Source organism: Panulirus ornatus, chromosome 57 (assembly GCF_036320965.1).
Source record: "Panulirus ornatus isolate Po-2019 chromosome 57, ASM3632096v1, whole genome shotgun sequence".
Lineage (NCBI taxonomy): Eukaryota > Metazoa > Arthropoda > Malacostraca > Decapoda > Palinuridae > Panulirus > Panulirus ornatus.
The window spans coordinates 707462-779550 of record NC_092280.1 but is presented as its reverse complement, the minus strand read 5'-3'; the positions used below and the strand labels follow the sequence as shown (position 1 = coordinate 779550).

Sequence of the window (72089 nt, the reverse complement as noted above, 5' to 3'; positions counted from 1 at the left end):
ACCTATTCATATGGTCCCTGGAACGACCACATCCCTGGTCCATGGGTCGTGGACGACCTTGTATGCTGATGGTCAGTGTCCTCACAACACAGGTATGACAAGAGTCTCTGGGTCCTCACAACACAAGCATCATGGGAGTCTCTGGGTCTCACAACACAGGCATCATGGGAGTCTCTGGGTCTCACAACACAAGAACCATGGGAGTCTCTGGGTCTCACAACACAAGAATCATGGGAGTCTCTGGGTCTCACAACACAGGCATCATGGGAGTCTCTGGGTCTCACAACACAGGCATCATGGGAGTCTCTGGGTCTCACAACACAAGCATCATGGGAGTCTCTGGGTCTCACAACACAAGCATCATGGGAGTCTCTGGGTCTCACAACACAAGCATCATGGGAGTCTCTGGGTCTCACAACACAGGCATCATGGGAGTCTCTGGGTCTCACAACACAAGCATCATGGGAGTCTCTGGGTCTCACAACACAGGCATCCATGGGAGTCTCTGGGTCTCACAACACAAGCATCATGGGAGTCTCTGGGTCTCACAACACAAGCATCATGGGAGTCTCTGGGTCTCACAACACAGGCATCATGGGAGTCTCTGGGTCTCACAACACAGGCATCATGGGAGTCTCTGGGTCTCACAACACAGGCATCATGGGAATCTCTGGGTCACCAGATAATTCTTCTATTCATAAGTATAGTAACCATTCTTAGTTCCAATATGGACACTGTAAATATATTTATCTAGTTTGGTACTACTGCTGTGATGATTTTTGTACCCAGTTTGACAATTTGTATTCACCAGTGCAGCACACCTGGCTTGACTGATGGTCTAGGGCAAATTTCTTGAAACAGTGGAGCACTGGAGGTTTTTACAGAACGCTTGATTTCTCCCAATCAGTGTAAAGAATTCTGTAAGTCTTTTACAGTAAAGTGAGTGATAGCTAGTGTTTTACAAGCAAATGTAGGCCAATACCAGTATGGCTGACGAATATTCCTCCCCTTTTCGTCATATGTAAATATGTGAATTTTTAACTAACATTAGTCGAAGCTACAAACTTATTTACTGTAGCGTAAGACAATTACATGGCTTTATAGGATTTAATTACAAACTTAAAGAACCTGCCTATATATCAGAGGTATCAGTGTATGTAATGCTTCGTATGTTTACCAGTATGTTTAGTCTTAGTGGAAATTATTAGATTTTTTGTACATATACATGGAAATATAAACATACAAAATAAAGTGACTCTAATTGATATCCTTAGAGAGAACATTCACAGGTAACTAACAGTGGCTGATGGAATGAAGTAGTTGCCCTCAACAGCAAGAAGATAGCTTTATCTTTATGGTAATTCTAAAAGACGATTATAAGTGCTGTTTACTGCAATGTTTACTACTACTTACACGTAGTTATCATTTTCCTCTCTCTTACAAAGGTCAGCGTCCATTGACACTTTTTTTTAAAGGTTGAAATATATATATAGTCGGGTATAAAGTAAATGTTTGTCAGAAACACGTGATGAGAGGGGAAACTGGAGTATGTCTGCAACTTATCTCATGTGTCGGGGTGAAGGCTTGGCAACAGTGAGGCTAGACAGAGGCACTCAGTCATGAGGCACCTACTGCTTGGGTCAGTAGTGTCAGTGTCATGAAGTACTTTACCTCTCCATTGACAACAGGCACAGCGAGCCACACCCGGAATGATGTCTAATGTCTCTAATCCATAATATTCCACAAAGATGACGCATTTCCTTTGTCAAGACTGTCACTTGGATCAGCCATTGATTAACCCAGAGATTACAATGGTGCCCAGTCATCACTGTCATGTAGAAATAAGCTTTGAATGTGTCTTCTTGCGGCATGGGAATGAGACACGATGGAGTGAGTGAGAGTTTGAGTGAGAAGGATATGGAGCGCTTTAGGTATCTAGCAGCTACCTGAAGGTGGACGGAACACTGGAAGCTGAAATGGGCCATATGTGAGATAAAGGGGTGAGGTCCTGGGAATATTAAGGAGCGTGTCGGAGGAGAGGTCAGCGTCCTTTAGGGTAATGATGTGAGTCATGAAAGGTATTATAGGACCGACAGTGTTGTATGAGTGTTGAATCTTGACCCTTGCACGCGAGAGAAAGGAGGAGGTTAGACGTGCTGCATACATAGATGCCTGAGGACGATCTGTGGGCGAAGTGGGCTGATCGAGCAAAGAATGATGATGAGTGAGAGGTCTGGCAACGCACGTTTCCTGATTGAGCAAGTTGACCATGTGTACTGAAATAGTTCGGACATATGGAGAAGATGAACGAAAAAAGACAGACAGAGAAGGTGTATGTGTCAGAAATGGATGGAGGAATGGGGAGGGGGAGATCAAGAAGGAAATGGAAGAATGACGTGATGGAGGCCTGAACATTCAGGAGCGTGAGAGGCGTGCATGGGATAACATAAATTGGACTGAGGTGTAATAGGGGAAGGTGGGGTTGATTTGCTGTCAGTAGGATGACGAAGGGCACATAAAGCGGTCAAGGTTAACCTTAGCGTACACCGTAGGGCTTTACTGTTGATGGTGGGTTGTGGATTTATTATATCGTGTATGACAGACGGGAAGAGTTAATATGAATCTCTCTCTCTCTCTCTCTCTCTCTCTCTCTCTCTCTCTCTCTCTCTCTCTCTCTCTTGGCCTCTTTCTTTGTTTCTTATTTTGGAGAAGTAAAACAGGAGGGTAGGATTTCCAGTCCTCCACTCCCACCCCTTTTAGTCGCCTTCTTCGACACGCAAGGAATACGCGCGCGCGCGCGCGCGCGTGTGTGTGTGTGTGAGTGTGTGTGTGTGTGTGTGTGTGAAACAGGTACTTCAAACAATATGCTTCACAGTTGATGGAACTCGTCCCAACAACATGTGTACAGTTGTGTGCTAGTGATGACATGTCATTAATGTTTAATGTACACACTGCTTCTGATGGATTTCCCTGTGGATCATCCAACAGGGAAATGGACACATTAAATGATCATCGTGTTCACAGGACGGCCGGAGAGTGGTCTGCTCAGTAGCAGCGAACACAGTCGGTTGAACTCAGCACACTTGGCGTGGTGCGCTGTTGTGTGTGTTCGAATCACAAAGACAAGACCCAACAATTTATGAAACAGAGTCACCCACTTTGAACCTCCTTGATCTCTATAAGGAACTGTGACGAAATCTTTCCATGATACCAGATGAAGTGGCCGATCTCTGGTTGATCCTTACTGTTCGTCGACATCTGACAACAAACTATCTTATTCAGATTATACGACAAGGGCAACTTTGGCTACTGAGTAATCCTTCATGGCAACTGTATGGCTTTAGGTGATGAGTACACAGAGCTGAGAACTTTTGAGATCGTTCCTCTTACGTTACGGCTTGCGCAGAAGCCTTCTTCATAGACTCTCCATAGAAGGATTTTGCGCAAGTCGAAACGTTAGAGGAATATTGGTCAAAAGCTTTGGCCTGTGTTTACTCACCACCAAGAGCAGCTGCTGAACCCATATGCATACTGTGTTTTCATTCTTATTCTTTCAGTTTTTGTATTTCCTTCTTTTGCTCGTGTCCTCAGGATGGAGGACAGACCAATTTCGAGAGGACCCGTAAACCCCACCTCGGGCCGGTGAGGCCGTCGCCCCCACCAGCACAGAGAAAAATCACCACACACTCCACAGTAACATCTGAAATTCGCAGCAGCTGCTCACATAGCTGGTCACAGTTGCAGCCAGACTCGTGGTACTGACTGGACGTGCACATTATTAATACAAGTTTGTTTTTGCTTTCATTGACTTTTCCCCCCAGTGTTACAACACATGTGGTTGGTTACTGTATTAGCTAAATGAATAGCCCCTTGAGCACCATGATACGACCCTTGATCATGAGGGTACGACCCCTCACCATGATAGCACGACTCTTGGGTATAATTAAGTACAGGTTGCATTGCAAGCGTCGGCTCGCCACCAATCAGGCCCACAACCTACAAATGGCAAGTGGCATTTAACAAAAGGGTACAAACCATGACAGACCAGCGGGTGACGGTGGAATAGATCACGAATGTAGGGATTCGTGTGGTAAGAGCAGGGAAGATAACAGTTAACTTGAGGAGAAATTCGTATAAGGTTTACATGTAACTAAGGTGATGGAAATAATGTCAGTTGTGGTCTTCAAGCGGAGTAGTTAAGTCTGTCAGTAAACGTAACTATGATGTTGCTTTCATTGATTCTTAAATGTCAAATTCCTCCTTCTGTGTGACCTGTAATCCTGTTGAAGAAAAAATGATTTGCTTTATCTGAAGTACAGTGTTTGCCCACATGTTTATTGCTACGAACGAAATCAGACATGTTTTGCCTCACATACTGTACATGTTCAGATCAACATGATCATAGCTTCTGATGATCTTGAATCGCTCTACCAAACTGTTCGACAAATGGAATATCCAGTCTCCCTGTTAGGCATCGTAAGATCAAGGCCAGCACCCAGCACCCGGCACGCAGCACTCAGCATCCAGCACCCAGCACTCAGCATCCAGCACCCAGCACCCAGCATCCAGCACCCAGCACCTAGCATTCAGCATCCAGCACCCAGCATTCAGCATCCAGCACCCAGCACTCAGCATCCAGAGCCCAGCACTCAGCACCCAGCACCCAGCAGGACGTCTTTCCTAATCTTACTGGTAAGCGATGAGGACCTATTCTACGAACCTCTAGGAGTAGATGAACACCTAGGCTGACTGTGGATCGACTGCCCTAACCAGGATTCGAACCCATGCACTCGACCCTGGGTGGCCTGTGAATGCTATTAGTATCGTGAAAGCAGTTGTTCCAGTACAGCTGTTCATGTGGGAACTGAATTTCCAAGTGTGAAGCAGCAGATGTGGTAGCGTGCCACACACTTCATGTGGTTGATGGTGGCGGTGGTGGTGTGGAGGGGAGCCCTGGTTACCACCTGATATACTACACGGCTGAAGTCATCTCATGGTAAGTGTGGCAAGAAGTTTAGAGAAATAACTTGATCATACACACGCACTCCACTACGGTGCTGTGCTTCATGCAGTCCATCTACACCGCCGGGAGTGAGGTGCTCGCTCAAATATTCATAATTCTATCAGAATTTATATGTTCGTTCGTAAGTTAAATTTGCAGCATGTGATGAAATGACTCTTTTATTCTGTGGGGGAAAAAATTGAATGTTAACACGCATTTGTGTGCGTGTGTGTGTGTGTGTGTGTGTTAAGAGTGCGTGACTGGCGGTGGTGGCGATGTGTACGGGAGTGTTCCGTGTTAAGCAGTGCACCCGTACCGTCCATGGCAGGATACCACCAGCCAAGAGTAACCTGACACAGCTGAGGCAAGTCACTGCCGCCCTGGCTGAGGTAAACCATTTCTTGAAAAGTTTGGAGACGTTGTCATGGAGTTGCAGGGGGGGGGGGGAGACGCACGTGTCTACCACGAGATACAAATGTTCTTTGTCTGTTTATCGTTTCGTTCTTTGTCAGTTGTTGTTTTTACATTGACTGCTCATGAAAACTTACAGCCATAAAGCTTTAAGACACACACACACACACGCGCGCACACACACACACACACACACACACACACACACATACACACACATACACACACACACACACACATACACACACACACACACACACACATTCCTTCTCGTATAATTATCACAAATAGGTAAATACACGAGTGCAGATCTCTCTTCCCGAATTGTACTAAACAGGTAATAAAAAATAAGTAATTATATATACACATACACAAATAATTATAACTGGATAAGGAAATATTCATAAAGCTGTTCATATTCTACATAAGGCTTAAACTAGAAAGTGCTTCTACAGTTTGTTTACTGCGCTTAAGGAACCAAAGAACGATGAAAGAAGCACAGAAATGGACAACAAAGATTAGGTCAGAATTAAGAGAGTTGACTTACAGAAAAAGACTGGAGACTTTAGATATAATGACCACAGAAAATTGATGATGTAGACGGTGAACAGTTCCTCGAAAGATAAGGGATAGAACAAACAGAGGTCAAGACATGAAGTTAAGCTGTAGGGATAGAACAACCAGAGGACATATCTTCAGGCAGTTATATTATCCCAATTGGTTTGTGAACAAAGCTTACTGGAAAGCTAGGAAGAAGTTTTGTTCTTCCTGTAACAAAAATGTGACAATTAAGGATGTCTGAATGTTTAGTGTTGCCCTATTCTCCCAACTTAGCTAATCTAAGACATGTTCTTAAAAACCAATGCTTGTAATGTTGCTTTCCAGTACAATAACACCATCAGTAAGACCTTAATGAATAGTAGGCCAAATCATGCAACACTTGGGAGTGTTTACGCCGTCAAATGCAAGGCATGTAAAGACATTTATGTGGGCCAGGCCGGAAAAACTGTAACGAAGGAGTATTATTGGAACCGTCATGCAGTACGCAGCGATCGCTAAACATTTTCATGAAAATGATCACCCTGGCCATAGATCTTGAAAATCCCTTTATTTTATACCCCTCTGCTGATTATGTCACACGTAACGTCATTGAATCTGTCTTAATTGCTAATTGCAATTTTAAAGCCCATCCTAGTCCTAGCCAAATCATTATGAGAGGATTGACAATACGCGAAAACATAAGAAAAGTTGTTCAAGACACACCCACCTGCCCAGTTCAACCCCCGCCACGTGTCCCCCCCTTAATCACTCTCCCTTACAACGGTTACTGCCAGACAAAGCGGACAGTGGTTGGTCTGTACAGATTGGTGCTGGACGGCGGGACTCAAGTGTGATGTTGGGATTTAAATAACTTTGTTAAGTACTGGAACCTGATGATGAGGTGGATTGTCTCCACGAAACATGTCGTGCCACATGTATGAAAAAATTACATGTTAAATAGAATTATATGAACTACTGAAGTGCGATTTCACCTTCATGATATCATTACGGACTTGTGTGTGTGTGTGTGTGTGTTGTAAAGCGATGCTTGTGATGTAAGATATGTTAAGATAAATTTTCTTATAAAATCTATTCAGTTATTAACATCAGCTGCAAAATACATCCAAGTCCTCTCGGGAAAATATAACGAAAGTAATGAGAATAACAAGATCGAAATAACAACTGGAGTAAATTCTAGCGGCTACTGAAGGCTTGTGCTTGAGGAAGTACGTGAGAGGGTAAGGGAAGGGGAAGCATTCCCTCCACTGCTGGGTCTTGTGAATGCGTGGTTGTGTACGGTGCGACAGCCAGGCTTGGCACACCGTTGGCTCTCCCGTATAAAGGAAAGTCAAGAGAACTTTCTCAAGATGAGTATGGAGAACTTAGCGCGGTGATTATAAAGAAAAATATGTATATCTAATCAGGATCTCAGATCACCATTGGTTCATATCAAACGGTAAGGACGAAGTCTTGAACGCGATCAGAGTTTCACGGAGGAAATGTTGTGCCAGATGACAGGAACAGAACAGTTTAGAACAGAGAGCGTCTGCGGCTGTGTAAATGTTGTGTGCTGGAGGGTACAGAGGTGAGCTCTGTCTCTGATCAGGGAAACATGGGGAGGGAGGCAGAGTCTGCATACAGAGAGAAGTTTCAGCACTGAGAGAAAAGTATGAACATTGTGGGACGGATACGTTGGCCAGTGGTTCAGGGTTTGAGTTCAAGCCAGACTTGTGGTTCAGGCTCGAATTGGAGTCAAACAGGCTAGTGGTTCAGGGTTCGATCTGAGGTCAGACAGAATTGTGGTTCAAGATTCGAGCTGAGGTCAAAGAAACTTATTGTTTAGGAATCGAAGTGAGGTTCGAATTGGGGTCAGACAGACTTGTTGTTCAGGGTTCGAAGTGAGGTCAAACAGACATGTGCAGACACTACATGTTCTAAAGATTCATGGTTCGAGGTGAGGTCAGGCAGACTTATGTAAACACTGGGTGCTTTGGTCTCTATAGTCTTGAGTGTTCTGAGAGGCTGAGAATATTCATGTTTATGAAGAGAGTTGGAATGAATCATTTAGTGAAGAGTATTAGCTCTAGTTTTCTTTCCTCATAGAATATGTCTTTCAACACACACTTCAGAATACAACATGAGTTATTTTGAGGCTTGTGAAACATGGAGGCACAACTCTGGTAAATGCATAATTAACTAATAGCGAAGTGAAAATACCAGAAGTCATATAAACCTTTGATCCTGAAAACATTCTAGTGTGTTATCATGATATCGGATCACATTTTTCCGTTCCTAAACTTCCTCTTACATACGGTGTCACTTTTCACAATTCTGACGTGATTCCTCAGTTTCCTGATGCATTGATCTGTTCCTGTGTTGCTGATCGTAGCAATACCCGGACGTTGTCTCCCTTGATTCATCTTTTCTTATCATGAAAAACCATCAAGATCTTCATCCCCTTCATTCAACCTCCTCCCAGCAGATATACTTATGATCGTCTGGTCCTTATGATTCACCTCGTCTGACTTTATCTTCACCATAAACTTCCTCCTCAGCTAGGCTCTGGGATTATAATAAACATGTTCTTAATTTTTAGTTTCAGCGTAAAAACGATGGAATCCTCTTACTAAATTTAAATTCAGCCTTGTTCACTTCCTTAAGCTTCTAAAAAATCAGAGCCAATCTCATGCAACAAGAATAAAGAAATTATAAAATGTTCGAAGTTGACATTCAGTACAATCGCATCTTCATGAGAGAAACCGTTTGTTTATCTTCATACACTAACGTCTAATGTCATATTTTTCCATAAATTTCTTGATATCCTTTTTTCATAGTGAAGGACACGGTACGTGAAAACACGGGCAACATATATTTGAAGAAAATAGGGATTTTCATTGACCTGATTCTTAAAGGCAGAAAGGTCATAGGAAGAATGAAAGATAGGAAAAGGAAAATTACACAGTTTCGCTATTCGAGGAAAGGTCACTGGTCGCGTGACCAGTTTCCTCACACAAACTATAGAAAGCATCAGCAAGACAGTTCAAATTCCTTTTCACGACCAACATCGAGGCTCTTATTAACCCCTCATTAGCCATAATGAAATATTGCATTCAGGGGTGACTCAAGTGTCCTGTGCCTTGCTACACTACTCCGTTCTTCCCTCGCTTGCACTGTACGTTCGAGGCTGCACGTCGTCTGTATCTTCTCCAAGGGATGAGTCTCCCAGGGGCTGCTCTTTGTGCTGGGGAGAGCAGCCAGTGGCAGAAATACTGGGAAGGTTCTAGACAGAGACTTGGAAAGGCTGAAACAGCGCCAGTAGGGCTAGGAGAGGGCCAGGAGGGCTTAGAGAGACTCGGAGAAGGGAGGCTGCTGGAGACCTGGGAGGAGATGGAAGAGGCCCGAAAGGAGATAGGAGAGGCTGGGAAGAGCTGGGAGAGGCAGAACAGTTAGGGAACGAGGCAGGATATTGCTCTTATTAAACTTCCGCTCGACAGTGTTATAAATGGACAGATGGACCAGCAATGTACGGGCCAGTGCTTCTGGCGTGGTAGGGTGATAATGCTTGAGAGAGAGAGAGAGAGAGAAAGAGAGAGAGAGAGAGAGAGAGAGAGAGAGAGAGAGAGAGAGAGAGAGAGAGAGAGAGAGAGAGAATAGATCATGAAGTTACGTTGATCAAGGAAACAGCCAAAGGCGAGTGGCATATGGAACTAAACAGATAATACTGTTGGGGGTGGGGGATTGGGGGGGGGGAGGAGTGAATCCCTGTCCTAAGTTTGACGTCAGTGTTGCTGATGTTAGTGTTGTTGATGTCAGTGTTGCTGATGTTAAAGTGCCGGAAGTATAGAAGATTTCTGATGCTTTGCAGAGTTCATGACGACAGCAAATCCTCACATATAGAGGACCCTCCCTCCCCCAGGTCCGGGCTTTCCCTCTCCACCTCCAGCTAGTGTGTCTGACCTAGATCACCCAAGGACGTGCTGGATGCTTCTCCTTCAACCAGACGTAGTGGAGACGACGCGATGCTCCTACAGTAAGGCCTTCTCGCAGCCAGCTCATGCATTACACGGGACGGTATGGAACACCCTCCACAAGAAGGTCTGACCACAACCACCACAGCACAACCATTCGCCACAACTACAACTCTGGTGCTGTATATGATACATGTTACTGAGACTGTTATTTCAACTTTTCCCCGTTGCATCAAATAATAATTTCTATACAAGTGATGTATTTTCATTTGCATCGTATGATATTTTTAGAATTCCATTTTCCTCTCATACGATCTGTATTAGCTCCCTGACTGTTATGTGTGTACAATTGTAATTTATGTTCGTTGTCGACTATTCTACGAAATCAGTGACGCTTGTGACTTAATATTCAATTATTCCAGATCATAAAGTGTCTGATATATTTGGGAACATATTGGTAGCTAGGACAGCTGCTGGACCTGGCCAGTGTTGCCAGGTTAGTGGCAGCTGGGTAACCCATCCAGTTTTGACAGGTCAGTGGCAGCTGGTGGACCTGGCTGGTGTTAGCAGGTCAGTGGCAGGTGGGTGACCCCGCCAGCGTTAGCAGGTCAGTGATGGTTCATGGACAGCTGAGTGAGCCGACCATACACAAAGACCTTATCAACCTTTGGTTCCCTCTGTTCCGGTATCTGTCGCTGGTTAGAATGGCGTCTATATCCGTGTGAGGAACAAATGGTGTTGTGACACCATAACATCCGCGAGAAACCTTCAACTTCAGGTGGGATAATGTAATGATGTCAGACAAGTTGGACAGGTTAATGGAAGCTGCACCAGACTCGGTCTTGGTCGTAGGTCTTATTCATAGACTTGTTTCACTGGTGGGAGGCATCACTGGTAGTGGGAGGCATCACTGGTGGTGGGAGGCATCACTGGTGGTGGGAGGCATCACTGGTGGTGGGAGGCAGGAGTGAGACAACGAATTTTCTTCCTTAATTCATGATTCATGTTTTTGTGTGTTTGTGGGAAATTTTGTTATGAATCATTACTTATATATCTGCTCCTTCATGTGTCTTTGTGATGGTATGTGTCTCTTTCTTATCTCTATATTCTCTCTCTCTCTCTCTCTCTCTCTCTCTCTCCCTCTCTCTCTCTCTCTCTCTCTCTCTCTCTCTCTCTCTCTCTCTCTGTGAGTAAACTTCATGAAGAAAGACTCAGAGTCAAGAACATTATCCCTAAAAACGCAAACTCTGAGAACTTTTTAGAAAAGTTCCCAAGATACTTAATAAACCCTATCACCTTAAATGCATATTAAAGGACCAGAAATTATAGTATGAAATCCAAGGGAAGGAGACGTAGTGTTAGCATGAACAGGTTTACTTCATCAGTCGGAATGCTTAAGGGACTCGTTTAAAGTCGTAGGGCAACGTTCAGTATTCTGGGCAGGCTTGTGTTAGTTGAATTCGTTGACCACAGTTGCTTATACTCGATGCGTTGCTTTCATTCAGCCTCGCTGGTCTCTAACCATGTGAATCCGTTGATCGCAACTGTTTACATTTAGTGAGTGACAGACTTTCAATTTCGGCTCTCCATGCCCTCTACATAAGGTCGCCCATACCCTCTACATAAGGTCGCCCATGTCCTCTACTTAAGGTCGCGTTCATTCATCCTGGCGCGTTCTAGTCACTGAAATTCTCTGACAACAACTGTTTACACCGGCCACATACGCTGGTTCAGTCTCATGACCACGACCCTTCAGTGGAGCAGGAAGGAAGACGTCTGACTGTGGGAAGTCAAGCAGAGAGAGAGAAAGAGAGAGAGAGAGAGCGAGAGAGAGAGAGAGAGAGAGAGAGAGAGAGAGAGAGAGAGAGAGAGAGAGAGAGAGAGAGAGAGAGAGGTCAGGTCAGAGGAACCAGCTGCACTACTAACTTGTTCCCTGCACAAGTTAGCAGTGATTCACGTGAGAGTTTCATAAGATTGGTCAGTGGGGACTGGTTAATCCCTGGCTGCTGGCACACCCTGAGAGCCGGCTAATCCTGCTCTGGATCCTGAAGTCAATGAAGCAGCTTTTTCATTGTTTTCTCTGCACGGTAAACGGTAAGTGAAGCTCTGGGTACAGTGGTAGGTGTGAGGCACACCTGGGTACAGTGGTAGGTGTGAGGCACACCTGGGTACAGAGGTAAGTGTGAGGCACACCTGGGTACAGTGGTAAGTGTGAGGCACACCTGGGTACAGTGGTAGGTTTGAGGCACACCTGGGTACAGTGGTAAGTAGGAGGCAGACAGACACACAATTCGGTTTATCTCGATAGAATTAGGTGGTTGAGTATGCAAGATCCATTGGACACATATTCACAGGTTAGCGACAATTAATAAAGATTACTTAAAGTGTCGTTTGACATTAAAAAGTTTACAATAAAGCATAATAAATCAAAATATTTTACTCTTTGAGATAAGAAGCGATGCCCAGCAACATTACACACCACTACAGTTGATAGGTCCTCTGTCACACATGGGATACATGATCTGCACGCGCTCTACACGTGAACGGTTACTACCACGTGTTCCCGCGCTCACCTCACTGCGTGCAGGAGGTCTCTGTAGCCATCATGATTGAGTAGTCCCTACGCAAACTTCAAGGTTAGCTCCTCCATCCTTTGTAATAATGCCTGTAAGGAGGACTCTGTGAGGGTCTCTCCATAACTTTTGTCACACCTGCGGCAGATCTTCATAACTCTCCTCTCCTTTCCTCTCTCTCTCTCTCTCTCGATCGACTGTTGAGCAGAGAGCCGAGCAGGAGACAGTGAGCGGCAGTATTCCAGGACAAGTCGTGTGAAGTTATGTACGTTGTGACAAGATGTCAGATGGCGCATTGTATTCCCTTACCATGTGTATCATGTAGAGAAGTCGGGGTGCTCGTGATGTGATGTTACTTATGTGTTTAGCCCATGTCAGGTCAGAGTTTATGGTGACTGCTAACAGTTTACAACTGTTTACCAATGGGATGGTGGTGTTCCCTTGTGGTTACACTGGGTAAAAGAAGCGGTGTTTTAGCTTTTGTCACGTGTGATGATCGGCACTTGCCGATGTGTGGTGAGATATTGCTTGCTGGCGTCCACGAGTACAGCTCTTGAGGTGTTTTCTTCAAGATCATGTCATCAGACAAGTGGTCAACTGATCATGTTTCATACATGGTGAGATCATTTGAATACTTCAGGTAGGTATGAGGTACCCTCGACCAGTGGTAGGTATGAGGTACCTCCGACCAGTGGTAGGTATGAGGTACCCCCGACCAGTGGTAGGTATGAGGTACCCCCGACCAGTGGTAGGTATGAGGTACCCCCGACCAGTGGTAGGTATGAGGTACCCACGACCAGTGGTAGGTATAAGGTACCCGTAGGACCAGTGGTATGTTTGAGGTACCTCCTGGACCAGTGGTATGTTTGAGGTACCTCCTGGACCAGAGGTATGTTTGAGGTACCTCCTGGACCAGTGGTATGTTTGAGGTACCTCCTGAGTCCATTGAAATGAAAAAAGTTTAAGATTTTTACAGTGTCTAGCGTAGGGTTCGGGACCTCCAGCACCGACTCATCACCACCACTACCATCCTGTCTCCACCATCACCACCACCATCGCATCTCCACCATCACCATCTCTTCGCCATCACCACCAGGATCCTCTCTCCACCATCACCACCATTTTCCTTTCACTATCACCACCAACAAACCATTATCCACACCACCCATTTACCACTTCTATCCCTGGTCCACTATCCCTGGCACCACTCTCTCACCCGACGCCTCCACTCCACCACCTCCTCCACCAGTAAGCCGCTAATCCTCAACCTCCTTACTCCATCACGGAGCGTGATCTTAGCACTAATGCGAACCCTCCATGTGGCAACACTCACCTGGACAGAGGTGCCTAATGCCCTTTAATAATTCATGACAGAAGGGTGAAGGCTTCATTAACCAACACCAGTAAAACGTCATTACGTGACGCGCTAACCATGCTCACATTGTTAGTCATTTTTTTTTCTGTTAGTCTTCATTACAATGATTTTCCTCTGAGGTGACTGTTATTTGAGGAAGAGGTTGACTCCCTTAACTGCAGGCTGGTACTGCCCTTCACATGTGTATGTGCGTCTCCCAGTACTGTCTTGCAAGTAATGGTATGTACGTCTAATGAAGAGTCTCTGGCAATCTATTGATGTGAACAGCAAGTACCATTACCTCTGTCACGGGTAATGATGGCGGTATGCATGATACCATTATATAACACCTGTCAGTGATTACCTCAGTAATAAAACCAAGAGCTTATTCCACTGGTTAATGGTCACCTGACCGATGTTTCCATTCACCTGCTTTAATTGTGCCTTTAAATTGTGCTGATGTTTACCTCGAGAGAACCACAGACCACTGTCATTGGTTACTGGTGGTCTCATTAATGGTATAATTAACTTGTTACTACTTAATGAAGTATTCATTATAAGTACCACAAAACACGAACCTCAGAATAGGTACCATTAACCATTTTCAAAGATTAGAGAAAGTATCATGAAATTTACCATTAACAATTGTTAACAGTCATTAAGGTGCTGGTCTCAGGTCATGTGTGTGTGTGTGTGTGTGTGTGTGTGTGTACCAGCCTCGGCTTCTAGGTCATGGGGTTCTCTCCATTACACAGCTGGACATTTGATGACGGTATTGTGGCTGGAGGAGCCTTTTTGGGTATTTGTGTTGGGGTTGAGTCCCAGGGAGATATGGAGGCGTCCATGTGGACATGGGTAAAGGGTGAGTGTGGATGTCCTCTTAGAACGTAAGTTTAGGGTAAGGGAGAGTATTCTAGTTGTTTTTTTTCTAAAAGAAGGAACAGAAAAGGGGGGCCAGGTGAGGATATTCCCTCAAAGGCCCAGTCCTCAGTTCTTAATGTTACCTCGCTAATGCGGGAAATGGCGAATAGTATGAAAGATATATAATCACACTAGTCCGTAATGATAGTATGAAGGTGAAGTCGCACTTCAGTAGTTCATACAATTTTATTTAACATGTATTTTTTCTATACATGTGGCACGACATGTTTCGTGGAGACAATCCACCTCATCATCAGGTGCCAGTACTTAACAAAGTTATCTAAATCTCAACATCACACTTGAGTCCCGCCGTCCAGCACCAATCTGTACAGACCAACCACTGTCCGCTTTGTCTGGCAGTAACCGTTGTAAGGGAGAGTGATTAAGGTGGGGTGGGGGATGGGGGGTCACGTGGCGGGGGTTGACCTGGGTAGCTGGGTGTGTCTTGAACAACTTTTTTTTATGTTTTCGTGTTTTGTCAATTCTCTCATAATGATTTGGTTAATGCTAGGATGGGCTTTAAATTTGTCTGGGGACAAATTGAAGTTCTTATCATTAGCAATTGAGACAGATTCAATGACGTTACGTGTGGCATAATCAGCAGAGGGGTATAGAATAACGGGATTTTCAAGATCTATGGCCAGGGTGATCATTTTCATGACAATGTTTAGCGATCGCATTTTTGTGGTCATCCCTGCGTACTGCATGACGGTGCCAATAACATCTTCCCGTTGCAGCTTTTGGGGGTCTTTCCCGTAAAAAATATGTTTAATTTCCTTGCATTTTTACGGCCCCAAAAAATTTTCCCCCTTTTTGCATGATTTGGGTTACTATTTAATTAAATGTCTTTCTTTTTTGGTTTGGGGGTAAAAACCATTACCCCCAACACCTTTTTTAATTAAAATTCTTCGATTACCACCCGGGGGGGTTTCCCCCCACAAAAAGTTTTAAGGTACTTTTTGGAGCCAAAACTTAAAAGGGCCCCCACAAAAGTTGGGTTCTTTAAACCCAACTGGGGAAAATTTAACCCCCAAAAAATCCCTTTTTGATAATTGCCCAAAAAGGGGGAAATCCATAATTTTTTTTTTCCCCGTTATTTTCCCCTTTCTTTTAAAAGTGTTTGAATTTGTTTGATTGTTTTAAAAGAATTTCTTTGTCCCCGGGCAAATTTAAAAAACCCCATCCTAGCATTAACCAAATCATTGTGAAAGAATTGACAAAACACGAAAACATAAAAAAAAGTTGTTCAAGACACACCCACCTGCCCAGGTCAACCCCCGCCACGTGACCCTTCTTAATCACTCTCCCTTACAACGGTTACTGCCAGACAAAGCGGACAGTGGTTGGTCTGTACAGATTGGTGCTGGACGGCGGGACTCAAGTGTGATGTTGGGATTTAAATAACTTTGTTAAGTACTGGCACCTGATGATGAGGTGGATTGTCTCCACATGTATAGAAAAGTTACATGTTGAATAAGATTATATTAACTACTGAAGCACGATTTTGCCCTCATATCTCTCTCTCTCTCTCTCTCTCTCTCTCTCTCTCTCTCTCTCTCTCTCTCTCTCTCTCTCTCTATATATATATATATATATATATATATATATAATATCAAGATACAATGAAAGTGATTTAATGAAGGATTGTCAATAATCTTGATAATTAGAATTTTGAGGATAAACTATTTTAATACACTAATTGTTCTCTTACACAGATTAGTACTTTTAGCGAGGCCTAGGAGACATGTGGCCACGAACAATCCATCATCTTATGTTAGCCCACGGAGTTGGCTGTAATTGGATGCATGCTTCTTTTATTCTTTTTTTCCACCCCATCATGTTAAGATTGATGCAAAACCCCCTTGGCCTTGCTCCTGGAGAAAGCTGGTCTGCAACAACGGATGTGTTGGCCATATGAGGTGATGTATCAGGTAGAGGTGCGATATACGGTAATGGAGAGAACAAGGAGAGAACCCCTGCAGGCTACTCCATACAAGATGATAGGATTTAGTTTTTAAGAAGTTAAAGTCGATCTTTTAATGATATTGACCGAGTTGGATCTGAACCTACTGTTGACACTCTTCGCCTACCCCAGCCGAGTATGAGTGTGATCTTTATTCATCTTGCCTCTCCCTCACTCTTTTTCCCACCTGTCAGTGAGTCCCCTGTAACAACCATCATTTCTCATCACTGACCCACCCTAATATTTTCCCGGCACTAAATTAGCCAGTAGCTCTCTGCCATTTATCCCAACCTTTCCTGACCTCCCACCAGCTTACTTTTCTCCATTATGATCTATTTTTCCACCCCTCCATCGCCATCTTAACATTCCATATGAACAATCATTTCACTTGACCCCTGGCTTTCATCTGATACCTCCTTCCTTGGCTGTTTCCCGTAGACCAACATCCACCATACTAAAATGTTCACAGGAGTCCCAGGCATCATACTGCTAGGATCAGCACTTGACCAGGAAATGACGATATGGGAGTCAACAAAGGGCCACCTTGGGTCACTGGATATGGGTCATAATTAACTGATGTGTGCGTGTGTGGTCGGATAACTCCTAATCTGATCTATGATGATGTGTGCTTTGAGTCCTCTAGGTGAAACCAGTTTTAGAGTATGAAGCCTCGAATTGTACGCGTCCGGGGCCTCAGATGAACCAGTGTGGTGGAAGCCTTGGGTTGGACGCGTCCAATGAATCATTATGTTCGTAGTGTTAGGCCGTACAATTCTAGGCCACAAATTAACCAGCGTGGTCAAAGCCTCGGGCGGAACACGTCTGAACCTCATGTGAAGCAGTGTGGTCGAAGCCTCGTACTGGACGCGTGCAGGGTCTTATATGAACGAACGTAGTCGAAGCTTCGGGCAGGATTACTTCCTCATGTGAACTGGTATGGTCCAGGACTATTTTCGAACGCAGACGGGTGAGCCAGTGTGGTGGAGGACTCGGGTTGGATCTTCTGGGACCTTAGATGAACGCGTCTGCCGTGCCAAGGGAAACAATATCCCACCCGGCTTGGACGACCCTCACTAATGCTGGGATGTGGCGACCCACTCCACTGCTGGGACATGGACGCCACTCACCATAATGCTGCTGGATACATGGACGCCACTCACCACAGTGCTACAGGATACATGGACGCCACACACCACAGTGCTGCAGGATACATGGACGCCACTCACCACAGAGCTGCAGGATACATGGACGCCACTCACCACAGTGCTGCAGGATACATGGACGCCACACACCACAGTGCTGCTGGATACATGGACGCCACACACCACAGTGCTGCAGGATACATGGACGCCACACACCACAGTGCTGCAGGATACATGGACGCCATTCACCACAGTGCTGCAAGATACATGGACTTCAGTTGTGGAGGTATGACACTTGGAGTTTATGTATACGACATATACAAGCAAATTCCACTGTGCCTGCAATCTACGTCACATAAAAGCAACGACACTGTGTTGACATGCATTGCCGGGGACATGATGGAGACGCGGGTGATGAAAAACAGACCATTCCATGGGATAGAACGTCTCGCCTGAACGACCAAACGAGCAGTTTGAAAAAAAATAACTAAAATGTGGACACGTACACATGAAGGGAAGTGTAGCGCCTGCCTCCAGTCCTCAGGCGAAAGAGGAAATTTTGCTGTTCAGAGAAAACAACAGTTAGAGGGAAATGTGTATGTGTTGAGGAAGAGTGAGAGGCAAGTTGTATTTGTACTGAAGTATTGGTGGAAGAAACGTGTGTCCGAAAGGAGACCAGGGAAGATGTGTGTGTGTGTGTGTGTGTGTGTGTGTGTGTGTGTGTGCTGGGGCAACGGTGTAGGCTACTAGACTGTATCAGGGCAGTGGGCCACCGGTGGTGTTGCCATGTTCGTGGAAGGTGTTTTCTAGTTAGGGAAGGGCGTGGAGGATGTTCCCATTTCGGGGAGATATTGCAGTTTTCGAAAGGTGCGTCTTTATTGAGTAAGGGATGAAAATTGGTGTCTTTATTGAAAGAAGCATGAAAGAATTTGCGTTTTTCTTGATAGAAGGATGAAAGAAAGTATGTGTTTAGTGAGAGAAGCATGAGAGAGGAAAGTTATCAAGGAAAGAAGAACTAAAGTAATGAGGAGCTGGACAAGGTAGTTCTTCCTCGTGACTAAAAGGACATGACAGCAACCATCTGCGTCCTCATGAACCTTTCTCTCCCGACACTAATGTTCTCTCTCTCTCTCTCTCTCTCTCTCTCTCTCTCTCTCTCTCTCTCTCTCTCCCAGTGGTCACCTAGCGGGTGTGAAAGCGATGATGATCCTGAGCCACACTAAATGTTTCACTCAACACAACATATCTACACTAATTTCCAACTCCCATTTAGGCTGATTATAATTCTGAAATATGTAATTAATTCGACGTGTGCACCACATAAATGGTGTAGTCTCATGACGTGTGGCCATTTTATTTCGGTCAAATTACTCTGCAGTCAGTGCGAGACGCAGGAAGGATGAAGTGATATGTGGACCAATTTTTTCCAGCCATTTTAAACTCTGATGGAAAAGCTTTTGCTGGTTTGGAGTGACTGGAGAAAGAAGTGAGTGGAAGGAAACAGGAGATGAAGGAAGAAGATTAACAAAACTGAGGAAGAAAAAGAGAGAGAGAGAGAGAGAGAGAGAGAGAGAGAGAGAGAGAGAGAGAGAGAGAGAGAGCTCTTGGAAAGGTAAAAAGAGTGATGGTGTGGACGGAGTTAGTGGAGGCAACAGGATATCAATAAATGCAGAAAATTAAGAAAAACTGAAGCATCGAGGAAATGGCGAGCACGACAAACAAACTGGTCACTTGTCGTTCATGGTAGTCGTACTGGACACATGTTCATGGTGGTCGTACTGGACACATGTTCACGGTGGTCGTACTGGACACATGTTCATGGTGGTCGTACTGGACACATGTTCATGGTGGTCGTACTGGACACATGTTCATGGTGGTCGTACTGGACACATGTTCATGGTGGTCGTACTGGACACATGTTCATGGTGGTCGTACTGGACACATGTTCATGGTGGTCGTACTGGACACATGTTTATGGAGGTCGTACTGGACACATGTTCATGGTGGTCGTACTGGACACATGTTCATGGTGGTCGTACTGGACACATGTTCATGGTGGTCGTACTGGACACATGTTCATGGTGGTCGTACTGGACACATGTTCATGGTGGTCGTACTGGACACATGTTCACGGTGGTCGTACTGGACACATGTTCATGGTGGTCGTACTGGACACATGTTCATGGTGGTCGTACTGGACACATGTTTATGGAGGTCGTACTGGACACATGTTCATGGTGGTCGTACTGGACACATGTTCATGGTGGTCGTACTGGACACATGTTCATGGTGGTCGTACTGGACACATGTTCACGGTGGTCGTACTGGACACATGTTTATGGTGGTCGTACTGGACACATGTTCATGGTGGTCGTACTGGACACATGTTCACGGTGGTCGTACTGGACACATGTTCATGGTGGTCGTACTGGACACATGTTATGGAGGTCGTACTGGACACATGTTCATGGTGGTCGTACTGGACACATGTTCATGGTGGTCGTACTGGACACATGTTCATGGTGGTCGTACTGGACACATGTTCATGGTGGTCGTACAGGACACATGTTCATGGAGGTCGTACTGGACACATGTTCATGGTGGTCGTACTGGACACATGTTCATGGTGGTCGTACTGGACACATGTTCATGGTGGTCGTACTGGACACATGTTCATGGTGGTCGTACTGGACACATGTTCATGGTGGTCGTACTGGACACATGTTCATGGAGGTCGTACTGGACACATGTTCATGGTGGTCGTACTGGACACATGTTCATGGTGGTCGTACTGGACACATGTTCATGGTGGTCGTACTGGACACATGTTCATGGAGGTCGTACTGGACACATGTTCATGGTGGTCGTACTGGACACATGTTCATGGAGGTCGTACTGGACACATGTTCATGGTGGTCGTACTGGACACATGTTCATGGTGGTCGTACTGGACACATGTTCATGGTGGTCGTACTGGACACATGTTCATGGAGGTCGTACTGGACACATGTTCATGGTGGTCGTACTGGACACATGTTCATGGTGGTCGTACTGGACACATGTTCATGGTGGTCGTACTGGACACATGTTTATGGAGGTCGTCACACGACACTTGTCGTTCAGGATTATCGTTCCAGAAGAGAGGTCGTTCAGGAAGGTCGTCTCAGGCCAGTTGTCGTTCAGAATGGTCATGGGTGAGGCAGTTGGCCTCGGAATCATGCTGCTGCATGACGTATGATTCACATGACATAATCTATGTTTTGGTGACGAGTTTTCAGGTGTAATGAATAACATATCACCTCCAGCATATTAATGTCATCCAGTACACTGGTATAATAATTCTGAATAATATTTGAGGTAATTTAGCTGTTGATATAGATTACAAATTAGAATTAATCTACCTGACGTGATATATAGAGAGGATCAGGCGTGACCCCGCACCTCAGTCCGGGACTACAGTGTATCATTGAATAGTTGATAAATCAGGCTGTTGGGTACTGTACCTGGCAGAGCCACACACCAGCCACAGCTTGGCTGGCCCCCGGGGACTCATTCAATGTTCCCTTCATCATTGTGCTACTTACACCAACACAGTAGGAATCTCAGGTGTTGGATACTGGCGTTATTTCCTCAGTGTATATGATATAATCATCCTCACTCACACTGAACAGTGTATCATCCAAGCTGCTCGCTCTTGTCAACAATCATTTTCATAAGTTAGGGAAAAGGACATTATATATATATATATATATATATATATATATATATATATATATATATATATATATATATATATATATATATATATATTTATGTATATGTGTGTGTGTATGTATCAAAGGGTGAAATGGCGGTAAGAAGAGAAGCAAGTCAAAGGAGGAGAAATAGAGAATTTGGGGAGTGAGGATGAAGGTAAGGTGTTGAGGGCGTGGCCCCTGGTGCTGGGTGCCTCTCCCTCACTGCTAAAGTTATCTCAGGTTCCCAAACTTTGATAAAGACAGTGATGACACACTAACTTGTAGCGGGAGGCGCCACATGACTCATGTGGGACACAAATTACTCTCACGGTTTGTTTCATGAAGTCATCTCTCATATCATCGGCATCGTTAGGTAGTTGTAGATACGCAGCCTGTGGGTCATACAGACATTGCCAGGTAGATGTAGATAGGCAGCCTGTAAGTCATACAGACATTGATTATCTGTGATACACATATCTTCTTTTCCTGTTAGATCTTCTAGGAACTGCTTATGTACAGTCATGTATGCATCTCCTGTATGTACAATATGCTCCCTAAACCTCTCTATGATGTCCACTGACTTGCATGATCCACTACACTTCTACAATATGATGTATTACCTAGAATCCATTTATCCTTTTACTTAACGCCATAACACATTCTCCATGTCTACCCAGCTATTATCTTCTGCTAAGATTATGACTGCGTCTTCGCCTTACAATCTACCTCAGCTTTTGCACTGTTCAGATGTACAGCTTTGTGTCCTTCCCTCATCCTTTCTTATGCCTTACACCCATATATCATCTAACGCCTGATCTCCACTTCTTCTCGAGTGATACCCTCATCTCGTACATCACCTTCTCTCATGAGGTCGGTGACACATCTCCTCAGACCGTCTAAGTAAATCATCATTTAAAATATCAATATCGTTGAGGGGTCACTCAGCTTTCCTCCTCCTCAGAAGTGAAAATAACCAGACGTGTACGGCAACCTGACGCAGGGAATCCCGTTCATTTAATTTCACAGGACAAACAACGAAGCCTTTTATTATGAAGGCGGGTGAAACATTACCCAAGAGACACGTACACAAACCCTGCCACCAACATCCGGAGCCTGATGGCACGGTTGTCAAGTGCTGTCGTGCGGAAGAACGAGTCAACGTGAGGACGTAAGTCTACGTGAGGTCGCACGTCGACTTGAGATCGGAAGTCGACTTGAAGACGGAGGGCGACGTGAAGACGCAAGTCGAGTTCAGGTCATGCCTCAGGTCGCACCCTGTGCATCACCCCGCCATACTTCTCCCTGCAGACAGACTGGAATGGTGAGAGGATGTGCTAGTCTCCTGTGCCTCAATTGTTGACGTCTTGGTCAAGTTTAACAGAGTGCAATACGATGCAGTAAATAATGGTCGGGTTTATGACTGTACTTAACGTGGAGAAATGTGTGTAAAACATCAACATTCCCGAACATAAAGATGAAGCTCAGGCTTCTGAGAGTGACACCATCTGGTTGTGTACCTCTGAGAGTGACACCATCTGGTTGTGTACCTCTGAGAGTGACACCATCTGGTTGTGTACCTCTGTGAGTAACACCATCTGGTTGTGTACCTCTGAGAGTGACACCATCTGGTTGTGTACCTCTGAGAGTGACACCATCTGGTTGTGTACCTCTGAGAGTGACACCATCTGGTTGGTGTACGTGTAACACTAGTGGCAGTAGTACTAGGTGGCCGGTTCTCGCGTACCACTGGTACATGTCATCATGAGGTACATCAATAACAACAAGTTATAACAAAGTTTCTCCTTCCCTGCACTGTGTTTCCACGTTACCTAATGCTCGCATGGTTGCCTTATTATCTGTTCATTTACTCACAAAAAACAAAATTACTGGATCCATATTTCTGCGTTGATCAAAACTGTACTAAATGATTGCAAGTTTACGTAACGTGTAGACTACCTTGTGATCTATTGTTTGCCTGTAAACATGTGGTAGGTTGTCTGTCTGTATAACACACATACTTAATGAGAAAAATAAGTTTCGCCTGATATTTTTATGACATGTGCTCTATCTCTTTATTCTATGATATCTTTTCTGTTTTATCTGTATATCACAACCAAAACCTGTCAGATTTCGGGAACCTAAAAGAAATCGTTCACATTTAAAGTTTCAAGTGGATAACTAAATTGTATAATAATGTGAAACCATTAAATGCCTCAGTACGCCATTGACATATAAGAGAAACAGAGAAGACACTTCCGTATAGTGTTTCCAGATGAACAAAATCATCCCAGATAAACTGAAGAATGACTGTCAGAGTTGGAAGGGAGGGTCAGACCTGAGATCTTGGTTAGCAGTGAACACAACCTAACTTAACCGCTGGGCATATCCAACTTGACCTCTCCCATCCATACTTCGTAAATTATAAAGTTTTAACCCTTATACCATACATTCACACGTCACACTCACTCTCCAGTAAACTATTCACCCCACAACTACAGTTTAATTCCTGACCTTACGTCATCGGGTGCAGCTTGGTTGAAATTCTTGAACATTTTGACTGAGATAAAACCTGTCCGTTAACGACTGAACCATTGTTACAACTGGTGATTTCTCATTGTGACCCGCAGAGAAGGTAGTCAAGGTTGGGATCTATCCCTTGGGTACCATACACGTGTTGTTCCCCTAGGATGCCATATATATATATATATATATATATATATATATATATATATATATATATATATATATATATATATATATATATATATTCTTTTCTTTTTTTGCTTTGTCGCTGTCTCCCGCGTTTGCGAGGTAGCGCAAGGAAACAGACGAAAGAAATGGCCCAACCCATTCCCATACACATGTATATACATACGTCCACACACGCAAATATACATACCTACACAGCTTTCCATGGTTTACCCCAGACGCTTCACATGCCCTGATTCAATCCACTGACAGCACGTCAACCCCGGTATACCACATCGATCCAATTCACTCTATTCCTTGCCCTCCTTTCACCCTCGTGCATGTTCAGGCCCCGATCACACAAAATCTTTTTCACTCCATCTTTCCACCTCCAATTTGGTCTCCCACTTCGCCTCGTTCCCTCCACCTCCGACACATATATCCTCTTGGTCAATCTTTCCTCACTCATTCTCTCCATGTGCCCGAACCATTTCAAAACACCCTCTTCTGCTCTCTCAACCACGCTCTTTTTATTTCAACACATCTCTCTTACCCTTACGTTACTTACTCGATCAAACCACCTCACACCACACACTGTCCTTAAACATCTCATTTCCAGCACATCCATCCTTCTGCGCACAATCTATCCATAGCCCACGCCTCGCAACCATACAACATTGTTGGAACCACTATTCCTTCAAACATACCCATTTTTGCTTTCCGAGATAATGTTCTCGACTTCCACACATTCTTCAAGGCTCCCAGGATTTTCGCCCCCTCCCCCACCCTATGATCCACTTCCGCTTCCATGGTTCCATCCGCTGCCAGATCCACTCCCAGATATCTAAAACACTTTACTTCCTCCATACAAAGCTCCAACAGCCAGGATCGAACCTGGGACCCCTTGTGCAAGAGGCAGGCATGCTAACCGCTAGGCTAAGGGACTGTATAATAGGAAACAAATATTCGAAATACTAAGTACTCGAATACCCTTCGTCTCACAATGGTGAGCAACGGGGTCTATCGGTTGTTTCCGAACAGAACACATAGCCAGCTGATAGCGTTTTACCGAACCTGACTGTACAACGCGGAGTTATATGAATACGAATAAAGTGTATATGAACGCGCACCTTTCTATGAAGGTGCGCGTTCATATACACTTTATTCGTATATATATATATATATATATATATATATATATATATATATATATATATATATATATATATATATATATATATATATGTATCAAAAACGTCTTCCCTGAATTACCTCTTGCATAAAGCAGAGGCCAACTTAATGTTGACTTGTAACGAAGTTAACATGGACACTATAAGGACCAAGTTTCGAGCGCCATAAACTTAGCGACAAACAGTATGTTGTCACGCGAGTTCCACAGTTTACCAAGTCAGTGGCTGAAAATTGTGTTTACATTTACCATTACGGAAACAGTGTCCTAATTTTCTCTCAGCAGGACGAGTTTGGTGTGCGTCCAACGTGTATGTGTGGAGCCTTGTGTGTGCTGAGGTTATGTGTGGAGCCTTGTGTGTGCTGAGGTTATGTGTGGCGCCTTGTGTGTGCTGGGGTTATGTGTGGAGCCTTATGTGTGCTGGGGTTATGTGTGGAGCCTTGTGTGTGCTGAGGTTATGTGTGGAGCCTTGTGTGTGCTGGGGTTATGTGTGGAGCCTTATGTGTACTGGGGTTATGTGTGGAGCCTTGTGTGTGCTGAGGTTATGTGTGGAGCCTTGTGTGTGCTGGGGTTATGTGTGGAGCCTTATGTGTGCTGGGGTTATGTGTGGAGCCTTGTGTGTGCTGGGGTTATGTGTGGAGCCTTATGTGTGCTGGGGTTATGTGTGGAGCCTTGTGTGTGCTGAGGTTATGTGTGGAGCCTTGTGTGTGCTGAGGTTATGTGTGGAGCCTTGTGTGTGCTGGGGTTATGTGTGGCGCCTTGTGTGTGCTGAGGTTATGTGTGGAGCCTTGTGTGTGCTGAGGTTATGTGTGGAGCCTTGTGTGTGCTGAGGTTATGTGTGGAGCCTTGTGTGTGCTGAGGTTATGTGTGGAGCCTTGTGTGTGCTGAGGTTATGTGTGGAGCCTTGTTTGTGCTGAGGTTATGTATCTGTGGATGATCTTTGTTGGGTCCGTTGGATGCAGCGAGAGAGCTATGTGCGTAGAGTGTTTAAGTTGGTTTTGTTTTCTGTCGTGAGAACTGGATGTATGGAAAGTTTATTAGTGGGTTTGTTGTGATGATAGTAACACTGTGTAAGTGGAGTATTGTGTGAGGAGTGTGGTGGTACGTGTAGTAGAAGGCTGTGTGGGCGGAGGTTTATGTGTGAGGTGTACAGGTGTATCAGGAGAGCTAGGTGTATGGGTAGAGGAATTGTATGGTGCTAGATCTCTCTACCTAATGTGTACGATGCTATACCAAGATGCAGATCATCATTATCAAACTGTTCGTCAGATCACACTGCCTCCCTTATCTTACCCAGCCTCTCCATATTATCTACACTCTCCTGAGATAATTTCTGTGGACTATATACCTGCCACTCAAGTTCCCTGGAATGTATACCTGCCACTCAAGTTCCCTGGACTATATACCTGCCACTCAAGTTCCCTGGACTGTATACCTGCCACTCAAGTTCCCTGGACTATATACCTGCCACTCAAGTTCCTGGACTATATTCCAAAACTATGATGCTGGAAGCATGATTAAGTCGATGTAATCATGAGTGAGGTTCAGCAGATTCGCACCGTACTTACCTCACAGCCAGACACACGTCACAAACAACGAGACACACAAACCCATAATGTCTAATCCAATAATAACCGGAAGCCACAACAAGATAACTCTTGGTGGTATTATTTTTGTTGTCTTTTCTTTTTCCATGTTTACACTCTTAATTATCCATAAAGGTAAATGTCGAGGTAAAGACCATCCCTGTATGGAGAAGACCTCCTCTGCTTCCAGCCTTCCATACAATGTTGATAAAGGTATTCTGTGTAGTGTTGGTAGTTGCCACTGTGGAGCCTCCCATTAACTCACGTAGACTCTTGTGGTAAGACAAAACGTGTTCTATTTACCTTTACGTCGGTAATATTTGATTGTTTTATCTTTCCAGATTTACTGTAGATCTTGAGACAAACTTTGCTGAGATGTGATCTTGTTTCTCCTCAGAGTTATCTTTGATGACGTTTGATGGTGTTGGTAGTGATCTGTGTGTTGTACACACATGACCTATTACAGTACATACGTACACGTGTTCCTCTGTAACTGATCAATAGATGAGATTCATAAATGGTTCACAGTCACATTGCAGACTCCCATTACCAACTGTTGTGGCTATACAGTAAACCGGCCATCACTCTCCCCTTAGCTGCTGATATAAGCCGTAGAACATGGCGGAAGGCGCTAGCATGGTCAGATTATTTGATGGGAGGAAAGAAAAGCTTTGTTGAAAGGTTTAATCAAGCTGATGGGTATCAGAACATTGCCTTTATAACGGTGGTTAAGCATGAACAAGGTACACCAGCCCGTAACGAGGGGGCAGCTCGTCGAGTGTAATGCTAACTACATTCACCGTGGTTCTGGCCCAACACGCAATTGGGTCGTTACTGCTGTGGGGAACAGGTCGTTGTGAGCCACGACCGATGCACGGTGTTGGTGCTGCCTCTTTCACGGTGAGTCAGGTGGATGACGACCTTGATAATTGGTAGGTCATACTTCATATGGTAGGACGACCATGATGACTGGTAGGTCATACTTCATATGGTAGGTACTTTCTTGTGGGATGGTCTCGACGACTGGTAGCTCTGGGTTCTCATGTGGTCGACGACTGGTAGCTCTGGGTTCTGATGTGATCGACGACTGGTAGCTCTGGGTTCTCATGTGGTCGACGACTGGTAGCTCTGGGTTCTCATGTGATCGACGACTGGTAGCTCTGGGTTCTCATGTGGTCGACGACTGGTAGCTCTGGGTTCTTATGTGGTCGACGACTGGTAGCTCTGGGTTCTCATGTGGTCGACGACTGGTAGCTCTGGGTTCTCATGTGGTCGACGACTGGTAGCTCTGGGTTCTCATGTGTCGACGACTGGTAGCTCTGGGTTCTCATGTGGTCGACGACTGGTAGCTCTGGGTTCTCATGTGGTCGACGACTGGTAGCTCTGGGTTCTCATGTGGAAGATGACTTCGACAACCAAAGGTCGTGGTCCTTAAGTGGATTCCTACATCAATAATGGGCTTCTAGTTAAGCCTCAGGCAGTCTGTGGCCGTTCGCTGTGGTCTGACCTAGATGAGGGGTCGTCAGGGTCAAAGTGTGGAAGAGGACCTGAACCACGGGTGTGGAGGAGGACCTGGACCACGGGTGTGGAGGAGGATCTGAACCACGGGTGTGGAGGAGGATCTGAACCACGGGTGTGGAGGAGGACCTGAACCACGGGTGTGGAGGAGGACCTGAACCACGGGTGTGGAGGAGGACCTGAACCACGGGTGTGGAGGAGGACCTGAACCACGGGTGTGGAGGAGGACCTGGACCACGGGTGTGGAGGAGGACCTGGACCACGGGTGTGGAGGAGGACGTGGACCACGGGTGTGGACGAGCCATCAGTCGCAGGCTGCTGTCTTCCCTGGCCAGGCTGCTGAAGGTGGTGTACCGGCGGGTAATTGCCTCTCATCATTAATTATTCTGTTGGTAATTATTACATGGATTTAGATTATAATTGCAACAATTAAAGTCAGCGGTTAGCTTGGTGCGGGCGAGTTATGTGAGAGAGATTAAGCGAGTGTCCATTGTGGTGAGGGAGATGTTCAGGTCTGACACACACACACACATAACATAGTGGTGTGGAGAATGGAAGCGAGGACGAGAGAGAGAGAGAGAGAGAGAGAGAGAGAGAGAGAGAGAGAGAGAGAGAGAGAGAGAGAGAGAGAGAGAGAGAGAGAGAGAGAGATGACTAGTGAATGAAAAAAAAAAACGCGTTGTGCAAAAGGAACACAAACAAAAAGAGGAGGAAGAATATACGAGAAGAGAGAACAAGAAAATGTGAAACGTTTCTAACCTAAACGTACATAACAAGTCAACCAACACATGAAATGAATGCTATACCTCATGGCGCTGATGTTGCGAGGCGCTAGTGTGGTGAGACACTAGTGTGGTGAGACACTAGCGTGGTGAGGCGCTGATGTTGCGAGGCGCTAGTGTGGTGAGACACTAGTGTGGTGAGACACTAGTGTGGTGAGGCGCTGATGTTGCGAGGCGCTAGTGTGGTGAGACACTAGCGTGGTGAGACACTAGCGTGGTGAGACACTAGCGTGGTGAGGCGCTAGTGTGGTGAGGCGCTAGTGTGGAGACACTAGTGTTGAAGACTAGAGGCGGCTGGCTGTTGATGCCTCTGTGTTAGGGATAAGACGATAAAGAGATTTTAGGACTATTGTTAGAAAATATATTTTCATAAAGTGAGTGTAGGAGTATCCCTGAAAACACTTTGAGAAGTGAGAGGAGATTGTACGAGATGGAAGGTTGAGGTGACCATCTGCAGCTCCTACACTGTACTTGTGTTACCTGCCAGGTCATGAACTGTTTGTTGTGTATTTATGATTTGTAATCATCTCTAAAAATAGTGCGCAGTCATCTTCCGTGATACATAATAATCATTTGCATATATCGTCCAATGATAATCTCGCAGAAAAGGATTCTACGTACAGTAGCGATATAAGAAGTAAACAATATGTCAATAACACTGCATGACCAGTGCTCTGAGCTATGCCATAATCTGTTTCCCATGCTTAGTACAATGAAAACAAGGAAAATCCTAAGAAAATAGGACAGTGAGTTCTATGATCTTGTTGTTTCAGGCAACTTATGCCGAGATATGGAAAGCACATGTTTATCTTCCCATGAGGCTCTCACAATCCTTACTGAATGAAAATTCGATACTTACTGGTGTGCAATGTATTGCATTAATTCATTGTAGAGCGGGGATATGGGAGGATCTGACTAGATCTTAGTGGTGATATGAGAACTGGTCTGCACTTTCAGCGTCGCTCAAAGCTTGTGTAGCTTTCGGGGTTGTGTTGCTGAAGTTTCAGTAGTAATTCTGGCGGTGGAGGCAAAGGGCAGGCGGCTGAAATGAGGGTAGAAGTCAATACCAGATGAACATAATGAAAAACAGAAGGGGAGAAAACACACTGCCCTGTGAGGTAAAGCTTTTAACATCAGAATCAGTGATGGGAATTGAAGAGCTGCTTCTACCGCAAGGTGTTCTTAGTCTCCTTCAGAAGCTTCCATGTTGGATCTTGGACCATAGTCGCAAATTATTTTCACCTTTGTAAACACAGTCGTCCGATGGTGACTGCTGGCGGTGGTCATTCAGACAGACAAGTTTAGGATCAGTTGATATATGATGAAGCTATGGAATCATTACCACTACCTACCCCACCATCATTACCACTACCATCTCCACCATCATTACCACTACCATCTCCACCATCATTACCACTACCATCTCCACCATCATTACCACTACCATCCCCACCATCATTACCACTACCATCTCCACCATCATTACCACTACCATCCCCACCATCATTACCACTACCATCTCCACCATCATTACCACTACCATCTCCACCATCATTACCACTACCATCCCCACCTTTCCATCAATTTTCAACTTACTCGCAACTTTCGCACTTCAGACATGATTCCCAAGTCATCCTGCTCTTATGACAGCGCCCTGTTCCAGCTGACTCCTCCCCTCCCACACCGCTGTCTCCCGTCCCATCGTCTCCTGGCATTATCCTAATTACTCAACCCCTGTGGGGTAATGCGTACTGAGAGTAATTGTCAGTAGGCTCCTTTGTGTCTTGAATAATTACGAGAGCCGACCTCAGGTGAAGGTTGTGGAGCATGGTCTTGCCCCGCAGTTCACAGTGGCTGATCTAGGCTCATGATTAACATTATCAAGAGATAAGCTATATCAACTAACAGGTAACATGTATCAACTAGCAATTAACATGTATCAACTAGTACTTAACATTTATCGACTCGCAGTTAACATATATCAACTAGCAGTTAACATGTATTAAGCTGCAGTTAACGTGTATAAATTAGCAGTTAACATGTATCAACTAGCAGTTAAAATGTATTAACCAGTAATCAACATATATTATCCTACATATAACTGTGGGTAATCAATTAGTATCACGCAGAAGAGAACTCATACAACTAGTTAAGAAATTATTAATCACTAAACGTTACTGTTGATCCTCGTAAGGCACCACAAACCACTAACCATTCCTCCAGCAGATGATACTGATAAACAAATAAATATCATCAATAAGCAGCCAATTGTTACTTCTTCCCCTCCCCACCACATCAAAATGAATATCCTATCCAGTAAAGAGATCATCAACAACGTTGCAGAATATTTCCAGAAAGCTTGAAGACGATAATTACTTGTCGAATTGCTTCAATCGATTCCTGCACATATTGCCCTCTTTCTCTGTACTATATATATATATATATATGAAGGTAAAATCGCACTTCAGTTCATACAATCTTAACATGTAACTTTTCTGTACATGTGATACAGCATGTTTCGTGGAGACAATCCACCTCATCATCAGGTTCCAGTACTTAACAAAGTTATTTAAATCCCAACATCACACTTGAGTCCCGCCGTCCAGCACCAATCTGTACAGACCAACCACTGTCCGCTTTGTCTGGCAGTAACCGTTGTAAGGAAGAGTGATTAAAGGGGGCCACGTGGCGGGGGTTGACCTGGGTAGTCGAGTGTGTCTTGAACAACTTCTTTTTTATGTTTTCGTGTTTTGTCATTTCTTTCATAATGATTTGGTTAATGCTAGGATGGGCTTTAAAATTGCCTGGGGACAAATTAAAGTTCTTAGTATTAGCAATTAAGACAGATTCAATGACGTTACGTGTGGCATAATCAGCAGAGGGGTATAGAATAACGGGATTTTCAAGATCTATGGCCAGGGTGATCATTTTCATGAAAATGTTTAGCGATCGCATTTTTGTGGTCATCCCTGCGTACTGCATGACGGTGCCAATAACACCTCTCCGTTACAGTTCTTTCCGGCGTGGCGATATAAATGTCTTTACATGCCTTGGATTTGACGGCGTAAACACTCCCAAGTGTTGCATGATTTGGCCTACTATTCATTAAGGTGTTGCTGATGGTGTTCTTGTACTGGAAAGCAACATTGCAAGCACTATTTTTTAGAACATAGATTAGCTAAGTTGGGAGAATAGGGCAACAGTAAACATTTAGACTTGTCCTTATTTGTCGCATTTTTGTTACAATAAGCATAAAATATCTTCCTAGCTTTTCACTAAGCTTTGTTCACAAACCAAATGGGATAATATAACTGCCTGAAGATGCGTCTTATATGATTACACTCATCTAACAGGCCTATGGGATCACATTTCCGCAGTGCTCTTAAAAAACATAAACATAACTACAGGCATTTTTATAGAAGAATCATGTACTGAGAAATGATGACTATAACTCCCAGAGTTGGTAGGCTTCCTGCAGATTTTAAAGGATAAATGATCAGATTCTCTATTTATCAACAAATCAGGAAAGGGCTGTTTGCATTGTCTTTCCCATTCCATCTTGAATTTGATGGTAGGTTGGATGTTATTTAATTCATTAAAGAAAACATCACAATCCTGGCAGGATGGCCACAAGGATCACATATTATCCACGTATCTAAACCAGACTTTCGGATGATTATTGATTAAAGTTTTGATATTTGGATGATTGAATCTGTCTTAAATGTTGAGAATAAGAACCTTGATTTGTTCCCAGGCAATTTTAAAGCCCATCCTAGCATTAACCAAATCATTATGAGACAATTGACAAAACACGAAAACATAAAAAAATTTCAAGACACACCCAGCTACAAGGTCAACCCCCGCCACATGACCCCACTTACTCACTCTCCCTTTCAACGGTTACTGCCAGACAAAGCGGACAGTGGTTGGTCTGTACAAATTGGTGCTGGAAGGCGGGACTCAAGTGTGATGTTGGGATTTAAATAACTTTGTTAAGTACTTGCACCTGATGACGAGGTGGATTGTCTCCACGAAACATGTCGTGCCATATGTATAGAATAATTACATATTAAATGAAACTGTATGAACTACTGAGGTGCAATCTCACCTTCATACTATTATCATATATATATATATATATATATATATATATATATATATATATATATATATATATATATATATATATATATATCTTTCTTTCTTTTAAACTATTTGCCATTTCCCGCGTTAGCGAGGTAGCGTTAAGAACAGAGGACTGGGCCTTTTTTGGAATATCCTCACCTGGCTCCCTCTGTTCCTTCTTTTGGAAAAAAAAAAAAAAAACGAGAGGGGAGGATTTCCAGCCCCCCGCTCCCTCCCCTTTTAGTCGTCTTCTACGACACGCAGGGAATACGTGGGAAGTATTCTTAATCCCCTATCCCCAGGGATATATGCATATATATATATATACATCACCTGATCCAATAAAATATTTGTGCAAACGGTTCTGAAGGTATTAAGTGTTTTTTCATTAACAACGTTTGACGTTGACTTGTTTCAGTATTCGACAATTTCATTTGAAATTCTATTTTCTTAGTCCGTATTGAATATTTTTCCTCTAGGTTTCTATTGTTTTAGTGATTGTATTGCTCTCTACCTTAAATAAAACTTTATTATTTAGACGGTCAAATTCATTTAGAGTTTAGAATTTTTTTTATAAAGTCCCCATCAGCCTAAGTTTCTGAGGATAAAAGAGATGTAATCTTAATATCTGTTCATATTGTAGGTTTCTCAGAGTTGGAATCATTTTTGTAGCGCTTCTTTATACTTGCTCAAGTTCTCCCTCATCCTCTCTGCAGGCAGGAGAGTAGAACTGAATACTGTATTCAAAATGTGGACTTAGAATGTCAGTACTGTTTGTTGTGTTTTTCCGTCAATGCTCCTTGATGTATTTTAGACACATGTTTTAATTCATTGCTTACATCTATACACTATTTTGTGTAAGCTGGGAGCAAGTTTTCTCTAAGGCACATAGAATTTAATACACACACACACACACACACACACACACACACATATATATATATATATATATATATATATATATATATATATATATATATATATATATATATATATTTTTTTTTTTACTTGTTGTTACACCCGGTTTAGCATAAACCACATTGTTGCTTATGTATACGTCAAGGTCCTTTCCTTGTTAGCGAATTTCTGAATGTTTTATAGTTGTCTGTAGTGTTCATATCTCCAGAGTGCAGAACGTTACATGTCAACGTCAAATTTCATCTCCTCTTTGTCAGAGAACGTTGTTAGTGGGTTAAGATGTCTTTGAATTATTTCACAGTCTTGCTCACCCACGGTTCAACCCCCTAATTTGGAGATGTCTAATTCAAGACCCAATTCAAGATCATCATTGTATATCATGTAAAGAACTGAGCCAAGGACTGACCCCCTGAGGTACACCACTCGTCATGCTCAGCCAATTAAAACTCCACGTTGCTCTCCGTTGTTGAGTCAGCCAACAACCCATGCACTGAGTTCTGTCCCTAGTCCACGGTGTGGGACTGGGGCCCATGGGATACAGAGGGCTCCACTTCCTCTAACATTTACACCCAGCATTGTGAACTGTCTCCTCCGCTGGTAGTGCCGTCCACTGCCGTACTAACGGATGGACACTTCAGTAAGGAAGACACACAGATTGTAAGTCATCATTGTCCTTTTTGACATTGGTTTGAATGAGGTAACCAGCCTTATGACACCGACGACTGAGAGGAGTGTTACTAGCCTTAAAAACTAATAAGGTCGGAGGACTTACATCACACTGGAATTAGTGTTTTTTTTTTTTTTTTTTGAGGCCTCTGCTTTATGTGATCGTCCTTCCACCTGTCAATATCATATCATGACTTTCATTCTACGTTTAGAAGGAGGAGGTGTTTTTCCAGTCATCAGGGTTGACAACTGGAATGTTGCAGGGATAACTGCTGGAACGTTGTAAGTGTCTGAGGACTGGGGGTTCCAAGGAGGAAGTATGGGGTCCAGAAGGATCCTTCAGTGTCCAGGGGCCTCAGTGTCCGGGGAACGGTGGGGTGGGAGAGAAAGTACTCCTGTGTCATTATCTAATATCATTATGATGAACAGTATTAAAGCCAGTACTGGTCCCAGTGTTACACCTGATATCTTATCTTCATCAACCATGTTCACCTGATAAGATATCTTTATCAACCATGGTTAGATGTGTCACTACTTTGAACCTTATATTTGTTAAAGATTCCAAGATCAACCATTCTCTTTCGATTCCAATATTTTGCTACGCTCCCATTTTTTTCCGGACAGAAATGTGTTACTTTATCAAAGTACCAGGGAAAGGGCAAGAAGATAAAACCCATTCTCTTTCCTCGCATTACTGAGAGAGAGAGAGAGAGAGAGAGAGAGAGAGAGAGAGAGAGAGAGAGAGAGAGAGAGAGAGAGAGAGAGCGTCATCATTAAGCAAGACCGGAGTAACATGCCTCCCTCACCCTGCCTGTGTGTGTCCCTCAGTCCCTGGGGTGAAGGTCGACATTGATAATGTGAAGGGCAGTATTTTCCGTCGCCTCACTGCATATCGTATCGGTTGGCCGAGTGGTAAGTGGTGTCCCCAGCCAGCCACCACTCCCGTCACAAGCAGCACTCACACAGGGGGTTGGGGGAGAGATAAACCCTGATTGTAGCGAGAGAAAGACTGGAGAAAGAATGATAGATTCCCGGAATAAACCAACGTTTATATAAGCTGATGCTAAAGTCTGATGATTTGGTGGTACTTGGTGTAACTCTGTACGCAGGTAACTGGAGTTATTGATCTATTTATAACATGTCTCATAACTGCGCGTATCTGCTGCCAGCATGATGATGATGAACCAAGATCCCGTCAACATAATACGGCACAGTTTCTTGAAATGCACCCCCCCCTGAAGTGACTCATGATCTGTTAGTAGGACCTCCCCAAGGACTCATGATCTGATATCAACATCCCTCAGTAACTCATAACGTGTTGTCAATACTTTCCCTGTAACTCATAATGTGATGTGCAATTCTGAGGTTCTTAGCCTAATGGTTGCGCGTGCCTGAATGACCGTTAGGTATAAGGCTACTGAACACTCATTAAGACATCCATATTGGAGAGAGAAGTTCATATACATTATACATCTCATGGGCACCATGGACGGATGAGCTCAGCCCCAGAACTCATTTCCATGGCTTTACTTCCAGCTACCACCACTATTGTAGCCCATACACACAGTAAAGGCAGATGATATCGTCTTAGAATCATCGTTAATACTTGAAGAAGGAGTTCAAGATTTTCTGCTTGATGGTTGTAACTTGACCTTGACTGCACTCAGAACCTGACAGTTGACAGGCCTAAAGCTCAGATAAACAGCCAACCAACCAACCAACCAACCAACCAACTGTGTTCAGTTCCAAACTGAGGTCTGTTAGCGACGTCAGCCACGTCAGCCAGAGACGTGGCACGTGTCACCAGAGGTGTGGTGGAGACGTCACCCCGTCTTCTGGAACACGTCACTGGCTGGAACACGCCAGGGGCTGAAACACGTCACGGGCTGGAACACGCCAGGGACTGGAACACGTCACGGGCTGGAACACGCCAGGGACTGGAACACGTCACGGGATGAAAACTTCATACACTTCGACAGATTCTTCTTCGTAAACGTTGTGTTCCTCTGGAAACATGTTCGGGGAAATGATTGTGTACATTGTTTGATGTCTGGTGATGTTGTGTTGATGACCAGAACCACTCGGATGTTTTCACATGAGCTGTGGGAGGCAAAATGTATCAACACATAACTTGTCTCCTGAAGAACAGATTTGTTTCAGGAAAGCCTGAGAGCAGGGGCGGCCGGGCATGGTGATCCGGTTTCGTGTCTCTTCAACACGCGGCTTAGGTTCGAATCCACGTCTTGGTATGTATTCATCTGATGACTTCCGCGTCTCGGTGAAAACATTATCGTTTAATTACCATCAGCCTGGGTTATGGGACCGGATTTGTAATTATTCTATGGTTAACATGAAGGCGTCCAGTGCATGCGTGCTCGAGTATACCGTGCACTTGATTCCCCGGCAAGCAATAAAGACTGCACAGGAGTCTGGTTCACTTACTGTTCACTCCCACGGGAACATCCGTGCCCTCTACTCCCCACTGTGACCCCCTAACGACAACAGAATAGACACACAGCCATGACAACAGACACACAGCCCTAACAACAGACCTAACCCCCAAAAAATCTTCCCGGAAAATATGAATGATTTACCACAGCATTCGACCTTTGTTATAACCTCAGCACTGTCTGTTTACATCATAAAACCAAGACTACATACATGTAAGCTTGTACATCATCCATCATACATACATGTAAGCTTGTACATCATCCATCATACATACATGTAAGCTTGTACATCATCCATCATACATACATGAGTGAAAGCTGCACATCACACCATCGTACGGTCATCGACCATACAGCATAGTATTTGCCCTGGAGGTGAATTATAACCAAAGTTTCCTATTGACAGGATTAACGGAGATAGCGAGAGGGAGTAAGTTGCACCCGGCGTCGTAAATCCTGTGGAAACATTACCTCTTATCACGACACGCGAGGCCACAGTTTGTTGACTTTTGCAGGACGGAAAGTGTGTTGATACCTGCCGCTAAGGAAGCACCAGTCTTACGGCTGTCCTCGACGACGCCGGGGACAGTCTTACGGCTGTCCTCGACGACGCCGGGGACAGTCTTATGGCTGTCCTCGACGACGCCGGGGACAGTCTTACGGCTGTCCTCGACGACGCCGAGGACAGTCTTACGGCTGTCCTCAGCGACGCCGGGAATTTTTGCGAGCGTGACAAAGGGAAGACGTGCCGCGTGTACCGAGTTTGTTTGGTCGTATCCTGGCGAGCTCCTCAAGTGGAATGATTTGCCCTGCGGCAGAGCAGACGCATGTGGAAATTGAGGGCGAAATGTGTGTGGAATATTGAGGGATTGTGTGTATGTGTGTGTGTGTGTGTGTGTGTGTGTGTGTGTGTGTCTTGCATGAACAGCCACATACACACATCAACTTCCCCAGCCTGGCAATCCTCATAGTCTCAACATACTACATGAGACAACATACCCTTCTGTAATGGCAATATCACCACATGTTCATTTTGCACAAATAAAACAGTTTGGTGGAGGGTGTGTTGGTGGAGGGGGGAGACCACTCGGGCACATGCAGGATCTATATGACATTACTACCAGGTCTTCCTTTGTTGCTGCACTTAACTTATACTTTCTCTTAGGTTGTTTATCATGGTGTATAGGACGTGTTCCACCAGTGTCTCCCGTTCTACACACACACACACACACACACACACACACACACGCACGAGGTAGCGTAAGGAAACAGACGAAAGAACGGCCCAACCCACCCACATACACATGTATATACATACACGTCCACACACGCACATATACATACCTATATACGAGGTAGCGCAAGGAAAAGACAAAGGCCACATTCGTTCACACTCAGTCTCTAGCTGACATGTATAATGCACCGAAACCACAGCTCTCTTTCCACATCCAGGCCCCATAAAACTTTCCAGGGTTTACCCAAGACGCTTTACATGCCCTGGTTCAATACATTTACAGCACGTCGATCCCGGTATACCACATCTGTCCAATTCATTCTTTTCCTGGTACGCCTTTCACCCTCCTGCATGTTCAGGCCCCGATCGCTCAAAATCTTTTTCACTCCATCCTTCCACCTCCAATTGGGTCTCCCACCTCACCTCTTTCCCTCCACCTCTGACACATATATCCTCTTTGCCAATCTATTCCCACTCATTCTCTCCATGTGACCAAACCATTTCAAGGCACCCTCTTCTGCTCTCTCAGCCACACTCTTATATTACCACGCATCTCTCTTACCCTTTCATAACTTACTCGATCAAACCACCTCACACCACATATTGTCCTCAAACATCTCATTTCCAACACATCCATCCTCCTCTGCACAACTCTATCTATAGCAGACGCCTCGCAATCATATAACATTGGTGGAACCACTATTCCTTCAAAGATAACCATTTTTGCTTTCCGAGATAATGCGCCCGCGTTTCACACATTTTTCAACGCTCCCAGAAACTTTCGCCCCCTCCCCCACCGTGACTCACTTCCGTTTCCATGGTTCCATCCGCTGCCAAATCCACTCCCAGATATCTAAAACACTTCACTTCCTCCAGTTTTCCTCGATTCAAACTTACCTCCCAATTTACTTGTCCCTCAACCCCAGTGTACCTAATAGCCTTGCTCTTATTCACATCTACTCTCAGCTTTCTTCTTTTACACACTTTACCAAACTCAGTTTCCAGCTTCTGCAATTTCTCACCCGAATCAGCCACCAGCGCTGTATCATCAGCGAACAACAACTGGCTCACTTACCAAGCCTTCTCATCCACAACAGACTGCATACTTGCCCCTCTCTCCAAAACTCTTGCATTCACCTCCATAACAACCCCATCCATAAATTAATTAAACAACCGACATTCACTGAGAACCAGTCACTTTCCTCTCTCCTTGCTCGTACACATGCCTTACATTCTCGATAAAAACTTTTAACTGCTTCTAGCAACTTGCCTCCCACACCATATATTCTTAATTCCTTACACAGAGCATCTCTATCAACGCTATCATATGCCTTCTCCAGATCCATAAATGCTACATAAAAATCCATTTGCTTTTCTAAGTATTTCTCACATACATTCTTCAAAGCAAACACCTGATCCACACAATCTCTACCATTTCTGAAGCCACACTGCTCTTCCCCAATCTGATGCTCTGTACATGCTTTCACCCTCTCAATCAATACCCTCCCATGTAATTTCCCAGGAATACTCATCAGACTTATACCTCTGTAATTTGAGCACTCACCTTTATCCCCTTTGCCTTTGTACAATGGCACTATGCATGCATTCCGCCAATCTTCAGGCACCTCACCATGAGTCATACATACATTGATTAAACTGACCAACCAATCAATAATACAGTCACCCCCTTTTTTAACAAATTCCAATGCAATACCATCCAAACCCGCTGCCTTGCCGGCTTTCATCTTCCGCAAAGCTTTTACTGCCTCTTCTCTGTTTACCAAATCATTCTCCCTAACCCTCTCACTTTGCACACCACCTCGACCAAAACACCCTATAACTGCCACTCTATCATCAAACACATTCAACAAACCTTCAAAATACTCACTCCATCTCCTTCTCACATCACCAGTACTTGATATTACCTCCCCATTAGCACCTTTCACCGATGTTCCCATTCGTTCTCTTCCAAAAGAAGGAACAGAGAATTGGGCCAGGTGAGGGTATCCCTCAAAGGCCCAGTCCTCTGTTCTTAACGCTACCTCGCTAATGCGGGAAATGGCGAATAGTTTGAAAGAAAGAAATATATATATATATATATATATATATATATATATATATATATATATATATATATATATATATATATATATATATATATATATATATATATATATATATATATTAGTGAGAAATATGTGGCTGTCATTTTCCTTTTGTGTGTCTCTCTGTGCCTGGCCACATATGCAGCTTAATCTCACCTGAACAATAGGTGATACAGTAATTACAATTGAGATGAAAGCCTTCATGTCTATCATGTAAGACTGGGATGAACTTTATCTTGGTACGAGCATAAGGAACAACATCATTTGATGTATCCAAGAGACGCCAGAGCTTCACAAAGTACACTGGTCACTCATGGCTGGCATATGTCGCACATGGGTGCTGGCCTAAGTTGATAATGTTCAGTGTAGTACATTTTGAAATATCAAAAAACATGACATGATAGATATAAATAACTGTTATCGGTCTGGTAGTTTTTCTTATCTTGTACAATTATTGTCATTATGTTTTTGAATTATGTTTATGATTCTGAAGAAGGATAAATTCATATCCGGAAGACATATTGTCAAACATTGTGGAATGTCACATGTGAGTTGGTTAAATGGTTAGGGTTGGGGGTATTGTAATGATAATCGTTATCATTGTCTTGAATTATCATCATGACTTGAGGTACGTCAGCTGCAACATGAGATGACAGAAATAATTCAGAGTGGAAAATTACTGGTTTAGATCATTGTTATTTACGTTCATGCTATCATTATCATAATTAGCTGTACTTGTCGTTGAAATTCAAATTAGCATATGTGATTCTGAGGACGTAGATGCTGGTGATTCTGGAAGGTCCTAAAACATTTTGACATTTCCCCTAATATTGATCACCGTTTTCCGTGTCAGCAATGTATCGCCAGGAACAGACGAAGAAAGGCCACATCCTCTCACTCACATCCAGCCTCCAGCTGTCATGTATAATGCAGCGACACTACACTTCCCTATCCACAGCCAAACCCCACAGACCTTTCTATGGTTTACCCTGCCACTTATAGGAAAGCTCTGGTTTAGAAACAAACCAAAAAATTATTAAAAGATTATAGAACGAGATTTTCTAAACAATACTGGCATCATATATAGGCAGAGGTCATGTTTGTCATATAGATGAATTTATTGTAATTATTCCAGTATTTCTTAGGTATTGATACCATAGATGATAAGTGTATCTAATCCAGGTTTGGAGGTTGACCTTGAGGGAGATATCTCAATCTACTCCTGAGCAACATGAGCCTTCAAGGCTCACCGTTCCCGTTAACAGACTGTTGATCTTTTGCAGCGAGGTTAAGGAAAAAGAATTTCGTATTCCTGTGTGCTTATCTGAAGATTCATTATACCACTGTATGATACGTAACCAGGAGGCAGGGTTTGTGTGTGTGTGTGTGTGTGCTGAAATAGTTCCCTGATGGGAGATGTGTTATGCACGTCTCCCTAATAAACACGTGAAATTACTGCTAGGGCGGTGCACTGTCAGCCCTGGTCTGCGTTTGTATATATATATATATATATATATATATATATATATATATATATATATATATATATATATATATACATATATTATGTGTCATATTATATACTTAGTCGCTGTCTCCCGCGTTGGCGAGGTATTTGTTAATATTTATGTATGTATTGAAGTCAGATTTACATAAGATTATGTTTCTACTCTGGTGTTGTCATTTTAGTGACAGACCCAATTGATCTCGTGTTTGATATGCACAAATTGACCTGAACTTAGTGAACACACACACACACACACACACACACACACACACACACACACACTGTACCTAACCGTGACGTAAGGAGGGCACTTACAGTGTTAAATTCTTTCAGTGACCTGACCCTGACCCCTAGCCGGTACAGGACAGGTGTTACATTCTTGCAGTGGCCTAAGATAACTCTTGTACGGATTCCAGTTTGCCATTAAGTCATTGACAATATCATGCTTCCTATATATTCCATCGTGTATCAAAGTTTTCACTGGTAAATGTAGATATCATTACATTTTGGTTCTTTTTGGAAGTAGGATAGTGAACAGTGACTCACAGTGACTACGTGAATGATAATCACACACTGTTGAGGACATACCTTTCAATATAAGTCGTATCAACTATTAGATTAAGGGTGAAAATAAGTAATTCTTTGACTAGTAGGATTTTCTGTCTCCAGTATGTCTGTCTACGAGTCGTGAATAACATCACAAACATATCTTCAGGTATGACGGTGCTCTCGCTCTTCTATATGCTAATCAGGAATTCTTGTTTAGGTGCCTTTGCTCAAACCCCTGGGTTAAGATCTGTGAGTCAGACCTGTGGGCTAAGATTGGTACACATAATTTGTTTCGGCTTTGGATTATAAAGGATTTTCATTCCTTCTTGTTGTGCAGGCCAGTACAGCACCAGGAAGAACGTCGGGTCACGTCCGACCATTGGATCATAACTCAGGGTCCTACGTGGTTATTTATGTACCCGCGCCTGATGCCCCAAGTGGGTCGTCTGCAGCCGGAGGGCAGTGGAGGTTACTCTTCCACTCCAGGTTGGTACCCAAGGGGGTCGTCTGCTAAAAGAGGTAGGATTCCGTCATGCCTTGCGGTCTAAATGCTCCACCTCTCTCTCTCACCCATACACACACACACACACACACACACACACGCACACACACACAGACACACACACCCACCCACCCACACACACACACACACACACACACACGCACACACAGACAGACAGACAGACAGACACAAACACACACACACACACACAGACACACACACACACACACACACATTTAGACACAAGTCATACAATCTAGGGAGAAATTAAGTGTCTCTATGTCATCTTTCAATGATACTAGTCTTAAATTTGTTTTACAAACTCAGTTCTACTCACAGAATGTGTCATTTTCTTACATATTTTCGTTTCTAATATTGATGTATTTGGTTTCAGTTGTTGCTTCACACTATCTTGCTGTGAGTAAGAGGAGTTGACGTGATGGGAAAAAAGGAAGATCAGAGGACAAGCTCATGGTAGTGCAATGGATCGGGTAACATTATGTTAAGGACTTTAGTATGAAGAGAACAGAAAGACCCATCAATGGACGACTTGTTCAGTCAGGATGTGTATTCTTAATCATGTTAAGGACTGCAAGGTAGAGCGGAGACGTGAACCCATCATGCTGGACGACGTGCATATTATGAGAGACATTTGTGATGTGAGGAAGTCACTGTAAGATCACGTCAGTGAGCCATTGTAGTTAATATATCACTACAGATCTTGTTATATATGAAAGACTTATAAGAATAACGTATAAGAACCAATGCTGTGCAAGACGGGAGGAGACAGCATGTGTTGTACCAGGTGCAGCATGTGTTGTGCGAGAGAAAGCTTTATCTTATCCACTTCTCTGTGCTTATCATTTTCGTTATCATTTCTTCGTTTTTCTCTTTTTTCTTTCTTCATCGTTTCTTTTCCTTCTTTGTCTTCATTAATTTATCATAATGTGAACTTTTATCTTTATCGATACAATGACCCTATTCATCATTACTATGTTCTCATTCATCATTATCATAATCATTATGAACATTATCGAGAACAATAAACTCCTACATATCCATTACTGGCGTGCGTCATGATAGGTACCTCCGTAACAGAAGTGAGTCAGGCGTGCGTCATGATAGGTACCTCCGTAACAGAAGTGAGTCAGGCGTGCGTCATGATAAGTACTCCATAACAGAAGTGAGTCAGGATTAGCGCTTCTTTAACGGATATTCTTCATGATAAATGGCTGTATCACAGGAGTGTGTCATGATAAACGGGTCTATCACAGCAGTGTGTCATGATAAATGGCTTTATCACAGGAGAGTGTCATGATGAATGTATCTCTTGTGGTTGCAGGTTCGAGTCCGGACCATACATACAATGAGGGACAAGTTACGGCCTGGCATGGTAGGGGTGACCCTCCGCTTTTGTAGAAGATACTACGCTTCGCTAAGTCAGGCAGATATATTTTCTTTTCTGGGATGTGTAAGTCCCTAAACCTTTCCTTTAGTCCTTGTCTAAATTTTCTTTACCTCCTTTCCTTCCCATTCCTTCCTTGCCTGCTCTTCTACTTCTGTCCCTCTTCCTCCTGTTCCATAACTCCCTGGTGTGGAGGCGTGGGCAGACTGTTATCGTGTGGGGTCAGGCAGGGAGGGCCGGCTATCTGGGCGGTCATGATGGCTTCTGTGCTGCTCCCAGGATGGTCTCCGCCTCCAATATTGTCCCTTATGGGCCGCAAGTGACGGGCGGTGGGGGAGGCCGACCCGGGCTCCAGGCACCGACATATCCTCTTTATTTACGCCTTCACCTCTTACTCTTGACAAGTCGAGGTCCTCCGCTCTTGATTATTTATCTCCGTAAGGTGTGTGGGCGCTTGGGTTTACAAGAGGGTGGTCTGTTACTGAGTCATTTTGTGTAGGAATAGATGAGGTAGACTAGTGCTTCCCTGGATTACTACATTGTGCTTGGCAGAAGAAAGGAGAATGTTGGTATATTTCTGGACAGTAAGATGTGACGGGAGTTATTGTGCTTTGTCGTCTTGAAGATGGACGTTGGTTTGAAAGGAACTATTGTCGATGGTGTGAATGTTGCTCACAATCATTTGACAACGTCTCCTTAAGGAACACTCAATATTTATATCCATTACCACTGTCCTCTTAAAAGATAAAGCCTGTGGCTCTGACGTCTTGATCCTGAACTTTCCCCAGATTTCATTATAGATTTAGACTTTACAGTCAATCTGCGTTCACTAATCTGTCTCCTGATAGGCAAAGTTTAGATGAAGGATGAAGCTAACTGGGCGGTCAGTCTATGTGTTCTGTCTTGTCACATCCTCGTTCAGATCTCTGTTCTCCCACATGTCCTAGTAACCACGTGCTCCTCTTCACATAATCCTGGTCCTGTTAGGTCTCGTCTTTAATGCTTATCATTCAAAAACCATCCCTCACCAATACTTTACAAGAACCATCCCTCACCAATACTTTACAAGAACCATCCCTCACCAATACTTTACAAGAACCATCCCTCACCAATACTTTACAAGAACCATCCCTCACCAATACTTTACAAGAACCATCCCTCACCAATACTTTACAAGAACCATCCCTCACCAATACTTTACAAGAACCATCCCTCACCAATAGTTTACAAACATCAAAAGAGAGAACACAATTCTGGTATGAAGTGAATCAGATCAGTCCAGAGAGGAGGTTTCTTGACATTAATTTGAAATGACTAGTTGAGAGACCAAGCGTTGAGTGTGGGACCTGCTACCTAAAGAAAGGTGCAGGGAGAGCCATCTAGTGACCAGGGCTTGTGGAGAGAGCCGCCTGACGAGCAATTTTCATATATATATATATATATATATATATATATATATATATATATATATATATATATATATATATATATATATATTCATTTATTCATTCATTTTACTTTGTCGCTGTCTCCCGCGTTAGCGAGGTAATGCAAGGAAACAGACGAAAGGCCCAACCCAGCCATATACACAAGTATATACATACACGTCCACACACGCACATATACATACCTATACATTTCAACGTATACATATATATACATACACAGACATATACAGATATACACGTGTACATAATTCATACTGCGTGCCCTTATTCGTTCCCGTCGCCACCTCGCCACACATGAAATGACAGCCCTCTCCCCCCGCATGCGCGCGAGGTAGACAGAGTGTAAGAAGGTAAATTCTAGATTGATGTGGGTAAAACTGAAAGTGGATGCAGAGAGATGAGTGATTATTGGTGCTTATGCACTTGGTCATAAGAAGAGAAATTATGAAAGGCAAGTGGTTTGGGAGCAGGTGAGTGAGTGTGTCAGCAGCTTTGATGCACGAGACCCGGTATTAGTGATGGGTGATTTGAATGCGAAGGTGAGTAATGTGGCAGTTGAGGTTATAGCTGGTGTACATGGGGTATTCAGTGTTGTGAATGGAAATAGTGAAGAGCTTGTGAATTTGTGTGCTGAAAAGAGACTAGTGATTTGGAATACCTGGTTTAAAAAGATATATACTTAAGTATACGTATGTGTGTAGGAGAGATGGTCAAAGGGCGTCACTGGATTACGTGTTAATTGATAGAAGTGTAAAAGAGACACTTTTCGATGTTAATGTGCTGAGAGGGGCAACTGGAGGGATGTCTGATCATTATCTTGTGGAGGCGAAGGTGAAGTTTTGTAGAGGTTTTCAAAAAAAGAGAAATGTTAGTGAGAAGACAGTGGTGAAAGTAAGTGGGCTTGGAAAGGACACTTGTGTGAGGAAGTACCAGATAAGATTGAGTGTAGTATGGCAAAAGGTGAGAGCAAATGACGAGAGGGGAGAGAGTTAGGAATGGGATGTAGTTAGGGAAGCAGTGATGGCATCTACAAAAGATGCATGTGGCTTGAGAAAGGTGGGAGATGGGCAGATTAGAAAGGGTAGTGAATGGTGGAATGAAGTAAAGTTGTTAGCGAAAGAGAAGAGAATCATTTGGACGATATTTACAAGGAAGGAGTGCAAATGACTGGAGATGTATAAAAGAAAGCGGTAGGAAGTCAAGAGGATGGTGCAAGGGCTGAAAAAGAGGACAAATGAGTCTCCCAGCTTAGCTAATCTATGTTCTAAAAAACAGTGCTTGCAATGCTACTTTCCAGTGCAATACCACCATTTGTAAGACCTAAATAGATAGTAGGCCAAATCATGCAACAAATGGGAGTGTTTACGCAGCCAACTGCAAGGCATGTAAATATATTTATGTTGGCCAGACAGGTATAACTATAACGGGAAGGTGTTATTGGCACCGTCATGCAGTACGCAGGGATGACCACAAACATGCGATCGCTAAACATTGTCATGAAAATGATCACCCTGGCCATAGATCTTGAAAATCCCGTTATTCTATACCCCTCTGCTGATTATGCCACACGTAACGTCATTGAATCTGTCTTAATTAATACTAAGAACTTTAATTTGTCCCCAGGCAATTTCGAAGGCCATCCTAGCATTGATCAAATCATTATGAATTGGAAAAAACGAAGACATAAGAATTTAGTTGTTCAAGACACACCCAGCTACCCAGGTCAACCCCCGCCACGTGACCCCCCTTAATCACTCTCCCTTTCAACGGTTACTGCCAGACAAAGCGGACAGTGGTTGGTCTGTACAGATTGGTGCTGGACGGCGGGATTCAAGTGTGATGTTGGGATTTAAATAACTTTGTTAAGTACTGGCACCTGATGATGAGGTGGACTGTCTCCACGAAACATGTCGTGCCACATGTATAGAAAAATTACATGTTCAATAAAACTGTATGAACTACTGAAGTGCGATTTCACCTTCATGCTATCATCACGGTCATGTGTAATTATATATATATATATATATATATATATATATATATATATATATATATATATATATATATAACATACAACCCTGCAACAGCGAGGATCGAGCACGGGACCCCTGCGTGGAGGGCGGGGGTGCTAGTTACTGTTAGATATGATCGCAGCTAACTGTAGCACTGCCGCCTGCCACGCAGGGGTCCCGGGCTCGATCCTCGCTGTTGCAGGGTTGTATGTTATATGGAAGTGCGCGTTCATATGCACTATATATATATATATATATATATATATATATATATATATATATATATATATATATATATACTATCCCTGCGTGGCATGGAAATCCTCCCTTTCTTTACCATCATTTTCCAGCTGAGGGAACAGGAGTAAGACGAGGATTTTCCAAAGATAAGCTTCTACAATGCCTGTGGTTGTGTTGTAAGTGTTCTTTAAAGCACCAGAAACGCCTGTGATTCTGTAACAAGACAATAGGTTCTCTTGCAGGTGTACGTACACACCAGGAACACCTTTGGACGTGTTGCATGTGTTATGACATAAAGAATACATTCATTTGTGCTGCTGGTGTGTTAGAGACAAGTCAAAAATCAACACCCTCGAGTCAAACAAAACACTTACATGTTGCTCTCTCACCTGAGAAACTTCACTACACACTTGAATCAAGCTTCCTTCATGTTCTCACTAAATATATTCTTTTTTCCTAGAAATAACAAATATGTAGATGATTCTTTTCAAATAACATGTCTAAGTTATGATGAAAAATATTATGTAGATCCATTATAAAAATCAATACATAACTGGATTGTTAAATGGATTATCTATGTCTATTATCTTTTTTATTGTTTAATTAATCTGGGCTTCGCTTTAGAACTACAGACAATAAAACAGTTTGAACATATAAATTTTTGTCTTTGTGTTAATGTTATATAGTAGAGGTAGCGGCTTATTAACCCATTGCTCTTGGATGCCATCTAATCCAATAAGATACATACATGAAGACATACATATGTTGGTACATACATACATACATACATATATACATACATAGGGATTGGGGAGAAAGAATCCTTCCTGAAAGTTCAGGAAGGATTTACTTCTGCGAAAACGTTGGCAGTTTGAACAAAACTTTGGATTTATAGCGTAAATGTCACGTACATGAAAAACTGCTCTCTCTCTCTCTCTCTCTCTCTCTCTCTCTCTCTCTCTCTCTCTGTCAAGTAAGGCTTTGCAGCCTTGTCTGACTCAAAAACTCTCCAAGGCTAACTCAGACTTGACCCTCCTGCCCTACGCCGCAGTGATGGTCCACTTTCCCTCCTCTATATGTATTACTTTGATTTTTGCGACCGAGATCTGGCTGTTTGTGTGCCCCCACCACTAGCTAGATCACACGCAATCTGCTGCGTCACGTGATTATTGTATGGTTGTTGGTAACTCGAGGGTGGGTCGTTTTGATAACTGTTTCTTTCCTTACACCTTGTAACTTTGGAAATCTCTACCCTCTCATGTATCTTTCAGTATCTTTGATCTGATGTATTTCAAAAGACAGATTTTCACTTCCTCCAAATTTCGTAAATGCTTTACCTTGTCTCATCTTTTTTCCTTTCATTAGCTTCTCTTTATTTCAGTTGAGGCCAGGTCTTGATGTGGATTTCTGTCCGTGACTGGAGCCTCCTATGTTAAAAAGAAAATAGCTGTGTATAAGATGACTGTATATAGAAAGGTTTTGTGTCAAATGGTTTTGTTTAGGATTGGTGTCTATGATGGCTGTGTGTAGATGGTTGTGTAAAAGATGGCTCTGCATATGATAGCTCTGTGCAGTATGGCTATGTGTAAGATGGTAGTGCAACAATAAAAATGATGGTGATCTACATTTGTCAGCTTCTTTACCTATAAGGATGTCTGCTCTTCCCAAGCTATTACCTGCCCACCAGGATGTATGACATTAGGACGGACCTTGATAAGTCAGAGGAGGGCATCGTGAGGTTTTGCCTCTGTCTTTACTTCTCTCACGCTTTTCTCTTCCAACCAGGATGACCATCTGTTGGGAATCCGCAACGTTGTACTCAAGGACTCCAACCAATTCATCATGACTCTGTCTGCCTTTAGTCCTGTTTTCTCATCTTAGCCTTTCCCTAATCACTGTTCCTCGTAGATTCAATCCTTTTCTGAACTTGTTTTCTTTGATTTACAAATCGGATCGAATTCTGAGCTTCAAGAAGGGCAATGTGATTCCTTGTCCATGAACACCAATTTGTCCTGTGATGACTCCAAGATGTTTTCTGCTCCTTTTTTGAGGTCGTGACTTGTCACAACGATCTCACAAGACTCGGTCGTGTGACTTGAAGTTACACCAGATATTACAATGACAGGACTGCTGCTGCTGGCTCCATCATGTGTCTTAATGCTCATCTGTCTGTCTTTCAACCTGTCTGTCTGTTTTTTTTCTCTTTCGAAATCTCTTCGTAAGTATTGAAAATTAATTAAGCACATTCTATCTGCTACTGTTACTCATTCCACAATACAAACTCCGGTTATCGATCTTGCTAAAAGAAGAATAAGACAATAAATCCTTGTGTTGGTGATAGCCTGACTTTCCACATAATACCCATATATCTAAACCTTCTCCTTTGCTCAAATATCAGGTGTATACAACAGAAACTTCAAGATAAACAGAGGTTTATAGACGTCGATTGAAGAAACTAACAATAACCACAAACCTACGTCTGCACGTTACTCTCGGTCAGACAACTGTTCAGCTGTCGACATATTTAAGGCAGTGTTGATTCTAGGATAACACAGTAGGTTTGATGTCACTATAGTTGACCATCTAGCTTACAAAAGTGTGGCACACTAAACGCTAAGTAAAACTTCCTTAGTTACCAATATGCACTGCTACTTGCCTCACACACGCACACACACACACACACACACACACACACACGTGTATATATATTTGTTTTTAGATTTTTCATACATATACGTCATTTTCCGCGTTAGCGAGGTAGCGTTCCAGAACAGATGACTGAGCCTTAGAGGGAAATCTTCTCATATGATCCCGTTCTCTGTTCCTTCTTTTGGAAAAGTAAAACTGGGAAGGAGGGTTGCCAGCCCCCCGCTCCAGCCCCTTTTAGTCGTCTTCTACGACACGCAGGGAATACGTGGGAAGCATTCTTCCCTATCCCCAGGGATGATATATATATATATATATATATATATATATATATATATATATATATATATATAATAGAAAATGGAGCAGCAACACTTCTGGCGCGAGAATGGAATGCAATCTCATTTTTTAGTGTTTGTCATACAAACACGGCAGATGGAGGTGTGTGGGGAGGTGGGAAGGGGGAAGGAACGGGCTTTGTTCTACAAGTTTCCTGTTGGTTCCTGCACCATGCATGGAGGCGGCTCAGTGAGGCCAGGTCTGCTTTACCTTAACATGTTCTCCATATTCAGGTTGAGCCATTATATATCATGTACCTACGCTTCGACCACACGTGGACCTTACTTTGATCAATACACCTACGTATTGTTGTTTACCCAACCACCGACAGACTGCAGCCACCTACGTATTGTTTACCTAACCACCGACAAACTGCAGCCACCTACGTATTGTTTACCTAACCACCGACAAACTGCAGCCACCTACGTATTGTTTACCTAACCACCGACAAACTGCAGCCACCTACCTGTTGGCCAGACACGAGGTAAACAATCCCGAGTGGATCAGCTTCACTTCAGGCTTGATGATGGCTGGACGAAGGGTACGGCAGAGAGGTTTGTCAACATGAACTCATTGGGAAGTCACTTCACCGCATAGGATCAGGCAGGTGAGTGAGTCAGTGTGCAGACTGGAAATGATGCACATATCTATATCTATCTATCTATCTATATATAAATATATATATACTTATTTATATTTATTATACTTTGTCGCTGTCTCCCACGTTAGCGAGGTAGCATAAGGAAACAAACGAAAGAATGGCCCAACCCATTCACATACACATGTTTATACATACACTTCCACACACACACATATACATACCTATACATTTCAACGTGTACATATATATACATACACAGACATATACATATATCCCCATGTACAAAATTCATACTTGCTGCCTTTATTCATTTCCGTCGCCACCCCGCCACACATGAAATGACAACCCCCTCCACCGGCATGCGCGCGAGGTAGCGCTAGGAAAAGACAACAAAGGCCTTATTCGTTCACACTCAGTCTCTAGCTGTCATGCACCGAATCCACAGCTACCTTTCCTCATTAAGGCCCGGGAAAACTTTCCATGGTTTACCTCAGACGCTTCACATGTCCTGGTTCAATCCATTGACAGCACGTCGATCCCGGTATACCACATTGTTCCAGTTCACTCTATTCCTTGCACGCCTTTCACCCTCCCGCATGTTCAGGCCCCGATCGCTCAAAATCTTTTTCATTCCATCCTTCCATCTCCAATTTGGTCTCCCACTTTTTGTTGCCTCCACCTCTGACAAATATATCCTCTTGGTCAATCTTCCCTCATTCTCTCCATGTGACCAAACCATTTCAAAACGTCCTCTTCTGCTCTCTCAAACACACTTTTTCTTTATAACCACACATCTCTTCTACCCTTTCATTACTTACCCGATCAAACCACCTCACACCACATATTGTCCTCAAACATCTCATTTCCAACACATCCACCCTAATCCGCACAACTCTATCTACAGCACACGCCTAGCAACCATATAACATTGATGGAACTACTATTCCTTCAAACATACCCATTTTTGCTTTCCGAGAAAAGGTTTTCGACTTTAACATATTTTTCAACGCTCCCAGAACTTTCGCCACTAACAGCCATATGAGGATTCTAACCCCCTCGTTATAATCGGCTATCAGTTTCCTTGCGGTTTGTTTGAAAATGGACAGTTTGATATGAGTAGATTTCCTCCAGCTTATAATGATTTGGTCCAACACAACAGAGGATGTAGGATACTGTCATGGAAATGGTTAGGGATTGACATCTGTGGTATGGATTTAGAAGCAAGGGGAGAAAGATCACCCACATGATATAGCCATCTGTTATCTAGATAGGAATCATAAGTTCTTAGTCCCATGAGTTATCAAAAATAAGTTTACAATAATGATTTATTTACATTACACAAAGAGAATTTTTGTCCTTACTCGAGCGTACAGTTGATGTGGCATCATCAAGAGGAAGAAGACTAATGCTTTGAAGAAACTCTTGGAGTTCATCGCTGAGATAAGTTCCTGCAGACGATTACTGGATTATATACCAAGTTGGTGGTACACTGGTAGAGTTTGACCTTGAGGAAGCTGTTTCAAGATTCTGAAAGTCGAGGAAAAAGGGACATCAATATTTGCATGATAATATAAGGAGTAATATCATTAGCATGATAATATAGGAATGTAATATGAGAAAATAGGGATATAACACCAGTAACATAGTAATATGGGGCTTTAATATCATTAACATGGGAATATGAGGACGTGATGTATGATAGTACGGGGAGTAATATTATCAACATGGTAATATGGTGGTCAGTATTATAAGGTAAGAAACTTATATTCTTATGAACAGTAATTGCATGAGCTCTGTGTCAAGATTTCCCTTTCCTAGGAAAACGTTTATTTTCCATATTCAATAATAAAGGACGGCAGGTGTCTTGCCAGCTAAAATGGAAATTCTAAGAGAAAATCAGACACACACAAGTTGACAATTCGACATTGAAGGACTATGACTCCTGTTTCCCCTTTTAGCAAGTTAGAATTGTATATATATATATATATATATATATATATATATATATATATATATATATATATACATATATCTCGAGCGCGTGCGGGGGGAAGGGGATTGTCATTTCATGTATGGCGGGGTGGCGACGAGAGTGAATAAAGGCAGCATGTATGAATTATGTACATGTGTATATACGTATATGTCTGTGTACGTATATATATGTATACGTTGAAATGTATAGGTATACATATGTGCGTGTGTGGGTTGGGCCATTCTTTAGTCTGTTTCCTTGCGCTACCTCGCTCACGCAGGAGATAGCGACAAAGTATGATAAATAATATATATATATATATATATATATATACATATATATATATATATATATATATATATATATATATATATATATATATATATATATATATATATTCACCATTTCCCGCGCCACCGAAGTAGCGTGAAATCGCACTTCAGTAGTTCATACAATTATATTTAACATGTAATTTTTCTATGCATGTGGCACGACATGTTTCGTGGAGACAATCCACCTCATCATCAGGTGCCAGTACTTAACAAAGTTATTTAAATCTCAACATCACACTTGAGTCCCGCCGTCCAGCACCAATCTGTACAGACCAACCACTGTCCGCTTTGTCTGGCAGTAACCGTTGTAAGGGAGAGTGATTAAGGGGGGTCACGTGGCGGGGGGTTGACCTGGGTAGTTGAGTGTGTCTTGAACAACTTTTCTTATGTTTTCGTGTTTTGTCAATTCTCTCATAATGATTTGGTTAATGCTAGGATGGGCTTTAAAATTGCCTGGGGACAAATTAAAGTTCTTAGTATTAGCAATTAAGACAGATTCATTGACGTTGTGTGTGGCATAATCAGCAGAGGGGTATAGAATGACGGGATTTTCAAGATCTATGAGGTGATCATTTTCATGATAATGTTTAGCGGTCTCTTTTTTGTGATCAACCCTGCGTACTGCATGACGGTGCCAATAACACTTCTGCGTTACAATTTTTCTGGTGTCGCCTGTATAAATATCTTTACATGCCTTGCATTGGACGGCGTAAACACTCCCAATTGAGTGAGTTTGGAAAAGTGTGGGAAAGGAGAAAGTTGAGAGTAAATGTGAATAAGAGCAAGGTTATTAGGTACAATAGGGTTGAGGGTCAAGTCAATTGGGAAGTAAGTTTGAATGGAGGAAACTTGGAGGAAGTAAAGTGTTTTAGATATCTGAGAGTGGATTTGGAAGCGGATAGAACCATGGAAGCGGAAGTGAGTCACAGGGTGGGGGAGGGGGCGAAGGTTTTGGGAGCGGTGAAGAATGTGTGGAAGGCGAGAACATTATCTCGGAAAGCGAAAATGGTATTTTAGGAGGAATAGTGGTTCCAACAATGTTATATGGTTGCGAGGCGCGGGCTTTAGATAGAGTTGTGCGGAGGAGGGTGGATGTGCTGGAAATGAATGCTTGAGGACAATATGTGGTGTGAGGTGATTTGATCGAGTAAATAATGAAAGGTTTAGAGAGATCAGAGGTTGAGAGAGCAGAAGAGGGTGTGTTGAAATGGTTTGGTCACATGGAGAGAATGAGTGAGGAAAGATTGACCAAGAGGATATATGTGTCGGAGGTGGAGGGAACGAGGAGAAGAGGGAGACCAAATTGGAGGTGGAAAGATGGAGTGATATATATATATATATATGGAAAGATATATATATATATATATATATATATATATATATATATATATATATATATATATATATATATATGTATATATCGCTTATTTATGGCCAAGGACATCGGATTTAACGTGGGTCTTGAGAGTGGACCGTCCAGAGCAGACTAACACACGTTACTCAGCACATATTCACTGTTCAAATATGACAGACAACTGCACAGCGGCAGCAATTACCGAGCTGCACACAGTCATCTGTCCATATGAGAAACCATATGATTTTCTCTAATTTTACAACAGGTTTGTCACACTTTAATATACTGATTGAATAACACTTCTCTACATGCTAGGAGGCTGCTCTTGGTAAGCAGGGAATGTAGTGACTAATTACGAAGGTTAGATGTATGCTGGAGCAAGATCGATCCTGGATGGTTAGGTTATCATGCTGGAATTACTGAGAACGATGAACATCATTTGATGTCATTTGTATTACAGACGTTTTCGATCTAGGTGAACAAATAAACTTGTGAAAAGAGAATATACTAAACGCATCGCTAAATGCGAATTTGAAAGTAAAAATGTATGCGGATGTTACATAAACACAAAGATGTTTTAATATACATCATAATCAACTGTTTCAAGTGGCTACGTGATACCTATAACCATGGTTCGTAGAACACTTTGAATCCACATAAGATCAACAGGATTCGTAGTGAGTCATCACAGGACAAACCGCTCATGGAAGCATTTCTCCAAAAGACGAAAACTATTAACAGTTGGACACCCAACAGTTCATACCTACCACTAGCCATAACACCACAATCATCCTTAACAACTGAGGCTTCTCTACTGGCTCAGTATTTCACTTTCGTTTTTAACACCACGATGTGTCAGGCAGATGAGAGAGAGAGAGAGAGAGAGAGAGAGAGAGAGAGAGAGAGAGGCTCGATCGATCAAAGACGCGTCACCAAGAAATGACGTCAAGCACGCGTGCCATGTACCGCCATAATATTCCCCTGGCACTTAGAGAGACAGTATTTGAACTGTAGTTAAGTAATGTTTCACAAAGTTTGCACTGATCGGTAAAATCACTTTTTCAACATATCTTTTGTCATAAACTGTGCTCGTCAAGTAAGTAAATCATAAAAAACAAAAACATTTAAAGGTATGAACATTTTGAAGTGCATGTTTGTATTATACGTAAGTACAAATAAAAATACGATACCAAATTTCTTACCAACGTAATGTTCCTTTAATTTCTATTATCTTAATAAAATGCTATGAACATTAAATCACTGGTAAACAAGTACTTGCTACATACAAACAATGCAAAGTCAAGAGAGAGAGAGAGAGAGAGAGAGAGAGAGAGAGAGAGAGAGAGAGAGAGAGAGAGAGAGAGAGAGAGAGAGAGAGAGAGAGAGTTTTACTGTACAGTGATAAAAGTGTTGCTGTGACAAACCAACATTATAATGTAAGGCAAAATTATATGAACATCTCTAATGATCTGACTAGAAACAATAAATGACATTCACTAATTGAATTAGAAAGAATGTAAACAAGATTAAATTATGCACACAAGGCAAGACAACACAGCACGAGAGAGAGAGAGAGAGAGAGAGAGAGAGAGAGAGAGAGAGAGAGAGAGAGAGAGAGAGAGAGAGAGGAAGCAGGATAGACGCGTCTACTTCAAGTATAGGACTTTTCGCTCATAAGATTACCGCTGGTTTAAGAAGCATAACAGATACTTTTTATTGTTAGAATCATGAAACATATTTACGGTTTATGACCATTAACTCGAGAGTTCACATAGCGAATACTTAACGTTTGGTTCTGCTAGTCATAGCAGACTACCAAGGGTTAGGTATGTATCATAGATAAGAAATGTTTCCGTCCACATCTTCCCACATCTTCAATTTCCTGCCAGGAATAGGTTGGTACATCATCGTAAAATGGCGTAACATAAGCACTTTTAACGCATTTAACGCACTCTTATTTAGGGTACACCAGCGTTAGTGTACATTATCTACATGACATGAAAGTAAAACTTTGCCATCAACAGTTTATGAAATGTCTAAATGTTACTACATTGTACATGTCTTAGAACACAATACAAGAACCCAGACAAGAGTCCCAGACAGACGGATAATAATTACTCACCTTGTACCAGCAAGTACCTCACTTCTTCCTCTGCTAACAATGTAGTTAAGGGTTTGGCCAGCAACACCATTTACATGGGTGACTGTGAGACGGTGAGACACATATCTCTATATGAGGTATTCGCTTTACGTGCTTACAAAATTAAGGCCACTGGACCAAATTACTGCAGTTAACTACTGTCAAGGGTTAAAATTCACAAAATCAACTCCATCATGTCGTCTGCCGAGAAATATACTTATATATAAGAGCAATATAAGCGGGCACCCTTAATGAGAATGCTACAGATGACAAAGATTTCATGATAGATTATTTTCAGACAACATAATAAAAAATCAGAATTCCTGGTAAGAAAATATCAAAGTGATTTGTATTGCATTTTGGTAGATATGTCTGACTCCTGTCGGTTTGTAGCAACTGAGAATGGTGAGTGGGTTGCCAGCAACCACAGGCAGATGGGAGTGAACAACGAACATTAAACTCTTGACCGAACTAGACATGAAGTATAGCTGTCCGTTTTCTGTACTGGGACATGTCGAGGATTACGGTACCTACGAATTCATTTATAAACGAAACAAATATTTTTTGTTTTGTTTTTTGTTTTTGTATCATTGTTCATTGTTCAGCTTACTGATCATACGTTATTGACCGTCGTACGTCCGTCCAGCCACTTGATATACGAGGACTGTCGACCAAAACATTATGTACTCTAGTGTAGTGTGTTATGATGTGCATGACCCCAAGGTCGGCTTGTGACATGCTGAGGCCTTGCTCTGCCTCAAACAACACGGGATCTATAACAATGACAATTATCTTTTTCTTTCATTTATTATACTTGATCGCCGTTTCCCGCGTCAGTGAGGTAGCGCTAAGAAACAGGCGAATAAAGAATCATCCAATCATATGCACACATATACATACACGTACATACGCGTACATATACATACATATATATAAGCATATCAACATATGAATACATACATATACATACATATATATATATTGCCATGTACTCTCCTAAGATCTTGTTTAAGGGTATTGGATTACTAACAATCGAATAGTCGTTTCTCTGTTGGGGGCGATCATAGCCTCGCAGTTAGCGTTCCCAGCTACCACGCTAATGGTACGGGGTTCGAATCTTTGCATATATATATATATATATATATATATATATATTATCATGTACTCTCCTAACATCTTGTTTAAATTTAAAATCTTATATTATTTTGTCCTCCATACTATGCACAACTGCCTCTCTGCCACGTTGGAACTAGATGGTTCTGCGTTCATTCAAGTCCTTGTTGCTTCGTCTCACTTTGACTGAGACAAGCCTGGTTTCATACTCACTCCTTATATATCAGTGCCGACGCCTTCCACGGCAGTCTCAACCCAGACGGCATCCTGAGGTGTCGTGGCCCTTCCCCGAGGTGTGGTGGTGTGGTAGGGGAGCGTAACGATTTTTTTTTATACAAGTTAAGCTGCCTTTGTGGTTAAATGCACTTATGGTTGTATTAATATAGTTTTATGTTGTGTGCTGGGAAATTGCTTTTTCATTTGATTTGTGGTTAGTTATTATACTTGCTGTTACTTCTATGTTTGATTAATAATACTGATCATTATCAACCTGGGCTCATTCTACACCTGTAATTTTTCACAATCATTTATGACGGGTCTTCTCCTCGCAGTATAACCTAAACAACAGGTCTCTATATCGACCATCACCTTCATTACTGAGAGCTACATTCGTTATTATATATATTCCTGTGAGTCCACGGGGAAAATGAAACACGGAAAGTTCCCAAGTGCACTTTCGTGCAATAATCACATTTGTGATTATTACACGAAAGTGCACTTGGGAACTTTTCATGTTTTTTATTTTCCCCGTGGACTCGTAGAAATATCTTGATCACACTCAAAATTGTGATCCTTTCCCATGTACATATATATTCATATTCGCTTACCTTCATTCTATTCTCGGCGTCATCCCGCCTTGCAGGAAATCGCATCACCACCTCCTGCGCCACAAGGTAGCGCCAGTCTCTAGCTATCGTGTGTAATTCATAGAAACCACAACTCCACATCCAGGCCCCAAGACCTTTTCAGTGTTTACACCAAACACTTCATATGCCCTGTTCATTGCAACGACGGCATAGTGGAAATCATAATCTATTATTCTCAAAGCAAAGACATTGAATATGTAGATGTGACAGCTTCATAATACAAGGAAAAAGCACGAAGAATAATGAATGATATAACTAAAACATATGTATGAATATATTTGCACAATAAGAAACTTTTCTATATAGCTCAATTATCAGTCGTAAAGATCAACAATAGGACTTATAAGAAAGCTGTTTCCGCATAACATTATTGTAAAAATTCCTAATCTTTTCTCTGATTATTTTTATACAGCAAAGTGAGTGACGATGTCATGAAAAACAAAACATGTAAGCGGCTAAGTCCAAGACGAAGTAGCGGTCAAGGTACGAGTTGAAGACTAGTTTCAAGGTGGGAACATTTCTCATCAATTTTAGTGACAATGGTAAGTCTCCAACTGAGTCGTCAACAAGCAGTGTGGCAGGAAAATGGAATATATGGAAAGGTCGTACAAGAGCCGTGCAGATCTACCCAACCTCCATGATGAAGGCAAGGGAAGGATACTGGGAGAGTCTTGACAGAAGGGGAATAAGCACGCCCACTCTGCAGCTGAGTATTTACCTACTCGGTCAAGAAAATAGAATGTATTGTACTGTTTACTTCTCAAGAAGTAAAGCCTTAACCCAGAAACCCTCGGAAGAGGACTATCAACATTCATTGCTATGAACAGGGGAGAGTTATTATGCCAGTATACATCTCTTCAAATAATCATGTTATCAGATTCTGAGCTGTATTTTCATATTTGTTCTGAGCAGAACACAAAGTAGAACAGTTTGGACAAACGGTAGTAGTGTTCCTGATGACATGTAACCTGAGAATGATTCATAATCAATACAACCACGAAACAAGAGCTAGCGATCAATCATGAGTTGTACCTAGAGCACGGAGTTTTACTAGTAAGAGTTCCTTATGTATAGTTTTATGGAATGATTTCCCACTCTCCGTCAAATAATTTCAAACCAATAATTTTGAGAACCAAATAATGGAATAATTTATGTAATAATGTTCTTATTGTACATGTAGCTAATTACAAATTGTTCTATATTGGTGCCGGCAATAGTGTTCAGCTCTATGATACCACTTTATAGTCATTATGAAATCGCTCTTATTCAATTGCTTTTTTACTGTACCCGAACTTATTGTGAAGAAATTATTAGAAATAAACAGACTTATGTATGTTTTTTGTGCTATCTACGGTGACACTGAGATATAAACTTTACCAAATAAACTCAATCAATGGACAGTACACTGTAGCTGGTGTAGATCATTTTCATTAGTTTATCATAACAATTTTCTTCTCCGTAGCACCAAAGAAAACAGTATTTATATGGCTAACTATAATAGTTAATACATTAAAAGCAAGAAGGTTGATGATACATTTTCATCTGATTTCTTCAAATTTTCCCAATTCATTTTACCTTTTGGTTACATCCTTAACACTATCCATTCATGCTGCCTAAACAGGCAAAGTATCGAGCATTAGCCCACACTATATAGAGAAATGGTTTACAAAGTTGGGAAAACCCACTATTTTTGCTAGTATCTTTCTCTCTAGGTATTCAACACCATTTAATTTCCAGATGTAAGAAGTGAGACCCCCAGATGTTGCTATAGTATTGAGGATGTTTATTGTTCCCGATACGCTTGTGTAAAATCCACAAGATCATTTCACTTAACAGTTGATCCTTGCTATGAACACTGGGTATCACAATTATGGTTGAGAGTTTCTCTAGTATATTGATACCTCCTCACAGTCAACATTCATTGCTATGAGCAGGGGAGAGTTATGTATAAGAATTTAGTCATACCGATAGAAAAGTATATATGGCACAAGCATTATGATAGAATTACTCATGAAGTACCAACTTGCACATATATTCTCATTTTAAGCTGAACACAGACTTTGAGTCGAAAATTTCCTAAACATTTTCCCAAACGATAATTAGACTACGGACTTCTTAGATGATTTCTCATATATCTCTGTTTACCATACCATCCTAGTAAAAGTAAAGAGAACTTGAGATCCTTAACAATGTCCAAAGTTTGACTGGGTGAGAAAATCTTACAAGGATTGGTCTATATGTGGGTTGTCAGGTGACGAGGCTTCTTGACAAGACCACATCTCCATCATTCTTTTTGAGGAGGAAATCCTAAGATTATCCACGGAACGAGACATTCCCTCCACGTTTGCTTGGTTTATAGTAGTTTGTTTTCCTAGAGGAGACTTGAGCTCTGACCCAGTGTCCAGTTCTTATGTATAGGCTTGATCTGATCCAACATCTATCACTGGATCTCTTCATACATCCTGTGATCCACCTCTACTGCAGCGGCAACAGACACGGACGAGAGTGCAAATTGTACAACGCAGCTATTCTGAGGACTTGAACATGTTTTTCATGATTTCAGAAGGATGATAAGTGATCATCACGAGGGAACATTCTACTGCCATGCTGAAGGTTAAGATCTCATAAAGCGAAGTAGTAGCGTGAGGAGTCTCAGATGAAGCATGATCACCAGTGACCTGTCACACTTTCGCTAATGGTTTGAATTACTTGCATTGTGTAGGACATTGTCTGCAGCATCCCACTTGACGGAAAGCCGTAAAGGAAGCTTGTTCTCGCTGCTGATCGCTACTTTATACTGATGAAAAAGTTGATTTTAATTGACTCGTGATGTCCCAATAATTGTTCGAAAAACAAGAAAGACATTCTCAGTGAAGCTCGAGCATTGATGGATTGCGATGAAATTTGGATCTGCACAAAATGCTGGTTTCTGGAGGAGGGCTGGACGTGGAACTTGTCATTGGTAGGTTCTTCCTTAACTGTCACATGTGTGTAAGCAGCAGCGGTCATGTTATTTTCTATCTTTTCTTCAACAGTTCTCCACACGGATTTTCATTTCCTCTTATGAAAAAGCCAAGAACATCTCTCCGTTCTCACGAGGTCTTGAACATCTTATGATATAAATTTGGTGCAGACTTTCACGATAGGAATGAATTCATTGCCATGATTTTGCAAAAAGAAAAAGAAAAACTCTACTCTCCACTCAAAGACAATATATACTGAGGCTACTGACTAACACTCGGAAAACATTTAAAGTTAAGATGTATATAGTAGTAAGATAGATGATTGTTATAGAAATCATAAAGATGCTACCATGAGGTCAGTAGAGCTGACCCGAGCGATTAGAAGTGATGAAATGTCAAAAGTTTGGGATCATTTGAGAAGGCAGAGCACCTTTCTGAAGGGTTTAGTTTGATTGAAGAGGTTGATAATCTCCTTGACCGGTGTACATAATATACCAGATATAAACGACAGACTCTAGAATTTCTCGGTATGTTGCAATTAGGGTTCAAGTGAGGGAACGAAGCTGAAATGTCCTATTCAAATAAACCTTGATTAAAACCATTCAAGTGTTTTGCTTGTGGAAAATATATATGAAATAATAGTAATCTTCCCGTTATCATATTGCCCGACCACTAGCAAGTCCCTTAGTGACGTCAAGCACGTCATCTATACCTACAGCAAGATGTGACGTCAGGCACGTCATCTATACCTACAGCAAGATGTGACGTCAAGCACGTTACCTACAGCATTACCCAAGACTGGCAGCAAAATAAGCGAAGGTTGAAAAGAAGTGGAAGACCTGGAAGGAAGCAGTTTATGATTCAGATGATGTAGCCAGTTTATGATTCAGATGATGTAGCCAAATATCATAGCCACGCATCAAGCTATAGCGTTTTCTCCGATAAGACATGAAAATAGTCTAAGTTTTGGGATGGCTTTTATATAATAGTGAAAAACTAGACACTTCTTTATATTCTATATGAAATATACCAATGACAGACATTAGGTGATATTTATTCTACCCTCATGAGCATTTTTTATCTTACACTCAGCCAACTACGTAAGATGTGTGGTGAGTGTAGGAAAGTTCTCTTTGTTCTTCACGGGAGATGGATCCTCACTCTGTTCCTTGGCATTATTTCTTCACTCCAGCAGAGTTATCTTGTTCTTATCGATCTTATCAACCGTCAATTTTTCCGAGATTACACTACACGCAGGAGCAGAGGAAGGATGAACTTTAGAACGTAAAGGTTTAGCGGCCAGGTCAGTGTGTGGTGTGGTGTGAAGGTAACTAGGTGTGTAAGCCTCTGTGCTGGTGTTGGCATCTGAAACTTTATGAATGTTTACACTTGATGAGGCGGACTGTCTCCGTGAAACATGACGTATTGTGTTAAGTATTGATAAAAAGATTATCTGAACTCCTATTGAAGTGCGGTATGACCATATGTATAATGATCTCTTCAGGACCGTTGTTGCAGGAGCTCCAGCAGCTCCAAGGCTGCGCTGCTTCCAGTAACAGGGAAACCATGTGCTCCTTTGAAGTGAGAATTTCTTTAACGAGACTGGACTCCAGATGATGCAGTGGCTTTTCATTCACAGTGTAATGTCATGCAAACGACTGTAATTTGATCAAGTACTTATTCTGAGTAGAAGTATCAGTTAACATGTTAACCATCTCCTTTCCAGGCTAAATGTTTAAATAGTCTTGCCATCTCTCACACGATTTGTTGATCTTTATATAAATCATCGTGTTAGCTCGCCACTGCATGCCCTACGTTCTGTATATGTCTTCTGAGGTAGGATGATCCAAACTGAATCTGATGATCAAGATGATCCAAACTGAACCTGATGATCAAGGTGGGGATGTGCCATTGAATTCTAAAGAGTGAGGATTAGATTTTTAGTCTTAGATTTGAATGCTTTTCCCATCAATTCCAGATTTTATTTTCCTCTTTTACAGCTTCTTTGTTATATGGCTTTAGGCTCATCACAGTATATGACACACAAATATTTTTCCTCATTTACTTTTGTTGCTCAGCAAAGTTCATATTGGGATTTGACCTCTGGTTTCCACTACCCAGATGTAAAATTTGGCGTTGGTCGATATGACAACTCACTGTCAGTTTGCAGCTATTGAAATTCAGCTTCTACTGCAGCAATATTTCTCATCTTAGTATAATGTAGAGTAAGAAACAGAGCTCATTGTGTTATGTTCTGTGAGATGGCTCAGGTCTTTTGTCTTACTCGTTTTGTTTTTCTAAAGCGCATATTTTCTTCTGAGAAAATGAAGAGAGCTTAAACAGAAGATGCCAAATTTTCTCTCTTCCAAAGCGGAAACATCTGTAGGTATAATTCAGAATGACACATGAGCAGGATGGGTGGAGTAGACGTCCAAGAAATGTGGGGAACATCTTGAAAGGTTGTGATATACGACTCATCCAGTGTGGTTGTTGAAGGGTTGTGAATACGATTCATCCAGTGTGGTTGTTGAAGGGTTGTGAATACGATTCATCCAGTGTGGTTGTTGAAGGGTTGTGAATGCGAGTCATCCAGAGTGGTTGTTGAAGGGTTGTGATATACGATGCATCCAGTGTTTTGCACCTACGAACAATCTACTAAACATCAGTTTTTTTTCTTTTGTTTCGCTACAACCTCCTAAGAACTAACACACGAGATCAACTACAGACTTACAGTATTGCTCACTTCTTATCCTGACGTATGGTCTTCCTGAAGATCTCCTCAGCATTGAAAACCGATGCGTCGACAGCTCATACAGAAATCCTGTACACAGGCTCCCCATAAAGGCTCCCCACACAGGCTCCCCACACAGGCTCTCACAATACGATAACGTATTCAGAAAAGCATATATATATATATATATATATATATATATATATATATATTATTTTTTTTTTTTTTTTTTTTTTTTCTTCTTTTAAACTATTCGCCGTTTCCCGCGTTAACGAGGTAGCGTTAAGAACAGAGGACTGGGCCTTTTTTGGAATATCCTCACCTGACCCCTCCCTCTGTTCCTTCTTTTGGAAAATTAAAAAAAAAAACGAGAGGGGAGGATTTCCAGCCCCCCGCTCCCTCCCCTTTTAGTCGCCTTCTACGACACGCAGGGAATACGTGGGAAGTGTTCTTAATCCCCTATCCCCAGGGATAATATATATGTATATATATATATATATATATATATATATATATAATGATAAGACAGCATAACACAGTTGTTAATCTTCTATGTTTTCTAATTTTCTCAGTATTATTCTACATCAGGTCCAAACAACAACAGTTGTCCAAAGTTTTCCATATGTTTATTCAGGCTTTCGCCTTCACAGATGCATAATCAGGAATCTGCAAAAAAGGAAAAACTGCATATTTAATTCTACGTGCATCATTTTCCTTATCTATATTACTAGGTGCATATAATATCTTCCTGATGATAGTTCTAAATGTTTAGTGTTGCCTTATTCTTCTAACTTAGCTAATGAAAGACAGGTACTAAATCACAGTGCATTCATTGTTGCCTTCCTGTACAATAACACAATCAGTGAGACCTTAATTAAAGGTAGGCAAATTATCCGAAAATTGAGAGTGCTTACGCCGTCAAATGCGTGTCGTGTAAAGATGTTTACATTGGCTAGACCGGTAAAGTAATAACTGAGAGATGCTAACGGTACTGTCATGCAGTGCGCAGGGTTGACCACAACAATGCAATCGCTAAACACTGCCATGACCTTAACAATCCAGTCACGTTGTACCGCTCTTCTGACTATGCCACACGTAACGTCACTGAATCTGTCTTAATTGCTAATACTATGAACTTTAATTTGTCCTCAGGCAAAACTAAAGCACATCCTGTTTTCAACGAAATCATGATGAAAGAATTATCAAGAAACGGTAACATAAGAATAATAGTTGTTACCCAGGCCAACCCCCACCCTTCCACACACACACAGTACCCCTTAACCAAAGGCACCCCCCCCGCCACACACACACACACACACACTCTTTAACGGTCAGGCTAGTATGTAGTCGAGAATGGCAGAGGAGAGACGGAATTTTGGTGGTGCTGGTGGGATATGAAAAACTTTATGAATTGTTTGCACCTCCGTGAAACATGTAGTGCTGCACGTGCTGAAAAAAAATGCATGTGAAGTAAAATTATCTAAACTCCTACTGAATTGCGATTTCACCTCATATATATATATATATATATATATATATATATATATATATATATATATATATATATATATATATATATATATACGTCTATATTGGAAAGGATCCCAATTTTGCGCGTGATCAAGATATTCCAATGAGTCCACAGGAAAAATGAAACACGATAAGTTCCCAAGTGCACTTTCGTGTAATAATGATATCATCAGGGGAGATACAAGAGAGAAATATAAGTCAGTTGATATATTTAACCGCCGTCTGCCGCGTTAGTGAGGTAGCGCAAGGAAACAGGCGAGGAATGGCCCAACCCACCCACATACACATGTATATACATGAACACCCGCACATGTACATATACATACAGATACATTTCAACGTATACATACATATACATACACAGACGTATACATATATACACATGTACATATTCATTCTTGCTGCCTTCATCCATTCTCATGGCCACCCCGCCACACATGAAATGGCATCCCCGCCTCACCTCCTCCACTTCCAGCGAGGTAGCGCCTGGAGCAGACAACAAAGGCCACATTTGGTCACACTCACTCTCTATCTGTCATGTATAATGTACCGAAACCACAGCTCCCTTTCCACATCCAGGCCCCACAAAACTTTTCATGGCTTACCCCAGACGCTTCACATGCCCTGGTTCAATCCATTGACAGCACGTCGACCCCGGTATACCACATCGCTCTAATTCACTCTATTTCTTGCACACCTTTCACTCTCCTGTATGTTCAGACCCCGATCGCTAAAAATCTTTTTCACTCCAGCTTTCCACCTCCATTTTGGTCTCCCACTTCTCCTCGTTCCCTCCACCTCTGACACATATATCCTCTTGGTCAATCTTTCCTCACTCATTCTCTCCATGTGTCCAAACCATTTCAATACACCCTCTTCTGCTCTCTCAACCACACTCTTATTATTACCAAACATCTCTCTTACCCTTTCATTACTTAATCAAACCACCTCACACCGCATATTGTCCTCAAACAGTTCATTTCAAACACATCCACCCTTCTCCGCACAACTCTATAGCTCATGCCTCGCAGCCATATAACATTGTTGGAACCGCTATTCCTTCAAACATATCCATTTTTGCTCTCTGAGATAACTTTCTCGCCTTCCATACATTCTTCAACGCTCCCATAACCTTCGCCCCTTCCCCCGCCCTGTGACTCACTTCCGCTTACATGGTTCCATCCGCTGCCAAGTCCACTTCCGGATATCTGAAGCACTTCACTTCCTCCAGTATTTCTCTATTCAAACTTACCTCCCAATGTACTTGTCCCTCAACCCTACTGTACCTCATAACCTTGCTCTTATTCACATTTACTCTCAACTTTCTTCTTTCACACTCTTTACCAAACTCAGTCACCATCTTCTGCAGTTTCTCACCCAAACCAGCCACCAGCGCTGTATCATCAGCGAAAAACAACTGACTCACTTCCCATACCCTCTCATCCAGAACGTACTGCATGCTTGCCCTCTCTCCAAAACTCTTGCAGTCACCTCCCTAACTACCCTATCAATAAAAAGATTAAATAACCATGGAGCCATCACGCACCCCTGCCGCAAACCGACATTCCTTGGGAACCAATCACTTTCTTCCTACACGTTCACATACCTTACATCCTTGGTAAAAACTTTTCACTGCTTCTAACAACTTGCCTCCCACACCATATACTCTTAAAACCTCCCACAAAGCATATCTCTCCACCCTATCATATGCCTTCTCCAGATCCATAAATGCTATGTACAAATCCATCTGTTTTATTAAGTATTTCGCACATACATCTTTAAAAGCAAACACACACACACTCACACATACATTTATACATATATATATATATACATATATATATATATATATATATATATATATATATATATATATATATATATATATATATATATATATATATATATATTCTTCTTTCTTTTCTTTCAAACTATTCGCCATTTCCCGCATTAGCGAGGTAGCGTTAAGAACAGAGGACTGGGCCTTGAGGGAATACCCTCACCTGGCCCAATTCTCTGTTCCTTCTTTTGGAAAATTAAAAAGAAAACAAGAGGGGAGGATATATATATATATATATATATATATATATATATATATATATATATATATATATATATATATATATATATATATCCGTGCGGAGTGCAGATGGGCACTAATCATGACCTGACATTTGACCTTCCTCTCCTTACATGGCGTGTGGACAATATTATTCTGGTGGATACTTCATTATGATTATTTCAGTTAACATTGAAAATGACCAGAGGAGATATTTACATGGTTGGAGGGAAATGCAAGAAATGAATGAATAACTGAGTCAGATCAAGCTTGTTTCTCTTGTGGTGGCAGGAAGGAGTCAGTGAGTCGTGGGAGAGATTGGCTTGAAAATTCTGGGTGTCCTGGTGAGGCAGTAGGTGGATGTTCCCCTCCCTCACCCTGGAGGACGGTCCAACACTTTCTTACTGTGACATTAATTTCAAATTATCCCATAGTTGTCGAAACTTACCTCACTTATGGCAAAGGAAAGATAAATAATGAGAAAACTTTGACGTTATGTCTGTAATATTTTATTTTTTGGGTCGTAGATGGTGGGGTATTAAACTTTTGTAGGGAAGTCGGTTTGTGGAAGAAAGTAGTCTCCATATAAGTCATGAACTTGTGGCAAGTGAGCTGTTGTGGGCATACATGAGAAGTAATGTATTTAGGGAGTTATGATGTGATTGTCGTACTTCAGGCAGCTGGAGGTGAGAGCAGGCGGGCTTGAGTCCCGCGCGCCAGTCGCTTCTGGGACGTGTTTAGGTCTGCACGTGCGACCATTCCCGTTGTGCCATAGTTCCACTGGCGCTCGCCAGTTCCCAGGTACAACCAGACCAATGTTGATGCGACAACAGGTTCTATCATTGCCTGCTGACTGGGTGAATTTAATCTTTGATGTTGTAATCTGTTGATTATTGCATCAACTCCAGTTCATGAAGTTGTCCTCCGGGATGGTCGAGGTAACGTGATGGATAGTGCCAGAAATAAAACCAGCGCCGCTATGACACTATAGCATCAGTAAAGGAAAGAGATAAGTACGAAAATATAGATAGCAAAGCCTTGCAGGAAAGTGAAAAAAAATCAGTCACTACAGTACAGATATGCAAATGGTAATCTGAAAATATGGATCAGTCATAACGCTGGGAAAAAAACAAATACGTGTTTCTTCCTTAAACAGCATCGTCTGGTCTGGTAATTAGTGGTCTTCTGGAAGTGCTGGAGGAGGGAAGCGGACGCAAAGTGATGCCTTGCAAATCCAGGTAACAAACTATCATGTGGATATTTTCTTGTGTTGTCGTGGGCAGAAATTCCCCTGATACTTACCAGCAAAGTCTCTACCCATACCTGGGACCTACAGAGGACGCAGGTATCTGTAACTTGACGATGTTGACTCGCAGATTTCGATCTAGATATAGTAATGGTATATTGTGTGTTTGATCATAAACGTAAGGCCCAGTGCACGATGATGACCCTTGGGTATGATGACGCGACCTTTGACATGACCCTTACGGTCAGGGTGAAGACCAGGCTGTTAAAAACCGAGGGGTCGTACCGCTGAGCCCAGTAAGGTTACTGCCTTGGTTTTGAATTTTACAATACTCAGCTCAAGAGATTTCGGATAATATCTTCACTTAAGCTCCTTAAATGATGGTGTTAGGAAAACTGAGGTAAGTCTGCCTGATGAGGTAAGTCTGCCTGATGAGGTAAGTCTGCCTGATGAGGTAAGTCTGCCTGATGATGAGGTAAGTCTGCCGGGAATATTTAAGACGGTAGATATCAGGTAGATATCAGGTAGATATCAGGTAGATCAGGTGACGCCACCTGAATCTTGCAGGGGAAGGTGTTCAGTGATTCTGTGGTGAGTCAGAACGAAGACCTGACCTTGCTGAAACAAAAGCAAGAATTAGCTTCCATGCTGACTGCAGAGGTACACAAAGCTGAACTGCAGTACTTCACGATGAAGACATGAAGCTCTAGGTGAAGGCCTGCTAGGATGGAACCGGCAAACTATGAGAGTGAAGATCTAAGATACTAAACTGAGGAGTCAATATACACTACCTTCCTAGGGCTCCTGATGATGTGCATGATGATGCCAAGACATGGGTAATGCGAGTATTAAGATATAAGGTCATACAATAGGTCTTATACATTGAATACATAAAATGTAAAACTGAGAATACAAAATGCCAATGATTACCAGACTCTACTTAACTTGAAGGACTTGAGACACTGGATGAGGAAGGTCTAGATGATCTGGAACATGAGTCCTTACGCATGACAGTGTAGGATGAAGGATATGACCTGTAGCGTACTGGAAGAGAGGGAGTCGAGGACATTAAGCCATGAGGTCAAAGGACGCTGGACATTGATCCTGTAGGATGCTAGTACTTGAATAATGTTGAGGCCCCAGCATGTGGTCACAGGCATTTGCGTATGGATATAAAGATTGCTAGACCTCCAATATGTGAGAGGTAAAGGAACTAGACGTAGAGTTCAGAATGCTAGGCTATGAGAGAGTAAGATTCTGGGAAGTCAGGATCCATATCACATGATTATGAGGGCTTAGGATAAGGGCAGCGAGGCTAGGCCGTAAGTCTATTGTGTACACTAGGAGGGACTACTTGGCTCGCTAGTAATCCATAATAGACAACTCATGATTTAGCGTCGTTTTTTTTCAATGTTTTCCCTCTACTAACCGATGTGTTGTTCATGGCTGTGGATTGTTAACGTCATGGGTGCATGACTGTAAGGGTCGTGTTCTGCTGAATGGATGAGTGGGTGAGGGTGATGGGTGAGTGTGAGAGACGGTGATGAATGAGTGGGAGAGGAGGTGATGGATGAATGGGAGAGAGGTGTGATGGATGAGTGGGAGAGAGGGTGATGGATGAGCGGGAGAGAGGGTGATGGGTGAGTGGGAGTAGGGATGTTG

The 72089-nt window shown here is 42.4% G+C and overlaps 1 protein-coding gene and 3 long non-coding RNA genes across 7 annotated transcripts in view; 2 read left to right on the top strand and 2 right to left on the bottom strand.

The window, feature by feature from the left end:
- Positions 1 to 27756: 27756 nt before the first annotated feature.
- LOC139766429 (uncharacterized) lies at positions 27757 to 31968 on the bottom strand. Of its 2 annotated transcripts, none has more exons than XR_011716899.1 (4): positions 31751 to 31968; positions 30234 to 30416; positions 29399 to 29684; positions 27757 to 28978 (listed from the first exon to the last, which is right to left on the bottom strand). It is a non-coding gene; the product is annotated as an uncharacterized lncRNA (long non-coding RNA). The 2 variants fall into 2 exon arrangements; XR_011716900.1 differs by having other exon boundaries at positions 27757 to 28931.
- Positions 31969 to 42643: 10675 nt separating this feature from the next.
- On the bottom strand, positions 42644 to 54674 carry LOC139766428 (uncharacterized). 2 transcript variants are annotated; one of them, XR_011716897.1, is made up of 4 exons: positions 54496 to 54674; positions 53483 to 53648; positions 51987 to 52148; positions 42644 to 43438 (listed from the first exon to the last, which is right to left on the bottom strand). It is a non-coding gene; the product is annotated as an uncharacterized lncRNA (long non-coding RNA). The 2 variants fall into 2 exon arrangements; XR_011716898.1 differs by lacking the exon at positions 42644 to 43438 and adding an exon at positions 49129 to 49962.
- Positions 54675 to 59181: 4507 nt separating this feature from the next.
- On the top strand, positions 59182 to 61424 carry LOC139766086 (uncharacterized). Its single transcript, XR_011716790.1, has 2 exons — positions 59182 to 59338; positions 60311 to 61424. It is a non-coding gene; the product is annotated as an uncharacterized lncRNA (long non-coding RNA).
- An 8483-nt stretch (positions 61425 to 69907) lies between these two features.
- The window catches only part of LOC139766085 (uncharacterized), a 19856-nt gene continuing 17674 nt past the window's right edge, over positions 69908 to 72089 (top strand). The window contains exon 1 of one of the 2 annotated variants that reach the window (XM_071694231.1): positions 69908 to 69982. The gene's annotated coding sequence lies outside the window, so the exon portion shown is untranslated. The other variant, XM_071694232.1, reaches the window with a different exon arrangement.